Source organism: Heteronotia binoei, chromosome 17 (genome assembly GCF_032191835.1).
Source record: "Heteronotia binoei isolate CCM8104 ecotype False Entrance Well chromosome 17, APGP_CSIRO_Hbin_v1, whole genome shotgun sequence".
Classification (NCBI taxonomy): Eukaryota; Metazoa; Chordata; class Lepidosauria; order Squamata; family Gekkonidae; genus Heteronotia; species Heteronotia binoei.
In genome coordinates this window covers 53072100-53133047 of record NC_083239.1, presented here as the reverse complement: position 1 = coordinate 53133047, position 60948 = coordinate 53072100, and the positions used below count along the sequence as shown (strand labels likewise).

General features: G+C 50.2%; 2 protein-coding genes across 2 annotated transcripts; both read right to left on the bottom strand.

Annotated features, from left to right (window-relative positions):
- Positions 1-610: 610 nt before the first annotated feature.
- Positions 611-24133, bottom strand: SYNE4 (spectrin repeat containing nuclear envelope family member 4). The gene is made up of 12 exons (XM_060257784.1): positions 24067-24133; positions 22049-22200; positions 18930-19106; positions 17119-17256; positions 14437-14631; positions 12019-12286; positions 10357-10454; positions 6872-6959; positions 4963-5126; positions 4414-4566; positions 3366-3427; positions 611-878 (listed from the first exon to the last, which is right to left on the bottom strand). Exons 1-12 carry the CDS (start codon positions 24131-24133, stop codon positions 650-652), a joined length of 1791 nt encoding a protein of 596 aa, XP_060113767.1. The 3' UTR covers positions 611-649.
- A 23341-nt stretch (positions 24134-47474) lies between these two features.
- Positions 47475-59757, bottom strand: ALKBH6 (alkB homolog 6). Its single transcript, XM_060258520.1, has 7 exons — positions 59680-59757; positions 57553-57697; positions 52850-52918; positions 52032-52092; positions 50210-50361; positions 49954-50070; positions 47475-48470 (listed from the first exon to the last, which is right to left on the bottom strand). The coding sequence occupies exons 2-7, from the start codon at positions 57604-57606 to the stop codon at positions 48198-48200; spliced, it is 726 nt and encodes a 241-aa protein (XP_060114503.1). The 5' UTR covers positions 57607-57697; positions 59680-59757; the 3' UTR covers positions 47475-48197.
- Between the last annotated feature and the right edge of the window lie 1191 nt (positions 59758-60948).

Here is a 60948-nt window from a genome sequence, read left to right as displayed (position 1 = left end):
CAAAATCACGTAAGAAGTGGAGAAAGGGTGGCATGGGCTTCTCCAAGGGCTGCTGGGGGTGTGGCAAAGCCCCTGGCGGCTGGCTGGCTGCCCATTCTCCTAATCCAGGGATTGTTATGCAGCTGCACCTCCTATTCAATGGACAATGCGGGTGGGGAGGAGGAGGGGGAACCCTCAGAAAGGTTCAGGAGCTGCACTCCCGTGAGCTCCTGCTGAATTCAAAGCCTGGTTGAAGGAGCCCAGGAGGAGATCTGTGGTCGCTTTTCTTTCTTCTTCCAAGCTGATGTAATCTAACCGGAGAAGCGACTTCTGGAATCTGTGTCTAAAGCCCTTGCAATTTCCTTCCCCAGAAGAGATGCCAGTTTGGTGTAGCGGTGAAGTGCACGGACTCTTATCTGGGAGAACCGGGTTTGATTCCCCACTCCTCCACTTGCAGCTGCTGGAATGGCCTTGGGACAGCCATAGCTCTGGCGGAGTCGTCCTTGAAAGGGCAGCTGCTGGGAGAGCTCTCTCAGCACCACCTACCTCACAGGGTGCCTGTCATGGGGGAGGAAGATAAAGGAGATTGTGAGCCTCTCTGAGTGAAGGGCGGAATATAAATCCAATGTCGTCATCTTTTAGAAGACGACTCGCTATTCCATGGCTCTCGCTAAGTAGGTGGTGGCCCGTTGATGTGTTTTAGCACCAGGTGGAATGATCGGGTGTAGCCATTGGTCCGCAGGCAGGAGGGGTCCGCTAGGGACAGGACACAAGCACTGGCGAGTAGGAGGAGAAGCAACAGGCCGACGGTGGAGAGCATCAGTCGGTTTAACAGGGTGGGGATTCTGGGAAACTGCTGGGAGTGGGCGGAGATTCCCAAGGGCTGTGGCAGGTCGTATCTGGAAGGAGAAAAGAGACAAGCTTCAGTTACGGGAGGGTAGATTTTGGCTGAGCTGGGAGAGGAACTTCCTACCAGGAAGAGCGGTTTGAACTTTAAATACAAGTTGATGGGGTGTGAACTGGCAGAGACTGACCAAAAGAGAGATCTTGGGGTCGTGGTAGAGAACTCACTGAAAATGTCGAGTCAGTGTGTGACTGCAATTAAAAAGACCAATGCCATGCTGGGAATTATCAGGAAGGGAACTGAAAACAAATCAGCCAGTATCATAATGCCCCTGTATAAATCGATGGTGCGGCCTCATTTGGAGCACTGTGTTCAATTCTGGTCGTCGCACCTCCGAAAGGATATTATAGCATTGGGGAAAATCCAGAAAAGTGCAACTAAAATGATTCAAGGGTTGGAACACTTTCTCTGTGAAGAAAGATAAAAATGCTTGGGGCTCTTTAGCCTGGAGAAACGTCGACTGAGGGGTAACATGATAGAGGTTGACAAGATGATGCATGGGATGGAGAAGGTAGAGAAGGAAGCCCTTTTCTTCCTTTCTCACAATACGAGAACTCATGGGCACTCAGTGAAATTGCTGAACAGTTGGGTTAGAGCGAATAAAAGGAAGTCTTTCTTCCCCCAAAGGGTGATTAGCACATGGAATTCACTGCCACAGGAGGTCGTGATGGCTGCCAGCATTTCTTCCTTTCTCACAGTACGAGAACTCGTGGACATTCAATGAAATGGATGAGCAGTCGGGTTAGAACGGATAAAAGGAAGTCCTTTTTCATCCAAAGGGTGGTTAACACGTGGGATTCACTGCCACAGGAGGTTGTGACAGCTGCCAGCATAGGCAGCTTCAAGAGGGGATAGGATAAACATCTGGAGCAGAGATCCATCAGTGGCTATTAGCCACAGGATATTGATGGAATTCTCTGCCTGGGGCAGTGATGCTCTGTATTATTGGTGCTTGGGGGGGGGGCACAGTGGGAGGGCATCTAGCCCCACTCGTGGACCTCCTGATGGCACTTGGGGTTTTATTGGCCACTGTATGACACAGAGTGTTGGACTGGATGGGCCATTGGCCTGAACCAACATGGCTCCCCTTATGTTTTTATGTGACACAGTGTTGGACTGGATGGGCCATTGGCCTGATCCAACATGGCTTCTCTTATGTTCTTATGTGACACAGAGTGTTGGACTGGATGGGCCATTGGCCTGATCCAACATGGCTTCTCTTATGTTCTTATGTGACACAGAGTGTTGGACTGGATGGGCCATTGGCCTGATCCAACATGGCTTCTCTTAGGTTCTTATGTAACACAGAGTGTTGGACTGGATGGGCCATTGGCCTGATCCAACATGGCTTCTCTTATGTTCTTATGTGACACAGTGTTGGACTGGATGGGCCATTGGCCTGATCCAACATGGCTTCTCTTATGTTCTTATGTGACACAGAGTGTTGGACTGGATGGGCCACTGGCCTGATCCAACATGGCTTCTCTTATGTTCTTATGTGACACAGAGTGTTGGACTGGATGGGCCATTGGCCTGATCCAACATGGCTTCTCTTAGGTTCTTATGTGACACAGAGTGTTGGACTGGATGGGCCATTGGCCTGATCCAACATGGCTTCTCTTAGGTTCTTATGTGACACAGTGTTGGACTGGATGGGCCATTGGCCTGATCCAACATGGCTTCTCTTAGGTTCTTATGTGACACAGAGTGTTGGACTGGATGGGCCACTGGCCTGATCCAACAGGGCTTCTCTTATGTTCTTATGTGACACAGAGTGTTGGACTGGATGGGCCATTGGCCTGATCCAACATGGCTTCTCTTATGTTCTTATGTGACACAGTGTTGGACTGGATGGGCCATTGGCCTGATCCAACATGGCTTCTCTTATGTTCTTATGTGACACAGAGTGTTGGACTGGATGGGCCACTGGCCTGATCCAACATGGCTTCTCTTATGTTCTTATGTGACACAGTGTTGGGACTGGATGGGCCATTGGCCTGATCCAACATGGCTTCTCTTAGGTTCTTATGTGACACAGAGTGTTGGACTGGATGGGCCATTGGCCTGATCCAACATGGCTCCTCTTATGTTCTTATGAACAAGGAAACAATTCCTTGGGGGAAAGGGGGGGGAACGGCTCACCATTGCTGGAGACTGCAGACAGTTGTCTGTCAGGGATGGTTTTTAGCTTTGGAACAGACACCTCATCCCCAACCCTTTTTTCTAGCAATCGATGCAATATTACACTGGTTTACATCCATCATAAACACCTGCAGTTAAATCTGCAGAGAATTGCTGGAGGATCAAATCAACCACTAGAGGGAGCCAAACGCATGTGGAACAGTGGGGGGGGGGGCGATTCCGAAAAACCAGGATCTTACAAGCAAGGGAAATTAGAAAGCAGAAAAGCCCCAGCTACTAAAATGTGAAACAGAAATATTTTAAAAAAATACAAAGACTGCATTCTGGGGAGTTCCCTTACCCCTTTTCAATGGTGACTACGATTTCTCCCGAGCAGGAATCCGTCTGTTTCTTCTTGTAACTCTACAAACAGATGCACAGCAAAAAAGAAAAGAGGGAGTGAGAACTGAAATTCCCTTCACCAAACACTATTTTGCAGTAAAGCAAATCCAAGCAGAGACACGGGCTTCCCTAGGAGGGATCCAGCCCAAACATCCCACTGAGTTTGATTCATTTATACCCTGAGCCTGTCTCCTCAATAGGGACCCAAAGCAGTTTAAACATTCTCCTCTGTTTTATCCTCACAACAACCCTGTGAGGTAGGCTACTTAGAATCTGGAGAAGGCAGAGAAAGAAGTACTTTTCTCCCTTTCTCGTAGACACTCAATGAAATTGCGGAGCAGTCGGGTTAGAACAGGTAAAAGGAAGTCCTTCTTCACCCAAAGGGGGATTAACAGGTGGAACTCACTGCCACAGGAGGTGGCGGCGGCTGCAAGCATAGCCAGCTTCCAGAGGGGATTGGATCAACAACTGGAGCAGAGGTCCATCAGTGGCTATTAGCCATAAGATATAAGTGGAACTCTCTGTTTGGGGCAGTGATGCTCTGTATGCTTGTGCTTGGGGGGGGCACAGTGGGAGGGCTTCTTGGCCCCACTGATGGACTTCCTGATGGCACCTGGGTTTTTTGGCCACTGTGTGACACAGAGTGTTGGACTGGATGGGCCATTGGCCTGATCCAACAGGGCTTCTCTTATGTTCTTCTGTGACACAGAGTGTTGGACTGGATGGGCCACTGGCCTGATCCAACATGGCTTCTCTTATGTGACACAGAGTGTTGGACTGGATGGGCCACTGGCCTGATCCAACAGGGCTTCTCTTATGTTCTTCTGTGAGTCAGAGTGTTGGACTGAAGGGGCCATGGGCCTGATCCAACATGGCTTCTCTTATGTAATCTCTCAAACCCGGCGGAAGCTTGACTTGGTTTTAATTTTTCTCTGTAGCCCCCGAGGGATTTAAGCCAAAAGCCCTCATGCCTGGATTCTGGGATTATCCCGCCTCTGTCTACTCACCTGCCCAGCCTGGGAGACGGGGGTTGCCCAGGATTTCTTCTTTATCCGCTGCTGGCGTTTCTGTCGCTCCACTCGCTGACCCTTTCTCTGGGATTCCACAGGGAACGGCAAGCCGGGGGCAGGTGGAGGAATACCTCCGAACGATCTCGCAACCTGCAGCGTAAATGAATAGACACGGTGCAGAGGCCAAGTTTCTAACATAGCAAAGATGCGCTTTCCATCATGCGTTCAAGAAATGGTCCGTGGTGTCCTGTACAGCAGCGGTGGCCAAACCACGGCTCATGAGCTGCGTGTTGCTCTTTCAAATATATTGTGTGGTTCTCGAAGTCCACCCTGTTAGCCAGCTTGGAGGAGGCGTCTGTCTCTTTAAATAAGTTCGCCAAGCCAAGTTCTCCAAGCCAAGCCAGCCAGTGGCTTGGAGAAGACATTTCAAGTAAAGTTGCTTTCTTTCCACCTCTCCCTCCCTCTTCCCTTGCCCATCTATCTCCTTCCTTCCTTCCTTGGTCACCTCTGTTGTAGAGCCACTAGGAACACGTCCATTTCGCTTACCTGTTCTGTTTCCAGCTTCTCCCAGTGGGTCTGGCCCAGCCAGCTCTCAATACGTCTGGGGTCGAAGCTCATCGGTTCTGCCTGGCGGCCGGTTCCCTTCCCCCATGGAAAGGCTGAGGGATGCAGGTGCTGTCCCTTCTCCAGGTACTCCAAGGGGGACTCTCCTATAAGGCAGTCAGGAGACACACACTTGTGTTTCAAATCCAAGCTGGAAAATTACACCTTTAAGCTCCAGAAGTTGACAGCCCTACAACACTGGCTGACAAGAATCACCCACAGAGGAGGACGTTGTTTTCGGACAGATATTAACTTCTAAGCACATCGACAGGTGGACATCAGAAGAGCCCTGCTGGATCAGACCAGGGAGGGTCCATGTAGTCCCGCCTCTTGTCTCACACAATGGCCAACCAGTTTCTCTGGAGGGACAACAACAGGGCAGAGAGACCAAGGCCTTCCCCTGAGAATAACCTCAGAAGAGCCCTGCTGGATCAGACCAGTGAGGGTCCATCTAGTCCAGCCTCCTGTCTCACACAGTGGTCACCCAGTTCCTCTGGAGGGCCACCAACAGGGCAGAGAGGCCGAGGCCTTCATAAGAACATCAGAAGAGCCCTGTTGGATCAGACCAGTGAGGATCCATCAAGTCCAGTCTCCTGTCTCACACAGGGGCCAGCCAGTTCCTCTGGAGGGCCAACAACAGGGCAGAGAGGCCGAGGCCTTCCCCTGAAAAGAACATCAGAAGAGCCCTGCTGGATCAGACCAGTGAGGGTCCATCTAGTCCAGCATCTTGTCTCACATGGTGGCCAGCCAGTTCCGCTGGAGGTCCAACAACAGGGCAGAGAGGTTGAGGTCTTCCTTGATGTTGCCTCCTGGCTCTAAGAATCAGAGGTTTAGTGCCTCTGAATGTGGAAGTTCCCCTCAGTCACCATAGCTAGTAGACATTGTTAGACCTTATTCTTCATGGATCTATTTAATTTTCAAGTGGTTTATTCCTGTAGCTCTCACGACCTCCTCTCTGGCAGTGAATTCCACATTTTAATCCCTCTCTGTGTAAAGAAGCATTCCCTTTCGCCCGTCCTGAACCTCCTGCCCTCAAGTTCGTCTTTGGGGAGAGGGAGATGAATTTCTTTTTGTCCACTCTCTCCACCCTGTGGATAATTTCACAAACCTTGATCACATTCCCCCTTTGTCGTCTCTTTCCTAAACGGAGAAGTCCCCGCCTCCTCAGCCTTTCCTCATAGGAAGGTGTGCCAAACCCCTTGTAGGCTTGCCAACCTCCAGGCGGAAGCCGGTGGTCAGAATTTCAACCACTCTCCAGACAACAGATCAGTTCCCCCGAAGAAAAATGGCTGTTTTGGAGTGTGAGGCCTGTGGCATTACATTACTGATGAATAGGGCCGCTAAGCTCCCGGGCCGGTGAAGGGAACCTCTCCCAACACTGCTGCCATAATGACGTCACCCACAAGTGACATCATCGTGCCGGCAATGTCACACGCAGGTCACTCTAGGCGTTTCCGGGAATACTCTATGGTTTTTTCCGGACGCTCTAGTAATAGGCACCATAGAGTTTTCCCTCCCAAAATGCTAGTGTCTGGGGAAACCATAGAGTTTCCCCGAAAACTCCTAGAGTGGCTGGCACACAACGTCGCCGGCGCGATGACGTCGCTTGTGGGTGACATCATCGTGCCCCGTGCATGAAAGAAGTCCTCCGCCGGCAGCTGCAGGAGACTTGGCAATTCTACTGCTGAGCTCCCTCTGCTCCCCAAATCCTGCTATTTCCAGTCTTCGTTCCCAGAATCTCCAGGGATTTCCCAACCAAGAGCACCATTCCCTTATGCCCCAAATTTACCCGCCAGTTGTTTTGTTTTGAAACGGAACAGAACTCCCAGGAAGATAAAATGGGCTTACTTACTAGAATGGCCGAGTTGTACTTCCTTGGGCATCTGGTCTGCTGAAGAGCAATTATACTGCTCCAACTCTTCCTGGAGGCCATTTCGTCCCTGCGAAGTCACCAGAACAATTTTTCTTTTTAAATAAAAGTCCCAAGCAATGGAGGCTATTCCTATTGTTTGTCCAAAACATTTTGCAAACTCTAAAATCTGCACCTGTGCTGAAAGCTCCGACACCAGTTGGTGGGTCGTTTTGTTTCCTCCAAAGAAGAATGAAAAAAATATGGATCTTTCAATAAATTTATGGAGGATGGAAGCAGTGGATATGGAAGCACAAGAAAAACCTCCATGTTCAGAAGCAACTTACATTTCAATACTCCAGGGGTGGCCAACGGTAGCTCTCCAGATGTGTTTTGCCTACAACTCCCATCAGCCCCAGCCAGCATGGCTGATGGGAGTTGTAGGCAAAAGACATCTGGAGAGCTCCAGTTGGCCACCCCTGCAATACTAGAGAAGAGGCTAGAGCTGCCACGCCCCCAGTCTGGGCAGGGGTTCTCCCACCCAAGAGGTTCCCAACCACCCGGCCCACACTGGACCGATGGGGGGAACCTCCCCTGACATCGCCGGCGTGATGACATCACCCATGAGTAACGTTATCGCGCCAGCGATGTCGTGTGCCAGCCACTCTAGGAATTTCTGGGGAAACTCTGTGGTTTTTCCAGACACTCTAGGAATTTTGGGGGGACTCTATGGTACAATAGGTGCCATAGAGTTCCCCTCCCAAAATGCTAGAGTGTCTGGGAAACCCATAGAGTTTCCCCAGAAACCCCTAGAGCGGCCGGCATGTGACGTCTCCAGCATGATGACATCACTCTTGGGTGACGTCATCACGCCAGCGATGTCGTGTGCCAGCCACTCTAGGAATTTCTGGGGAAACTCTGTTGTTTTCCCAGACACTCTAGCAATTTGGGGGGAACTCTATGGTACAATAGGTGCCATAGAGTTTCCCCTCCCAAAATGCTAGAGCGTCTGGGAAAACCATAGAGTTTTCCCAGAAACGCCTAGAGCGGCCGGCACGTGACGTCTCCAGCGTGATGGCATCACTCTTGGGTGACGTCATTGTGCAAAGCATGCGCAAATAAGTTCCCCGCCAGAGGCTCGCAGGGGGGAAGAGATTTGGCAACTCTAGAGGGGAGAGAATAGAGGAATGTTTATGGCTCTTCAATTGGGCCTTCCCACCCATATTGGAAGAAAAAACAGAGTCAGTATTGCAATAATTTAATCCATTGATACCCTGAAATATATGTTAAAAGCAATAACATTTTGACAGCAAAACTATTCCGCCTCCATCTAATTCCACAGGCTTTAAACACACACATGCCGTTCCGCGCCGACGGAGGCGAAGTAGTACATTCAATTTTGTAAAATCCCATCTGGGCTTATTCCTCCGCTAGAGGAGCTAAGTCACACCTTCTGTTTTAGCACAACTGGCAACATTCATTGCCTTGCAGAGGGCTAAGATCTCGTGAGGAGCTCTGCTTCCATTGATGGGTGTAAGTGAGGCTGGCAACAATGGCCTTCCAGAAGGCAATGCTTCAACGCAGAAAGCGGCGGGGAGGGGGGATCCTTTAGCCATCAATAAGAGTTTTTTATTTGGGAAGACAAGATGAAAACAAACCAGATTCTAAAATGCTAGGCGTCTCCCATAGGGTGGGAGAGGTGGCAGCTAGTCTAAAGATTAGGCAAGGAACGAAGTAGAAAATAAGAACTGGTCAACTAAGATTTCTCCTTCAGGTAGGCTTAACATAAGAATGTAAAAAGAGCCCTGCTGGATCAGACGTGTGGTCCATGTAGTCCAGCATCCCATCTCAAACAGGGGCCAACCAGTTCCTCTGGAGGACATAGAGCAGGGGTGTCAAACATGCAGTTCAGGGGCCAAATCAGCCCCCCAGAGGGCTCCTATCAGGCTCCTGAGCAACTGGCTGTCATCTGCTTCCTTCTCCCTCTCTCTTACTTCCTTCTGTGTAACAGCTTGCTTTGCAAGGCTTGCTCAATCGCACAGGAGCTACAGAGCAAAACCTCTCTTTTCTCCATTGACTGAGACTCCTCCCTTGGGGAGGAATAGCTTACTTTGTCAAACTCTCTCAATTGCACAGCAAAGCTAGTGAGCCAAGCCTCTCTTCCTTCTATTGGCTGAGGCTCCTCCCAGTCTCCTGGGAATGGAAGGAAAGAGCCAGAGCTTCCTTTGCCCAGTTCCCTGGTTCCCATGGGAGAAATACAAAGAGAGCATCTTTAAGACCAATGAGTGATAATGTTTTAAGTTTATATAAATATGTGTGTGTGTGTGTGTGTGTGTGTTTGTCTGTGTTCTTTGTTAGATTTATATCTCTGCTACCTAATCATAAATAGGTACACACGTGGCCCGGCCTGACATGGCTCGGCCCAACCTGACACGGCTCGGCCTAACAAGGTCTCATTTATGTCAGATCCGACCCTCATAACAAATAAGTTCGACACCCTTGGCATAGAGGCTGAGGCCTTCATAAGAAATCAGAAGAGTCCTGCTGAATCAGACCAGGGAGGGTCCATCTAGTCCAGCCTCCTGGCTCAAGCTACAGCCAACCAGTTCCTCTGGAGGGCCAACAACAGGGCAGAGAGGCTGAGGCCTTCATAAGAACATCAGAAGAGCCCTGCTGGGTCAGACCAGAGAGGGTCCATCTAGTCCAGTCTCCTGTCTCACACAATGACCAACCAGTTCCTCTGGAGGACCAACAACAGGGCAGAGAAGCCGAGGCCTTCCCCTGAGAAGAACATCAGAAGAGCCCTGCTGGATCAGACCAGTGAGGGTCCATCCAGTCCAGCCTACTGCCTCACACAATGGCCGACCAGTTCCTCTGGAGGACCAACAACAGGGCAGAGAGGCTGAGGCCTTCCCTGAGAAGAACATCAGAAGAGCCCTGCTGGATCAGACCAGTGAGGGTCCATCTAATCCAGCATCCTGCCTCACACAATGGCCGACCAGTTCCTCTGGAGGGCCAACAACAGGGCAGGGAGGCTGAGGCCTTCCCCTGAGAAGAACATCAGAAGAGCCCTGCTGAATCAGACCAGTGAGGGTCCATCTAGTCCAGCCTACTGCCTCACACAATGGCCAACCAGTTTATCTGGAGGGCCAACAACAGGGCAGAGAGGCTGAGGCCTTCCCCTGAGAAGAACCTCAGAAGAGCCCTGCTGGATCAGACCAGTGAGGGTCCATCCAGTCCAGCCTACTGCCTCACACAATGGCCAATCAGTTCCTCTGGAGGGCCAACAACAGGGCAGAGAGGCCAAGGCCTTCATATGAACATCAGAAGAGCCCTGCTGGGTCAGACCAGTAAGGGTCCATCTAGTCCAGCCTCCTGTCTCACACAATGGCCAGCCAGTTCCTCTGGAGGGCCAACAACAGAGCAGAGAGGCCAAGGCCATGACCCTGAGACTCTCTTTCTTTCACCTCTTCCCCCCCAATACCTACAGACGGATCTTCCTGGCTCCCGCATCTCAAAGGGAAGTGTCGGCAGGTCCGGCGAGAGTTCCGGCCCTTCCGGCTGGGTTCGTCCCATTGACCCACACCTGCAAGGAGGAAGAGCAGATTCCAAGGCCAACCATCTGGCAAGCGGCAGCTTAGGAATTTCAGGTTTCATTCTCAAAAAGCAAGTTTCTAGCCCTTACGGAGGTAAGCAATGTGACATTTCAGAGGGAGGGACCGAAGGGAAGGTGGTGCTGAAGAGGACCACGTGAGATTCCGGGGCTATTAGGATCTAATTGGAAAATCGATTCATGAACATATGAAGCTAAGGTTGCGGAGTCCAATTCAAGAAATATGTATCTGGGGACTTGGGGGGTGGAGCCAGGAGACATTGAGGGTGGAGCCAGGAGCAAGCTCGTGACAAGCATAGCTCCAAAGGGAGTTCCGGTCATCACATTTCAAGGGAATGCACACCTTTTAAATGCTTTCCCTCCATTGGAAATAATGAAGGATAGGGGCATCTACTTTGGGGGCACATAGAGTTGGACCCCTTTTTCCAATTCTTTTGAAACTTGGAGGGTATTTTGAGGAAAGGCATTGGATGCTATGCTGAAAATTTGGTGCCTCTACCTTAAAAAGCAGCCCCCCTCCAGAGCCCCAGATACTTACAGATCAATTCTCCATTATACCCTAAGGGAATCGGTCTCCATAGGGAATAATGGAGTACCCATCAGGCATTCCCTCCCCCCGCTTTCCGATGACCCTGAAGTGGGAGGAGGGCCTCCAAACCAGGGGATCCCCCTGCCCCCACCTGGGGATTGGCAACCCTATATGAAGCTGACATACCTAATCAGGTCACTGGTCCATCAAAGTCAGTATTGTCTACTCTGACTGGCAGCAGCTCTCCAGGGTCTCCGGGGAAGGTCTTTCCCATCACCTCTTGCCTGGTCTTTTAAAACTGGGGACACTGGGATTGAACCTTGGACCTTCTGCATGCCAAACAGAGGCTCTACCACTGAGCCACAGCCCCACTTCATGGCTCTCCAGGGTCTCAGGCTGAGGTCTTTCCCATCACCTCCTGCCTGGTCCTTTTAACTGGAGATGCCGGGGATTGAAACTGGGACCTTCTGCATGCCAGGCAGATGCTCTACCACTGAGCTACAGCCCCACTTCACGGCTGTCCAGGATCTCAGACTGAGGTCTTTCCCATCCCCTCCTGCCTGGTCCTTCCAACTGGAGATGCCGGGGATTGAATCTGGGACCTTCTGCATGCCAAGCAGAAGCTCTACCACTGAGCCGCAGTCCTACTTCATGGCTCTCCAGGGTCTCAGGCTGAGGTCTTTCCTATCACCTCCTGCCTGGTCCTTTTAACTGGAGATGCCGGGGATTGAACCTGGGACCTTCTGCACGCCAAGCAGAGGCTCTACCACTGAGCCACAGCCCCACTTCATGGCTCTCCAGGGTCTCATGCTGAGGTCTTTCCCATCACCCCCTGCCTGGTCTTTTAAAACTGGGACACTGGGGTTGAACCTGGGACCTTCTGCATGCCAAGCAGGTACTCTACCGTTAAGCCAGAGCCCCCATTTTGCAATAATTTCCACTTTGGTCCAGACCCCATCGTGGTCTTGGGCTTACGGCCTTCGTAAAGCGTATTGCTCAACCACTCACCCGTGATAGCGCTGTAATACGAGGAATCCTCTTCATCGTGCGAGGTGGATCCCCCCACGTCCACAGATGGATCCCATTCCAGATCCATGGCGGTCCCTAAACTGCAAGCCAGGCATTGGTTCCGCTGGGGGGACTTCTTTGGAGTGGATTGGCGCATCTGACCGAGGGCCGGCAGGGAGGAGTCGGTTTCTCTATCCAGGGACCCTTCGGTGAAGCAGTCCGATTCCACGTCGCTGTCGCGGTCAGACAACCACTCGTTCTCAAAGACCTGAGGGAAAGAGATGGAGAGAAGGAGGCGTGCGCGTCTCGGCTTCACGGCCGAGCAAGGATTGGGTCTCCCTTTTGAGTCACAAGATAAGAAGACTGCAGATTTATACCCCGCCCTTCTCTCTGAATCAGAGGCATACAATCTCCTATATCTTCTCCCCCCACAACAGACACCCTGTGAGGTGGGTGGGGCTGAGAGAGCTCTGACAGAAGCTGCCCTTTCAAGGACAACTCCTGCGAGAGCTATGGCTGACCCAAGGCCATTCCAGCAGGTGCAAGTGGAGGAGTGGGGAATCAGACCCGGTTCTCCCAGATAAGAGTCTGTGCGCTTAACCACTACACCAAACCGGCTCTTATATATTTGTATTTACTTTATTTCTGCCTCGACTTTCTGATCAATGGGGACTTGAAACAGCTTACATCATTCGTCTCTCCTTTGTTTTATCTTCACAACAACCCTGTAAGGTAGTTTAGGCTGAGAGTATGTAACTGACCCAAGGTCACGCAGTGGGCTTCCATGGAACAAGTGGGGATTCGAACCTGGTTCTCCCAGATCCTTGTCCTTGAGAACCCAGTGTGATATAATGGTTAAGAGTGTTGGAATAGTATCTTGGAGACCCAGGTTCGAATCCCCACGCGTGCCATGGAAGCTTGCTGACTCTTGGCCAGTCACACACTCACAGCCTCACCTACCTCACAGTTGTGATTATTATAACAGAGGAGAGTAGAAGGATGTCAGCTGCTTTGGGTCCGAGAAAGATGGGGTACAAAGGAATTAAATAAATAAAAATAATAATTCAACACTCCAACCATGCACCATGCTGGCTGTCACATACCCGGTGAGGAAAATGTGTTGGTCTTTAAGGAGATATTGGAGCCGGACTTTGTTCCAGTCCTGGTTCAACAGGTTACACATTGCTTAACAGTGGGAAGGCTTCTGGAGTTCTGGCCCTGCTGGTGGACCTCCTGAAGGCCCCTGGGTTTTGACCACTATGTGACACAGAGTGTTGGACTGGAGGGGCCATTGGCCTGATCTAACATGGCTTCTCTTATGTTCTTATGTGGCACAGAGTTTTGGACTGGATGGGCCACTGGCCTGATCCAACATGGCTTCTCTTATGTTCTTCTGTGACACAGAGTGTTGGACTGGATGGACCATTGGCCTGATCCAACATGGCTTCTCGTATGTTCTTATGTATGAGGTAGGGATGCTCTAACTCCTTGGTGCTTGGGGGGACAACAGTGGGAGGGCTTCTGGAGTTCTGGTCCTGCTGGTGGACCTCCTGATAGCCCCTGGGTTTGGGCCACTGTGTGGCACGGAGTGTTGGACTGGAGGGGCCATTGGCCTGATCTAACATGGCTTCTCTTATGTTCTTATGTGGCACAGAGTTTTGGACTGGATGGGCCACTGGCCTGATCCAACATGGCTTCTCTTATGTTCTTCTGTGACACAGAGTGTTGGACTGGATGGACCATTGGCCTGATCCAACATGGCTTCTCGTATGTTCTTATGTATGAGGCAGGGATGCTCTAACTCCTTGGTGCTTGGGGGGACAACAGTGAGAGGGCTTCTGGAGTTCTGGTCCTGCTGGTGGACCTCCTGATAGCCCCTGGGTTTGGGCCACTGTGTGACACGGAGTATTGGACTGGAGGGGCCATTGGCCTGATCTAACATGGCTTCTCGTATGTTCTTATGTATGAGGCGGGATGCTCTGCCTTCTTGGTGCTTGGGGGGACAACAGTGGGAGGGCTTCTGGAGTTCTGGTCCTGCTAGTGGACCTCCTGAAAGCACCTGGGTTTGGGCCACTGTGTGACATGAGCTGGAAGGGCCATCGTCCTGATCTAACATGACTTCTTGTATGTTCTTGTGTATGAGGCAGGGATGCTCTGCCTTCTTGGTGCTTGGGGGGGACAACAGTGGGAGGGCTTCTGGAGTTCTGGCTCTACTGGTGGACCTCCTGAAGGCACCTGGGTTTTGGCCACTGTGTGGCACAGAATGCTAGACTGGATGGTGGGGTAATTGGCCTGATCCAACATGGCTTCTCTTCAGTTCGTATGTTCTCCAGGTAGCCTGTCCAACATCCACTCCTTCGGGTCAGGTGAACCCCCACCTGCCACTACCTCCTTGGAAAAGCAAGACCTTAGCCATACCAGCCTCATGCTGACCAGGCGCCTGCGGAAGCGGAAGACTCGTCGGAAAACCTCCTGGCAGAAGCAGGTGAGGTCCTGCAGCTCCTCCTCCAGGACTTCTGCGTCCTCCGGCTGGCTCTTCTGGATCAAACATTCCCCACGAACCAGCAGCTGGTCCACCCGCTCTGCGTTGCTTTGGACATCTTGCTGGAAGGCCTGGACACCGGGCGAAAGGGACAGACAGAGTCATGACAGGACACCCCACAGTAAGTTTCCAAAGTTGAGTAACGAAGTTTCCCTGAAGTCTAACCACTGGTGTGGAACTTAGCACCTTGGTTATCTAGGGTTGCCAGGTCCAATTCAAGAAATACCTGGGGACTTTGGGGGTGGAGCCAGGAGACAGGTTGCGGCAAGCATCATTGAACTCCAAAGGGAGTTCTGGCGATGACAGTTAAAGGGACCGCACACCTTTTAAATCCCTTCTTTGGGAATAAGGATGGGGGGGAGAAGAAGAAAAAGACTGCAGATTTATACCCCACCCTTCTCTCTGAATTAGAGACTCAGAGCGGCTTACAATCTCCTTTATCTTCTCCCCCCCACAACAGACACCCTGTGAGGTGGGAGCAGATTTATACCCCGCCCTTCTATCTGAATCAGAGTCTCAGAGTGGCTTACACTCTGAGACAGCTCAGAAGACAGCTCTGCAAGAGCAATGGCTGACTCAAGGCCATTTCAGCAGCTGCAAATGGAGGAGTGGGGAATCAAACCTGGTTCTCCCAGATAAGAGCCCGCACACAGAAGAAGACGACTGCAGATTTATACCCCGCCATTCTCTCTGAATCAGAGACTCAGAGCGAATTACAATCTCCTATATCTTCTCCCCCCACAACAAACACCCTGTGAGGTGGGTGGGGCTGAGAAGGCTCTCACAGCAGCTGCCCTTTCAAGGACAACTCCTGCGATGGCTCTGGCTAACCCAAGGCCATTCCAGCAGATGCAAGCGGAGGAGTGGGGAATCAAACCTGGTTCTCCCAGGTAAACTTTCACACACTTAAACACTACACCAAACTGGCTCTCTGGACCCCCTGGTCCAATCTTTTTTAAACTTGGGGGGGGGCATGATTTGAGGAGAGGCACTGGATGCTATGCTGCAGATTTGGTGCTTCTGCCTCAAAAAACAGTCCCCCCAAGCCTCAGATACCCACAGATCAATTCTCCATTATACCCTATGGGAATTGGTCTCCACAGGGTATAATAGAGTGCCCAGCAGACATTTCCCTCCCCTATTGTCTTTTTGATAATCCTGAAGTGGGGGGGGGGGCTCCAAACTGGAGATCTCCTGCCCCTGCCCTGGGGATTGTCAAGGTCTCAGGCCAAGGTCTTTCCCATCACCCACTGCCCGGTCTTTTCAACTGAGATGTCGGGGATTGAACCTGGGACCTTCTGTGTGCCAAGCAGATATTTCTAGTCCTTGTTAATAAATGCTTGTGAAGGAGGAAAATGTCTTGAAGCAGAGATGTTGTAGCTAATTTCTACAGGGGGGGGGGGGAGAAATCTCCAAAGGATCAAGTGGAGGCCAGGTGTTTCTAGCTACAGATTCAGATAGGGTTACACTCGGCATGCGGTGGAAACCGAGTAGCCGAGTAACCAAACAATTGAAATTTGCAGCCTGCCTAAATTAAGCCTTTCCAATTATGGGATTTAGGGTTCATCCGGACAGAAGTCTGGGTTAAGTCAGTGCTCGCTTACACACAATCTTATGCAAATCCGATTTAAAGACAAGGCTTTTAAAAGGGTAATGACTGCAGGAAGCATTGTGGATTTGGACATAATTACCCTGAAATAACCTTTTTCCCCAGGAGAGATTTCACCTGATGTTCTAAGCAAACAAACTGGCTGGCAGTTGTGGGTTCCTTCCGCTCTGCCCAGGACACATTCATAAGAACATAAGAGAAGCCATGTTGGATCAGGCCAATGGCCATCCAGCCCAACACTCTGTGTCACAGAAGAACATAAGAGAAGCCATGTTGGATCAGGCCAATGGCCCATCCAGTCCAACATTCTGTGTCACAGAAGGAGAAGCCCTGTTGGATCAGGCCAGTGGCCCATCCAGTCCAACATTCTGTGTCACAGAAGGAGAAGCCCTGTTGGATCAGGCCAGTGGCCCATCCAGCCCAATACTCTGTGTCACACAGTGGCCAACCCCCCCCCCCCCACACACACACACACCAAGTGTCATCAGGAGGTTCACAAGTGGGTCTAGAAGCCCTTCCACTTTGCTCCCACCCCCACAAGCACCAAGAATACAGAGCATCACTGCCCCAGACAGTTCCAATAATATACTGTGGCTAATAGACACTGATGGACTTCTGCTCCATATTTTTATCCAATCCCTCTTGAAGCTGCTATGCTGGCAGCCACCACCACCTCCTGTGGCAGTGAATTCCACATGTTAATCACCCTTTGGGTGAAGAAGGACTTCCTTTTATCCGTTTTAACCTGTCAGCAATTTCATCGAATGCCCACGAGTTCTTGTATTGTGAGAAAGGGAGTACTGCTGCTTTACCGTTCTGCGCCACGGGGTCGCTAATGAATCATGAGGGAAATGCAATTAAATTTTGGAGCTGGCAGATGCGTGCATGTACAGATCAGGGTTCCCCCCCCCCTTTTTAAGAACCCCCCCTCCCCAGTCCACAGTCGTACCTGAAGCTGTATAATTTTTTCCAGCGACGTCCCTCCCGAGAAGTGCTCCACATCTGTGAGCCGGAGATCAAGCTCCGTCAGCCACACCCGGATGGTTTCCCTCTCGGATTCAAACTCTTCCCGTTGACTCACAAAATACTGAAGAGGAAGAGGGAAGAAGAAGGAAAAAGAAAACACTCTTTCTTCTGGGACCAGTTGGGTTAGAACAGATAAAAGGAAGTTCTTCTTCACCCAAAGGGTGATTAACATGTGGAATTCACTGCCACAGGAGGTGGTGGGGCTGCCAGCATAGCGAGCTTCAAGAGGGGATTGGATCAACATGTGGAGCAGAGGTCCATAAGTGGCTCTTAGCCACAGCGTATTGTTGGAACTCCATGTCTGGGGCAGTGATGCTCTGTATTTTTGGTGCTTGGGAGGGGCAGCAGTGTGAGGACTTCTAGTGTCCTGGCCCCATTGGTGGATCTTCTGATGGTGCCTGGTTCTTTGGCCACTGTGTGACACAGAGTGTTGGACTGGATGGGCCATTGGCCTGATCCAACATGGCTTCTCTTATGTTCTTATTTGACACAGAGTATTGGACTGGATGGGCCACTGGCCTGATCCAACATGGCTTCTCTTATGTTCTTCTGTGACACAGAGAGTTGGACTGGAGGGGCCACTGGCCTGATCCAACAGGGCTTCTCTTATGTTCTTATGTGACACAGAGTGTTGGACTGGATGGGCCATTGGCCTGATCCAACACGGCTTCTCTTATGTTCTTAACAGTGGGAGGGCTTCTAGTGTCCTGGCCCCACTGATGGACCTCCTGATGGCTCCTGGTTCTTTGGCCACTGTGTGACACAGAGTGTTGGACTAGATGGGCCATTGGCCTGATCCAACCAAAGAAGGTGCCCCTATCCATTATTTCCAATGAAGGGAAGTCATTTAAAAGGTGTGCGGTCCCTTAAATGTGATGGCCAGAAATCCCTTTGGAGTTCAATTATGCTTGTCACACCCTTGTTCCTGGCTCCACACCCAATGTCTCCTGGCTCCACCCCTAGTTTCCAGGCTCCACCCCCAAAGCCCCAAAATAAGGTTCCCCTATCCATTATTTCCAATGGAGGGAAGTCATTTAAAAGGTGTGCGGTCCCTTTAACTGTGTTGGCCAGAACTCCCTTTGGCGTTCAATTATGCTTATCACACCCTTGCTCCTGGCTCACCCCCAATGTCTCCTGGCTCCACCCCTAGTTTCCAGGCTCCACCCCCAAAGCCCCAAAATAAGGTTCCCCTATCCATTATTTCCAATGGAGGGAAGTCATTTAAAAGGTGTGCGGTCCCTTTAACTGTGTTGGCCAGAACTCCCTTTGGCGTTCAATTATGCTTATCACACCCTTGCTCCTGGCTCCACCCCCAATGTCTCCTGGCTCCACCCCCAGTCTCCACGCTCCATCCCCAGAGTTCCCAGATATTTCGTGAATTGGACTTGGCAAACCAAGTCCCACCCTGAACATCAGCTTTTGCTCCTGTGTCTTTCTACAGCAGGGGACCCCAATAACACCTTTCCTGTCTCCCCAAATATTTTTAGAAAGTGGGGCCATAGGGGGCCTGCCCAGCAAGGGCTCTGATTGGCCACTGTCAAATTGATCGGCTGTGGAGATTTTTAGAACCGTTTTGGCAGAATCTTCACTGTGTGACTGAGAGTAAGCTGGGGCAGCCATGTTGTGGCTGACTGGGCCTCACGTGACAGCCATTTTGTGGCTGTGCCCACCATGCGGTGGCAGAATTCCAAAAGAGCCCACAACTCCTATTCGTTGGAGCTCGCCGGTTCCCACCTTCAGCCTCTTGTAAATGGCAGATGCTCTTCTCTGCAGGTCATCCCAGCGCTGGTTGACGTCCTGAACCACGGACCTGAGGTGCAAGCCGTTGCTGCCAGTCCTCGCCAACTGCCGGTACTGCCGGTTTAAGTCTTCCAGGGGCATCAGTTTCTCCAGGACTTGTTTCTGGAGCACCTAAAAGGAAAAGGGATTTCTCTCTTTAAATTACTTTTCCCAGCCAAACCAGCTTGTGGCTTTTACAGTTAAAGTTGCTTTCTTTCCATCTCACCCTCCCCCCTCTCCCCCATCTATTTCCATCCCTCCTTCCTTCCTTCCTTCCTTCCTTCCTTCCTTCCTTCCTTCCTTCCTCCCTCGCTTCCTTCTTCCCTCCCTTCCTCCCTCGCTTCCTTCCTTCTTCCCTCCTTCGCTTCCTTCCTCCCTCCTTCCCTCCCTCCCTCGCTTCCTTCCTTCCTCCTTCTTTCCTCCCTCCCCCCTCCCTCCCTCGCTTCCTTCCTTTCTTCCTCCCTCCTTCCCTTCCTCCCTCCCTCGCTTCCTCCCTCCTTCCCTCCCTCCCTCCTTCACTTCATTCCTTCCTTCCTCCCTCCCTCACTTCATTCCTTCCTTCCTCCCTCGCTTCCTTTCTTCCTCCCTCCCTTCCCCCTCCCTCCCTCCCTCCCTCCCTCCCTCCCTCCCTTCCTTCCTTCCTTCCCTCCCTCCCTCCCTTCCTCCCTTCCTTCCTTCCTCCCTTCCTTCCTCCCTCCCTTCCTCCCTTCCTTCCTTCCCTCCCTCCCTTCCTCCCTTCCTTCCTTCCTCCCTTCCTTCCTCCCTTCCTTCCTTCCTTCCTTCCTTCCTCCCTCCCTCCCTCTCTCCCTTCCTTCCTGACATGCAGCTCTCAAACATCTGATGTTTATTCTATGTGGCTCTTAATTTAACCAAGTTCAGCCACCCGTGGCATAGAGGCAGAGGCCTTCCTCGGATGTTGCCTCAGGGCTCTGGGATTCAGAGGTTGACTGCCTCGGAACATGGAGGTTCCTGTCCAGCCCGATTATTTTAGTATAAGATGGCTGAACAAACAACAGGTTAATACTCTGGTCCTTCCCCATTATTTACAACCTCGCAACCAAGTACGCCTCACCGTTTGGCAAAAGAATGTTTTCGGCGCTGGGAAAGGCCTTCTTGTGTCTCAAGGATGCACACCCTAACATTCACAGGCTCGTTATCAGTTTGCAACGTAGTGTGAGAATGCTTTTGTAGCGAGAATGACAGTCGCCGCTGTAACCTTCGAACCTTAGATTTGAATGAAGCGCCTTTTGTAACGGTTTATGATACCCTATATAGTAACCATGGAACCTCTGGTATCTCGGTATTTCCAAAGGCCATGTTCCTTGGAGCGCCTTTGAATTCCTAAATAAAGCAGTCTATTTGAAATGAAACAAAGGACTTCATTATTGGGAATCTCGGGGCTTGACAGCTCCCTTTCATTACCACGGCTGGTGACTGCTGACAGACCTCTCTTCCGTGAATCTGCCTGATCCCTTTTAGAGCCACCTACTCCTGTGGCCATCACCGCAACCCCTTGCCGTGAATCCCACATTTTAATCACTCGTAGCGTAAAGAAATACTGGTTATGCCATCTCTGGGCCCCGCCTGGAGGTAGGCAACCTGACTTCCAGACTTCCTTTTTTTTCTCACGCAAGGTGACCCAGGTGGATGTGGATTTAAAGAGCGATATCAAAATGCAAGATTTGGGGAGGAGGCAAAGAGACCCAAAGTGCATTCTCTCCCCAGTGTGCCCCCTTTGCAACTGTAGGGACCAGGATCTAAAAGAAGAAGATATTGGATTTATATCCAAGCGGTCACAATCTCCTCTACCTCCCCCTCCCCACAACAGACACCCTGTGAGGCAGGTGGGGCTAAGAGAGCTCTTACAGTAGCTGCCCGTTCAAGGACAGAGTCTCAGAGTGGCCTACAATCTCCTTTATCTTCCTCCCCCACAACAAACACCCTGTGAGGTGGGTGGGGCTGAGAGAGCTCTTACAGCAGCTGCCCTTTCAAGAACAACTTTTGAGAGAGCTATGGCTGACCCAAGGCAATTCATAAGAACATAAGAGAAGCCATGTTGGATCTGGCCAATGGCCCATCCAGTCCAACACTCTGTGTCACACAGTGGCCAAAAAACCCCAGGTGCCATCGGGAGGTCCACCAGTGGGGGCAGGACACTAGAAGCCCTCCCACTGTGCCTCCCCCAGCACCAAAAATACAGAGCATCACTGCCCCAGACAGAGAGTTCCATGTATACCTTGTAGCTAATAGCTACCTAATGGACCTCTGCTTTTAAGAACCTAAGAAAAGCCATGTTGGGAAAAACCAATGGCCCATCCAGTCCAACACGCTGTGTCACACAGTGGCCAAAAAACCCCAGGTGCCATCAGGAGGTCCACCAGTGGAGCCAGGACACTAGAAGCCCTCCCACTGTTGCCCCCCTCCCCCAAGCACCAAGAATACAGAGCATCTGGCCCAGACAGATAGTTCCATGTATACCTTGTAGGACCTCTGCTCTTAAGAATGTAAGAGAAGCCCTGTTGGATCAGGCCAATGGCCCATCCAGTCCAATACTCTGTCACACAGTGGCCCAAAATCCCCAGGTGCCATCAGGAGGTCCATAGTGGGGCCAGGACACTAGAAGCCCTCCCACTGTTGCCCCCCAAACGCCAAGAATACAGAGCATCACTTCCTCAGACATAAGAACACAAGAGAAGCCATGTTGGATCAGACCAGTGGCCCATCCAGTCCAACACTCTGTGTCACACAGTGGCCAAAAAACCCCAGGTGCCTTCAGGAGGTCCACCAGTGGGGCCAGGACACTAGAAGCTCTCCCACTGTGCCCCTCCAAGCACCAAAATTCCAGCAGCTGCAAATGGAGGAGTGGGGAAATCAAACCTGGTTCTGCCAGATAAAAGTCCATGTATTTAACCACTACACCAAACTGGCTCTCATTTGTTTGCTGAGTGTTAGATCCGGTGCATCGCCACACCTTTAAAACAAAGGGCCCAGCAGAATCTCAGGTGTCAGATCCGTCCCCTCCTGGGAGAGCACAGTGTGAAGGACACTCGGCAGCTGGGAGGAGATTTCCTGACCTCGAAACGTTGCAGCTCCTTCTTGGAGCCGGCGTAGGAGACCTGGGAGGAGTCGGCAGCAGAGACGGTTGCTTCAGCAGCCCACAGCCAGTCCTGGAAGCGGAAAGAGCGAGTCCTGGAAGGCTTTCTGTCGCCGCCATGCCTGTTCCGCCCTGCCGGGAGGACAGCAATCAGGTTGGCCGTGCAGGAAACTTAAGGGGCAGCCTCACATATGATCAGGTGCGGCCCTCTGGCTGTCAGTCGCAACTGGATTTTCCGGCGCAGAGAAGAGAAGCCCTTTGCAAATGGCTGCCGCAGCGCCATCTCTAGTGGAGCCCCAGCCTGGGGCACTGGTGAAGAGTATCCGGCTCATCCAGGGGTGTCGAACGCATTTGTTATGAGGGTTGGCTCTGACATAAATGATGCCTTGTTGGGCTAGGGTTGCCAAGTCCAATTCAAGAAATATCTGGGGACTTTGGGGGTGGAGCCAGGAGGCTTCGGGGTGGAGACAGGAGACGTTGGGGGTGGAGCCACAAGACGTTGGGGTGGAGCCACAAGACGTTGGGGTGGAGCCAGGAGACATGGGGTGGAGCCAGGAGACATGGGGGTGGAGCCAGGAGATGTTGGGGTGGAGCCAGGAGACTTTGGGGTGGAGCCGGGGAACTTTGGAGGTGTAGCTGGGAGACATCGGGGGTGGGGCCAGGAGATTTTGGGGTGGAGCCAAGAGACTTTGGGGGGTGGAGCCAGGAGATGTTGGGGGTGGAGCCGGGAGACGTTGGGGTGGAGTCAGGGAACTTTGGAAGTGGAGCTGGGAGACATTGAGGGTGGGACCAGGAGATTTTGGGGTGGAGCCAGGAGACTTTGGGAGTGGAGCCAGGAGCAAGGGTGTGACAAGCACCATTGAACTCCACAGGAAGTGCTGGCCATCACATTGAAAGGGACCGCAAACCTTTTCAATGCTTTCCTTCCATAGGAAATAATGAAGGATTGGGGTACCTTCTTTGAAGGCTCATAGAATTGGACCCCCTGGTCCAATCATTTTGAAACTTGGGGGGTATTTTGGGGAGAGGCACTGTATGCTATACTAAAAATTTGGTGCCTCTATCTCAAACATTAGCCCCCACAGAGCCCCAGACACCGCGGATTAATTCTCCATTATTTCCTATGGGAATAAGTCTCCATAGGGAATAAAGGAGTGCCCAGCAGACATTTCCCTCCCCTCCCCCCGCTTTCTGATGACCCTGAAGTGGGGGGAGGGCCACCAAACCGGGGGATCCCCTCCCCCCACCTGGGGATTGGCAACCTTACGCCCCCCCTCTGTCGGCACCCAGGGCAAGCAGCCCCCGCCCCCCCCCCCCAGATCTGGCCCTGGGGCAGGAGGAAAGGAAGGAAGGAAGGAAGGAAGGAAGGAAGGAAGAAGGGGAGGGGAGGGGAGGAAAGAAAGAAAGAAAGAAAGAAAGAAAGAAAGAAAGAAAGAAAGAAAGAAAGAAAGAAAGAAAGAAAGAAAGAAAGAAAGAAAGAAAGAAAGAAAGAGGAGAGGAGGGAAGAAAGGAAGGAACAAAGAAAGGAAGGAAGAAGGGAGGGAGGGAGGAAGGAAGGAAGGAAGGAAGGAAGGAGGAAGGAAAGAAAGAAAGGAGGGAAGGAAGGAAGGAAGGAAGGAGGGAGGAAAGGAGGGAAGGAAGGAAGAGAAAAGGAAGGAAGGAAAGGAGGAAAGATAGAAAGGAGGAAAGAAAGTCCAAATAAACAAACATGCAAATGCCGAAGCCTGTGAGCTCTTGCCCAAAATGAGGCCTAATAGCAAAGGGGGGGGGGGTGTTTATAGTTCTTTCCAGGATTGTATAAAGGACCAGGTTGGTCTTGAACTAGGAAAAATCCTCCAGGCAGGATCTGTGGCTTTTAAAAACCCTGGCGCTTGTAAGGAGCACCTGTTGCCGTTGGTTATAGGTGTGCTCATTTCCTTAAGCGGAAATACCACTATTTTTTTTTCTTTTTTAATCGGTGACTCCAAGCTGGCCGCCCCTCCCCGCCCCACTTCTCACCTGATCCGCTTCTCCAGCGATCCTGTGCATAAGCTGCAAACGGCTGCTTCGGGCATCGCTTCTCCATAGCGGCCCACGAGTCCACAGCGCATGCAATCCTCCTGGCGAGGGCTGAAGGGGAGATGGCAACTTAAGGCAGCCTCTTGCATCTTCGGAGTCCAGCGATGGCTTCAGCCTGCTATCCCCTGGGCTGAGGACGAGCCGGAGTTCTCCAGGAGTGTGCCAAGAGCCCAGGAAACCAGAAATGCCACATGACGGCCACGGGCACAGCGAGTTCAAGGCCTGCTGAAGTCACCGTGGGCCCTGCCAGGAAAGGAGCAGAGTTTGTTGGGGGAGGGAGGGCCCACTCGAAAGGCAGCCAAGAGCAGATCCTGAGAAAGGCAAACAGCAGAGGGGGACCACAAACATCGGAAGAGAGAGAAGGAGGGAGGTGGAGGGAATCAAGGCCCTGGATGCTAAGATCTGCTAGGGTTGCCGGGTCTGACTTAAGAAAGATCTGGGGACTTTGGGGGTGGAGCCAGGAGACTTTGGGGGCGGAGCCAGGAGCAAGGGTGTGACAAGCACAATTGAACTCCGAAGGGAGTTCTGGCCATCCCATTTAAATGGACCGCACATGCCTTTTAAATGCCTTCCCTCCACTGGAAATAACGGATAGGGGCACCTTCTTTAGGGGCTCATAGAATTGGACCCGCTGGTCCAATCCTTTTGGAACTTGGAGGGTATTTTGAGGAGAGGCGCCGGATGCTATGCTGAAAATTTGGTGCCTTTCTAGGCTAGGAGCTAGGAGACTTTGGGGGTGGAGCCAGGAGCAAGGGTGTGACAAGCACGATTGAACTCCAATGGGAGTTCTGGCCATTCCATTGAAAGAGACCGCGTGCCTTTTATATGCCTTCCCTTTGTTGGAAATAATGAAGGACCGCACACCTTTTAAAAGAAATGATGACGGGTAGGGGCACCTGTTTTAGGGGCTCATAGACCCCCCCCCCCGGTCTAATCTTTTTGATACTTGGGGGCAGGTAGAGGAGAGGCATCGTATGGGGGTTGGACTAGATGACCCTGGAGGAAGGGTTGCCAAGTCCAGTTAAAGAAATACATGGGGACTTTGGGGGTGAAGTCAGGAGACTTTGGGGATGGAGCCAGGAGACTTTGGGGGTGGGTCCGGGAGACTTTGGGGGTGGAGCCGGGAGACTTTGGGGGTGGAGCCAAGAGACTTTGGGGGTGGAGCCGGGAGCCAGGATGTGACAAGCATCATTGGACTCCAAAGGGAGTTCTGGCTGTCACATTTCAAGGGACCGCATGCCTTTTGAAATGCCTTTCTTCCATAGGGAATAATGAAAGATAGGGGTACCTTCTCTGGGGGCTCATAGAATTGGACCCCCTGATCCAATCTTTTTTGAATCTTGGGGTTATTTTGGGGAGAGGTCCTGGATACTATGCTGAAAATTGGTGCCTCTACCTCAAAACACAGCCCTCCCAGAGCCCCAGATACTCACAGATCAATTCTCCACTATTTCCTTTGGGAATCAGTCTCCAGAGGGAATAATAGAGTTCCCAAAAACATTTCCCTCCCCTCCCCCCCGCTTTCTGATGACCCTGAAGCGGGGGGAGGGCCTCCAAACCAGGGGATCCCCTGTCCCCACCTGGGGATTGGCAACCCTACCTGGAGGTCCCTTCCAACTCTATGATTCTACGCTATGCTGCAAATTTGCTTTGTAGCAAAGCAAGGTATACCCGCGCCTTTCAGAAAACAGGACTTCAGGACTGCAGGAACATATACCTTACGAATATAGGACTGTACATGGACTTTATTGGAACCAATCAAATTGTTCATGAATTCTGAATTTGCTTTGAGTGTTAAAGCTGCAGTCCTGCAGTCCTAAGCTCTGCTCAAGACCTGAGTTCGATCCCGGCGGAAGCTGGTTCAGGTAGCCGGCTCCCGGTTGACTCAGCCTTCCATCCTTCTGAGGTCGGTCAAAGGAGTCCCCAGCTTGCTGGGGGGAAAGTGTAGATGACTGGGGAAGGCAATGGCAAACCGCCCCATAAGAAGTCTGCCGTGAAAACGTTGTGAAAGCAACGTCACCCCAGAGTCAGAAACGACTGGTGCTTGCACAGGGGACCTTTCCTTTTCATATGAATTTTGCTTTGAAATATGTGTGAGTTCCAACAAAATGCATAAGTGAAAAACAAAAAAGTGTATAAGAAATTATTTATGTGTCTAAGTATTCACAGCGTTTCCTCCATCTTTTTACTAATCTCTACACTGTGGTTTCTGGCTTTGTTACATTTCCCACCTGGGGATTGGCAACCCAAGGCAATTTGGATAGCAAGACTTCTTTGCGCCACACACAACACTGGTTGCAAATAAACACCAGGGTGGAGAAAAGTGGGGAGTGGTGGGACAAAGAGCAGAGAGTGAAAACCCAGACAGCACAAAGAACCCTTTCTGGCCAGTCTGGGGACTCCCCTGCTGTCCCTTCCCTTTTCCTTTTACACAGAAGGCGGCCATGTTCACAACCCCCTTATCTTCTTCTGTGCAAATAAACACAGGAAAGTTTATCACCCAGGGATCTCATTAAAAAGGAGGGAGAGGCCGGCTCTATAATTTCCATGCCACCTGGCTGCCAAGGCCTCGCTCGTTAGGGTTGCCAAGTCCAGTTCAAGAAACATCTGGAGACTTTGGGGGTGGAGCCAGGAGACATTAGGGGTGGAGCCAAGATCAAGGCTGTGACAAGCATAATTGAACTCCAAAGGGAGTTCTGGCCCTCACATTTAAAGGGACGGCACACCTTTTCAATTCCTTCCTTCCTTAGGAAATAATGAAGGCTAGGGACACCTTCTTTTGGGGCTCATAGAATTGGGCCCCCTGGTCCAATCTTTTTGAAACTTGGGGGGTATTTTGGGGAGAGGCACTAGATGCAATATGGAAAATTTGGTGCCTGTACCTCAAAAAACAAAATAACCCAGAGCCCCAGATACCCGGAGATCAATTCTCCATGATTTTCTATGGGAATAAATCTTCATAGGGAATAATAGAGTTCCCAGCAGACATTTCCCTCCCCTCCCCCGCTTTCTGACAACCCTGAAGCAGGGGGAGGGTCTCCAAACTGGGGGATCCCCTGCCCCCACCTGGGGATTGGCAACCCTATCGCTCATTCAGAGGCACAAAGATCAGAGAACCAACGGCTAGGAAGGAATCCCGGGGGCCAGGTCACCCAGGCTCTTTCCGGCTGGCAGAGAGCAGGGCTAGTGGTTAGCTGCATAGCGCTGTCTGCTTACTCCTTTGCCAGGGTAGGTGGAGAGCAGACGGTGCTTACAGCAGTCCGTGCATCCCACTATTAGGTAGTATTACCCAATTAGGCTTCCAGTGTTGCTTGACCTAGATCAGGGGGTGTCAAACGTGCAGCTCAAGGGGTGGATCAGGCCCCCAGAGGGCTCCTATCAGGCTGACGAGCAACTTGCGGTCACCAGTTTCCTTCTCTCTCCCTTGCTTCCTTCTGCATCACAGTTTGCCTTGCCAGGCTTGTTCAGTTGCACAGAAGCTACAGAGCAAAGCCTCTATTTTCTCCACTGGCCGTAAGTGTGAAGCCACTTATGTACAAAAGCGGGCAGTGCCCAGCCGTTTCATGTTTTCCCCTGGGTTTTAGGCTCCAAGCACTGGCCATAAGATTGCTGTCATGAATGTCCATAAATCAAAAGTAGGCTTGCAACTTACAGACTCACACCGGAACGACACCCGAACAGCATACTCAAGATTGCTACAGCTGACATTGCCTCACGATTTTGATGCAATAGCACACAGCAAGAGGCGACAGTCATCAGAGACTGTCAAATAAACAAAATATTGCAAGAGTGCTGATCTTTTAAGCATTTTATTATTTTATGTTATTAGGGGTTTTTTAAAAAAAATATTTAATTGTGTTTGTCTGTGTCCTTTATAAAGTTTATATCTCTGCTACCTGGCAGTTTGGTGTAGTGGTTAAGCGCACAGACTCTTTTCTGGGAGAACCGGGTTTGATTCCCCACTCCTCCGCTTGCACCTGCTGGAATGGCCTTGGGTCAGCCAGAGCTCTCGCAGGAGTTGTCCTTGAAAGGGCAGCTTCTATCAGAGCTCTCTCAGCCCCATCTACCTCACAGGGTGTCTGTTGTGGGTGGGGGGAGGTAAAGGAGATTGTAAAGCACTCTGAGACTCGGAGTGGAGGGCAGCAGATATATATAAGAGAGCCAGTTTGGTGTAGTGGTTAAGTGTGCGGACTCTAATCTGGGAGAACCGGGTTTGATTCCCCACTCCTCCACTTGCAGTTGCTGGAATGGCCTTGGGTTAGCCATAGCTCTGGCAGAGGTTGTCCTTGAAAGGGCAGCTTCTGGGAGAGCTCTCTCAGCCCCACCCACCTCACAGGGTGTTTGTTGTGGGGAGAGAAGATATAGGAGATTGCAAGCTGTTCTGAGTCTCTGATTCAGAGAGAAGGCGGGGTGTAAATCTGCAATTCTTCTTCTTCATAATATTTTATGACCCACATGACCTGGCCCAACAAGATTTCATTCATGTCAGATCCATCCCTCATAACACATGAATTCACTCCTGGTCTAGAGCATCACCTAACAATCAGGGTATCTTATGACTGCCACCTTTTCCCTCCTTTATGTGTGTTTCATTTGGTGTTAGAGAGAAATCTGAAGTATTGGCTTTTGTAGCTTTAATTGGGGACAGGGGTGCCGGGTTCAGGTGGTGAAATTCCTGGAGATTTAGGGATAGTCTGGGGAAGGCGGGGCTTGGGGATGCAGGGATGCAGAATGACCAGTTCCTGTTTCCTGTCGTAACGCTGTGCTGAGTTGTAATTCTGTGAAATTCCCTATGGGTATAATGAGATTCCCGTAGGGTATAAAGGAGAATTGATCTGCGGGTATCTGGGGCTCTGAGGGGGTTGCTGTTCGAGGTAGAGGCACCAAAGTTTCAGCATAGCATCCAACGCCTCTCCTCAGAATACCCTCCAAGTTTCAAAAAGATTGGACCAGGGGGTCCAATTCCATGAGCCCCCCCAAAAGAAGGTGCCCCTATCCATCATTATTTCCAATGGAGGGAAGGCATTTAAAAGGTGTGCTGTTCCTTTAAATGTGATAGCCAGAACTCCGTTTGGAGTTCAATGACGCTTGTCACACCCTTGCTCCTGGCTCCACCCCAATGTCTCCTGGCTCCACCCCCAAAGTCCCCAGATAGTTCTCGAATTAGACTTTGCAACCCTAGTTGGATCAGGCCAACGGCCCACTCAGTCCAACACTCTGTGACACATGGTGGTGGCCACAACTCGGGTGCCATCAGGAATCCCACCAGCAGGGCCGGAACTCCAGCCCCTCCACCCCCCAGCACCAAGAAGACAGCGCATCCCCGCCCCTGACAGAGTGCTCCATCTATCTCCATCTAGGCCTATGCTGCTCTCCTAGAAGTTAGTTTCAGAGGGCGGCCATTTTGATTTGGGTTCAGCAGCAACCTTAGGAGACCAACAAGATTTCAGGGTAGGGTTGCCAATCCCCAGGTGGGGGCAGGGGATCCCCTGGTTTGGAGGCCCTCCCCCCGCTTCAGGGTCATCAGAAAGCGGGGGGAGGGGAGGGAAATGTCTGCAGGGAATTCTATTATTCCCTATGGAGATTTATTCCCATAGAAAATCATGGAGCATTGATCTGTGAGTAACTGGGGCTTGGGGGGGGGGCTGTTTTTTGGGGTAGAGGCACCAAATTTTCAGTACAGCATCTAGTGCCTCTCCCCAAAATACCCCCCAAGTTTCAAAACTATTGGACCAGGGGGTCCAATTCTATGAGCCCCCAAAGAAGGTGCTCCTATCCTTCATTATTTCCTATGGAAGGAAGGACTTGAAAAGGTGTGCCGTCCCTTTAAATGTGATGGCCAGAATGCCCTTTGGAGTTCAATTATGCTTGTCACAGCCTTGATCTTGGCTCCACCCCTAATGTCTCCTGGCTCCACCCCCAACGTCCCCAGATATTTCTTGAATTGGACTTGGCAACCCTATTTCGGGGGGGGGGGGAGGAAATGAACTTTCGAGAATCAAAGCTCCCTTGGTCAGATATGCAACTCAAACCCCCCCCCTCCACCCCCCAAAACCTTGCTGTTTTGTAAGTGGCTGCTGGCCTCGATTCTAGCAGTTCCTCTGGAACTGAAGGCCAAAAATCACAAGAAACATCGCAAGGCAAAGCGAGTCTGATGGCAACCGACCTTCCTCCAAGGCCAGGCAGTCCACTCAGAGCCAGAGCGGAGGGGGGCTCACCACAGCCTGGGAACCAGCTTTCCAGCCACGCTCAGCCTTGGAAAATATGACATGATCCAGAAAGGGTAGTCTTAAGACCAGGCCTTGAATTCAGCAGGCGCTCACAGGAGCACAGCTCCTGAACCTTTCTGAGGGTTCCCCCTCCTCCTCCCCACCTCGTCCATTGAATAGGTGGTGCAGCTGCATAACAAAAAATCCCTGGATGAGCTCCACCACCTATTCTACAACATGACCCGGGCTAAAGAACCCTAGCGGCCCCGTGGCGCAGAGTGGTAAAGCAGCAGTACTGCAGTACTGTGATTTGAACTCTTTGCTCACGACCTGAGTTCGATTCCGGTGGAAGCTGGTTCAGGTAGCCAGCCCAACATTGACTCAGCCTTTCATCCTTCTGAGGTCGGTCAAATGAGTCCCCAGCTTGCTGGGGGGAAAGTGTAAAAGACTGGGGAAGGCAAGGGCAAACCACCCCGTAGAAAGGTCTGCTGTGAAAACGTGAAAGCAACGTCACCCCAGAGTCAGAAACGACTGGTGCTTGCACGGGGGACCTTTCCTTTCCTAAGAACCCTGAGGGAACCTGATTCAGGGTGTCTCTAGGGTAGCCAATATCTGGTATTGAATACCCAGTGTTAAATAATTGAATATCCGGTATTTCCTTCAAATTTATGCTTAGACACTCTCCAGCTTTTACAATTGAAGATCAACAGTCTTCCATTAGGGGTTACCCTTTGTCAACACAGAATATGAATGTTGGAAGAATGTTGGAATAATGTTGATCGCTGAGGCTCCAACTGGAACTGTCTATACCAGGGGTGGCCAACGGTAGCTCTCCAGATGTTTTTTGCCTACAACTCACATCAGCCAAGCCATTGGCCATTCTGGCTGTGGCTGATGGGAGTGGTAGGCAAAAAGACATCTGGAGAGCTACCGTTGGCCACCCCTGGCTATACAACAATTGTAAAAACTGGAAGAAGATGGTATTGGATTTATATCCCACTCTATACTCTGAATCTCAGAGTCTCAGAGCGGTCACCGTCTCCTTTACCTCCCCCCACCCCCACAACAGACGCCCTGTGAGGTAGGTGGAGCTGAGAGAGCCCTCACAGGAGCTGCCCTTTCAAGGACAACTCCTACGAGACCTATGGCTGACCCAAGACCATTCCAGCAGGTGCAAGTGGAGGAGCGGGGAATCAAACCCGGTTCTCCTAGATAAGAGTCCGCGCACTTAACCACTACACCAAACTGGAGAGTGTCTAAGCATAAATTTGAAGGAAATGCTGGGTATTCAGTTATTGAATTCAAGGCTTTACCTAGTGTACTGCAGCCTGAAGAAGGCGAATGAAATGGAGAGTGACCTAGGGAATCCATTGCTGCTGTTGCTGTAACATCAACCCTCTGTTGTAACTTTGTCAAGCGTTGTTAAAATCTGTCATCCAGTGTATTTTGTTATTAACACCGATAATAAATGGTTTGTTTCAAAATACAGAGTAGCAAGCCAAGACTTGTATTCACAGTTGTTACTTCTATACAGTTTTTCCTTTTGTTGCAATATCGCTTTTCTGTATAGCCATCTTTTTTTTTTTATAACGACCCGGAGGCTGGCAACCAGGGGTGGGATTCTAGCAGGAGCTCCTTTGCATATTAGGCCACACCCCACGATGTAGCCAATCCTCCAAGAGCTTACAAGACTCTTTTTTTTTTTTTGTCACAATCTTGCTCCTTCCTCCATCCCCAAATTCTCCCGGCTGCACCCCCAGAGTCTCCAGATATTTCTTGAAATGGACTTGGCAGCCCTCATCCAGTAACTTGGGATGCCAGCCTCCAGGTGGGACCTGGGGATTCGTTGCAATTCCAGCTCATCTTTAGGCTACAGATATCATTTCCTGTGGAGAAAATGGTTGCTTTGGAGGGGGGGCTTTATGGCGTTGTGTCCCAGGCTCAAATCTCCAGGAGTTTCCCGACCTGGATATGGCAACCCTATCTCCCCCATCTCACATCAGTGGTAGCCCTAGCAGGAACAGGGTCTCGGCGGGGGTGGGGGTGGGAGAAAAGCAGAGCCAGACTTTTTTGGGCCAGGAACAGTTTTGCTCTCAAGTAACAAATCCCACCCCAGGCGCGAGGTTTCTGTGAGTAGGAGGATGAGGTTTCCAAGGGCTCTGCGCACTGCAGAAATAAAAGGAGGAAGAGATACGATTCTTTTGTTGGAAAGGATGGCCCAAGCAGATACTGTCCCAAGAGAAGCTGCTCGGCAGACTTATCAAAAGGCAGCAGTATCGCCTTCTCTGTAAAGAAAAGAGAAAGGAACTTTCTCACAGACGCTGGCTTTGTTTCGTTCTTCACATCCAGATCAATTCAGTGGCAACACTAAAGTCCTTCACTTCGGTGGAGAGAGAAACCCGTTTGTCTCTCTGCCAAGCACAGGGCCTTCCATCTTTGAGGCCACACGGAGAGTTGGCCCACTATCTGCACATGCGTGCTAAGGCGGAATTCAAAAGAGGCCCTCAAATCCAGGGCTTGGTCTGAAATAAGACTGGGTTCAGTTCTGGAACTGAAATGGACCTAGGGTTGCCAAGTCCAATGCAAGAAATATCTGGGGACTATGGGGGTGGAGCCAGGAGACTTTGGGGGTGGAGCCAGGAGCAAGGCTGTGACAAGCATAGTTAAACTCCAAAGGGAGTTCTGGCTATCATATTTAAAGGGACCACACACCTTTTAAATGTCTTCCCTCCATTAGAAATAACAACGGATAGGAGCACCTTCTTTTGGGGCTCATAGAATTGGACCCCCTAGTTCAATCCTTTTGAAATTTGGAGGATATTTTGGGGAGAGAGTCTGGATGCTGTGCTGCAAATTTGGTGACTCTGTCTCAAAAACAGCCCCCTCCCCGGAGCCCCAGATACCCACGGATCTATTCTCCATTATACCCTATGGGAATCGGTCTCCATAGGAAACAATGGAGTGCCCAGCAGCCATTTCCCTCTCCCAATCCCGCTTTCTGACAACCCTGAAGTGGGGGCAAGGCTTCCAAACCTGGGGATCCCCTGCCCCCACCTGGGGATTAGACAAAGCAAGAAAAACACTCTGCACCAAATGTTGCAATATAAGTGCAAAATGCTCTTTTACCCAACCACTTTATCACTGTAATTCTTAAATGTCCTTCAAAGCAAGTCAACAGTCCTTAGTAGAAACTCAAACTTTAAAGGTTGCCAGGTGTGAAAATCTGCTGTCTTCTTGTCTTTCTGTTAAGAGACGCAGATAGCCCGGCTGTTCCTCTTCGAAGAGCAATTCAACAGGTGTAGTAGCAGCGACACGACTCCTAGGTTCAAGTTCGTGTTTCCTTTACACTTCCTCTGGCCGCTATTTTTACACTACGGAACCCGTGCAATGAATTCCACGTGTTTATCACACTTTGGGTGAAGAAGGACTTCCTTTTATCTGTTCTAACCCAACCGCTCAGCAATTCCATTGAATGCCCACGTGTTCTCGTATTGTGAGAAAGGAAGAAAAGTACTTCTTTCTCTACCTTCCCTATCCCGTGCATCATCTTGTAAACCTCGATCACTTCACCCCTCAGTCGACGTTTCTCCAAGCTAAAGAGCCCCAAGTGTTTTAACCTTCTTCTCATAGGGAAAGTGTTCCAACCCTTGAATCGTTCTAGTTGCCCTTTTGCAGTCAAATCCCGCATGACCACCCCAAATCTCCAGGAATTTCCCAACAGAGTTGGCAACTCCACTGAAAGCAGGTTCTGAAATGGAGCGCCTGGTTCGGAATTCGTAAGTCTTTCTTGGTCCTCCTTTCCGTCCAAGAGCCCAGAGGAGATTTTTCACCTGTCTTTTGTGCAGCTCTTCAAAAATAGTCCGACTGGCTTCCTTTTCAAGCTCGGGTCAAAAGCCGCCCCGCTGTGCTCCTCTTTATCAGCCCCTTTTGCCTTTTCAAATATTGCAAATATTCTCGTGGCGGCTAAAACAAACAGCGTGTGATTCTCTCCTGGCAGCTGTGCTGTTATGGCTGCCCCAAAGCAAACAGCACACTCCCCTGGGCCGTTGCCAGCCTGCGCACACACAAACACACATGTACACTATACACCCTGCCAGCAGACGCTGGAAAAACTGTATTTGTACACAGTGGCGGATCAGGCTTCCCTCTTTGGCACGGTGCTGGGATATTTTGCCTACACACAGGAAAAGCTTTCGGGGCACGGGGCAGAGCCCGTTTCTAAGGGCAAATGTGACAAAGAGAGCAACTCTGAACATAGAATCATAGAGTTGGAAGGGACCTCCAGGGTCATCTAGTCCAACCCCCTGCACAATGCAAGAAACTCACAAACACTTCCCCCTAAATTCACAGGATCCTCATTGCTGTCAGATGGCCATCTAGCCTCTGTTGAAAAACCTCCAAGGAAGGAGAGCCCAAGGAGGAAGCCTGTTCCACTGAGGAACTGCTCTAATGGTCAGGAAGTTCATAGAATCACAGAGTTGGAAGGGACCTCCAGGGTCATCTAGTCCAACCACCTGCACAATGCAGGAAACCTACAAACACCTCCCCCTAAATTCACAACCCCACTTTCAATGCACTTGTTTGCAGGCCTCAGATTCAGCAGGAGCTCACAGGAGCGCAGCTCCTGAACCTTTCTGAGGGTTCCCCCTCTTCCTCCCCACCTATCTTGTCCATTGAATAGGAGGTGCAGCTGCATAACAATCTCTGGATTTGGAGAGCGGGCAGCCAGCCAGCCCCCAGGGGCTTTGCCACACCCCAGCAGCCCTCATTAGCCCCTGGAGAAGCCCATGCCACCCTTTCTCCGCTTCTGATGTGATTTTGGGCGGCGGGGGTTTTGCTGTCCTTTTGACTGAGGGGGTGGCCCAAGAGAGCCCCACGCGAGCGAGGCCTGCTTGGGCTGGCTGGATCTCTAGCCAGCCCAAGAAGGCCTCACTTGCCTGGGGCTCTTTTTTCTTGCATCGGGTTGCTTTTGGCTGGGGGGGGGGAGCTGGCATATGCTAATGAGCTATGCTAATGAGCTCCCCCACCTATTTTTATTTACAAAACGACCCCTGCTTGTTTGCAAGTGGGCCTCGCCATTTCACAGCGGCCCCGTGGCGCAGAGTGGTAAAGCAGCAGTACTGCAGTACTGTGGTCTGAACTCTCTGCTCATGACCTGAGTTCGATTCCGGCGGAAGCTGGATTCAGGTAGCCGGCTCCAGGTTGGCTCAGCCTTCCATCCTTCCGAGGTCGGTCAAATGAGTCCCCAGCTTGCTGGGGGGAAAGTGTAAAAGACTGGGGAAGGAAGGCAATGGCAAACCACCCCGTAAGAAGTCTGTCGTGAAAATGTTGTGAAAGCAACATCACCCGAGTCGGAAATGACTGGTGCTTGCACAGGGGACCTTTCCTTTCCTTGCCATTTCACACAGTAAAATCCAGTTGCAAAGTGCGTAATTCATTGTGTGTGAAAGCGCTTGAAGCCTCAACCCTTGTGCCTCTGTTTTCGACAATGAAGCAACAGCTTCTGGAGGTGCCAAATAAATCTGTCTGATTATTCTGCTGAAAGACAAATTATTTGTAGCCTCCATGCTGGCACCTAGGTTGGCACGACAGGGCACGTCTGGGGGCCAGGAAAGGGAGTTCCTTGCTCTCATTTTAACCCAGGGCAGAAAGCACAGAGGGCAAACCGCCCTGTAAAAAGTCTGCCGCGAAAACGTTGTGAAAGCAACATCACCCCAGAGTCGAAAACGACTGGTGCTTGCACAGTAAAAGGTAAAGGTAGCCCCCTGTGCAAGCACCAGTCGTTTCCGACTCTGGGGTGATGTTGCTTTCACAACGTTTTCACGGCAGACTTTTTATGGGGTGGTTTGCCCTTGCCTTCCACAGTCGTCTACGCTTTCCCCTCAGCAAGCTGGGGACTCCTTTGACCGACCTCAGAAGGATGGAAGGCTGAGTCAACCTTGAGCTGGTTACCTGAACCCAGCTTCCGCTGGGATCGAACTCAGGTCGTGAGCAGAGGGCTCCGACTGCAGTACTGCAGCTTTACTACTCTGCGCCACGGGGCTATTAACCATCATAAAAAGGTAAAGATAGTCCCCTGTGCAAGCACCAGTCATTTCCGACTCTGGGGTGACGTTGCTTTCACAATGATTTCATGGCAGACTTTTTATGGGGTGTTTTGCCATTGCCTTCCCCAACTTGCATATGGGATTACCTTTACCGTTTACTAGCAGAGATATAAACTTTACAAAGGACACAGACAAGCACAATTGAAGATTTTTTTTAAAGCTTAAAATAAAATATGCTTAAAACATTAGCAATGGTTGATCTTAAAGGTGCTTTCTTTGTATCTCTCCTGTGCGATCCAGGGAACTGGGCAAAGGAAGCTCTGGCTCTTTCCTTCCTTCCCCAGGAGACGGGGAGGGTGAGGAGCCTCAGCCAATAGAAGGAGGAAGAGAGGCTTGGTTCAGTAGCTCTGCTGTGTGATTGAGAGAGCCTGGCAAACCAAGCTATCCCTCCCCCCCCTCTTCCTTCCCAAAGAAAAGTCTCAGCCGATGGAGAAAATAGAGACTTTGCTCTGTAGCTGCTGTGCGATTGCGCAAGCCTGGCAAAGCAAGCTCTTCCTCTCCACTTTCCTCCGCAAGGGAGGAGCCTCAGCCATTGGAGAAGATACAGGCTTTGCTCTGTCGCTCCTGTGCGATTGAGCAAGCCTGGCAAGGCAAGCTGTGATGCAGAAGGAAGCGAGCGAGAGAGAGAAGGCAGCAGATGACAGCCAGTTGCTCGGGGGGGGGGGCTGATAGGAGCCCTCCTGGGGCCTGATTTGGCCTCAGGGTCGCATGTTTGACACCCCTCCTATAGATCCAGGTGGGCAACCGTGTTGGTCTGAGGCAGTAGAACAAAGTAGGAATCCAGTAGCACTTTTAAGACCAACCAAGTTTTATTCAGAATGTAAGCTTTCGTATGCATGCAGACTTCATCAGACCAGGGGATGGGATAGAGTGAGCTGAAATACATAGAGCTGGTGGGTTAAGAGTGTAAACCGATACAAAGGATCAAATGGCAAAATAGTGTAATAAATCGGAAGACCGTTTGGTCTGGATAGCATTTGCGTGGGAAACCAATATAAGATAATAAAGGAAAGGTGCCCTGTGCAAGCACCAGTCGTTTCCGACTCTGGGGTGACGTTGCTTTCACGTTTTCATGGCAGACTTTTGACGGGGTGGTTTGCCATTGCCTTCCCCAGTCATCTCCACTTTCCCCCCAGCAAGCTGGGTACTCATTTGTCTGACCTCGGAAGGATGGAAGGCTGAGTCAACCTGGCACCGGCTACCTGAACCCAGCTTCCGCTGGGATCGAACTCAGGTCGTGAGCAGAGCTTAGGACTGCAGTACTGCAGCTTTACCACTCTGCACCACGGTAAGAAAAGCTGCCTGTTAATTGCTCTTGCTACAAGTCTAAGTAAAACAAAAGGACATGCGTTTCCTAGTAAAGTTTTTCCTAGTGATGTATTTCCTTGACATATCCTACTGTGATATCCTACTGTAGGGTTGCCAAGTCCAATTCAAGCAATATCTGGAAACTTTGGGGGTGGAGCCAGGAGCAAGGTTGCGCCAAGCATCATTGAACTCCAAAGGGAGTTCTGGCCATCACATTTAAAGGGACCGCACACCTTTTAAATGCCTTCCCTCCTTTCGAAATAATGAAAGATAGGGGTACCTTCTTTGGGGGCTCATAAGATTGGACCCACTCATCCAATTATTTCGAAACTTGGAGGGTTTTTTAGGGACAGGCACTGGATACTATGCTGCAAATTTGGTGCCTCTACCTCGAAAGACAGCCCCCACCCAGAGCCCCAGATACCCACAGCTCAATTCTCCATTATACCCTATGGGAATTGGTCTCCAGAGGGAACAATGGAGTGCCCAGCAGACATTTCCCTCCCGTACCCCTGCTTTCCGATGACCCTGAAGCGGGGGGAGGGTCTCCAAACCGGGGGATCCCCTGCCCCCACCTGGGAATTGCCAACCCTATATCCTAGTGACCCCTGCAATACAGTTCACCCTCCAAAGCATCCATGTTCTCCAGGGAAATTGATCTTCACTGTCTGGACATTAACTCCAATAGGAGGAGCTCTCCAGATGCCACCTGGAGGCTGGCAACCTTACTTGGTCCCCATACCAATCCTTGCAGGGATCTAACCGCAGCCGGTGCTGCCTTTTGCCACCTGTTCCAAGGTACAGGTCTCCTCCAGGTATCTGCATGTACAAAAGTCCTCTGAATCCCTGGCTTCTACCCAGATGAAGACGGGGATTTGCAAATGTCAAAGTACAGCCTTCGTGGCTTCTTGTTTGCTTCCTTTGGGGGGAGGGGGCGGATTCTGCAACCGGCTCGTGGGAGATTTACTGCCAAAAATAAAAAAAAGTCTAGCCAGTTTGGTGTAGTGGCTAAGTGTGCGGACTCTTATCTGGGAGAACCGGGTTTGATTCCCCACTCCTCCACTTGCACCTGCTAGCATGGCTTTGGGTCAGCCATAGCTCTGGCAGAGGTTGTCCTTGAAAGGGCAGCTGCTGTGAGAGCCCTCTCCAGCCCCACCCACCTCACAGGGTGTCTGTTGTGGGGGAGGAAGGGAAAGGAGATTGTGAGCCGCTCTGAGACTCTTTGGAGTGGAGGGCGGGATATAAATCCAATATCTTCTTCATCTTCTTCTAGTCTTTTGTAAACCACAGGAGTCCTTTTAAAAATAAGAGGTGCCATATCAGCTCTTGTGCCTGGCTGGATCAGGCTAAGATCTGTTCCTAAGCGGGATATGGCTCCATCTCCTATTGAGGTTTTTTTTTTTTTTCTGAGCTTCAGAATTTCTGGAAATTTGACATCACTAGCCCAGCATCACCCAATTAGTATTATAGGCTGCTTTGAAAACTTTTAAAGCTGAGAGAAGGAACAGAGATCTTTTTGCCTGCACCATTCCATCTGAACTGCCTTTTACCCTTAAGTAATGGCATCTTAAAAGTCACAATTTGGCCTCCTTACCCTGCCATGTGCCCTTTTGCTTTAGCCAAAGAAGTGCCATGCCTTTGGGGACACCATGCTCTTTCCCAAATAGGTCAGCTATCAAACCCGCCCTCGTCTGGGCAAACAGATACATAAGACAGTTCCTGAACCTCAAAAAGTCGTTGCCTTGGCCTTTGTTTAGAGTACCTTGCCAGTAACTTTCCAAACTGCCCTGGCACCAGTTCTTTACCCACACGACAACAGAGTAGGCCAAAGAAACCCCACCCGTCCAGTTTCTACACGATATCGTCAGCAGAAGTGGAAAGTGGTCAAAGGTCTGACTTCGTCGACCAGGTCTTTTTTCAAGTCCTGTGCACTTTTCATCCACACAAGAATCATAGAAGAGTTGGAACGGACCTCCAAGGGTCATCTAGTTCAACCCCCTGCACAATGCAGGAAATTCACAAATCCCTCCCCCTCAATTCACAGGATCCTCATTGCTGTCAGATGGCCATCTAGCCTCTGTTGAAAAACCTCCAAGGAAGGAAGAAGATATTGGATTTATATCCCACTCTGAATCTCAGAGCGGTCACAATCTCCTTTACCTCCCCCCCCAACTGACACCCTGTGAGGTGGGTGGGTCTGAGAGAGTTCTTACAGCAGCTGCCCTTTCAAGGACAACTCCTACAAGAGCTATGGCTGACCCAAGGCCATTTCAGCAGCGGCAAGTGGAGGAGTGGGGAATCAAACCAGATAAGAGTCCACACGCTTAACCACCGACACCAAACTGGCCCACCACCTCCTGAGGAAGCCTGTTCCACTGAGGAACCGCTCTGACTGTCAGGAAGTTCTTCTTATGTTGAGCCGGAAACTCTTTTGATTTAATTTCAACCTGTTTGTTCTGGTCCAATCATCTGGGGTCCAACCTTCTGTTATTATGCAACAAGTAATAACAAAGCAAGACTCTGAGCATACCCAGAGTGCATCTCACAACTGACACCTTGAGTTCGAGTGAAGGGCAGGTTATGAGTAATGTAAATAAATAAATATAGAATTTGGAGAGAAATCTGGAAGCAGCTTTTTGAGATATTGAAGGAAACACATGACACAGTTCATTAAAATCTGCCAGATTACTAGAAGGCAACTTTTAGTTTTTATTTTACTTCAACTCCCCCAAGACATACCCCTGAGTTGCAACATTACCAATTAAAAGCTGTTGTCACCAGGTAGGCGTTTAAAAGTCTGAGGCCCTGCACCATGCCAGTAATAACCAACATTTTGCCAAATTTTAGATTGTTTTCATTCTCATCTTGCCAAAAACCTGGAGTCCTTATGTCTGAGAACAGGATCCAACCCATTTTGGAGAGGTTTCAGGTATGTTTGGGTGGCTTGCAAGTAGACAAGTTTGAAGGATTACACCAGGGTGGCCAAACTTGCTTTACACAAGAGCCACAGAGAATAAATGTCAGATGTTTGAGAGCCACAAGACATGAGCATCAGAGGTTTGAGAGAAGGGAGGGAGGGAGGGAGGGAGGAGGGGAGGGAGGAAAGGAGGAAGGAAGAGAGGGAGGGAGGAAAGAAGGAAGGAGGGGAAGAAGGGAGGGAGGGAGGAAGGAAGGAAGGAAGGAAGGGAGGGAGGGAGGGAGGAAGGAGAGGAGGAAGGAGGAAGGAAGAGAGGGAGGGAGGGAGGAAGGAAGGAGAGAAGGAAGGAGAGAAGGAAGGAAAGGAGGAAGGGAGGGAGGGAGGAAGGGAAGGAGGATGGAAGGAAGAAGGGAAGGAAGGAAGGAAGGAGGGGAGGGAAGGAAGATAGATGGGGAGAGGTGGAAAGAAAGCAACTTTGAATGCATTCCTCAAGCCACTGGCTGGCTTGAATTGGAGAAGTGATTTAGAGAGACAAATGCCTTCTCCGTGCTGGCCAATGGGGTGGTGGGGTCTTCAAGAGCCACAAAATATGCGTGAAAGAGCCGTGTGTGGCTCCCAAGCCACAGTTTGGCCACCTCTGGACTACACTATGCCAGTAAAAAAAACATTTTGCCAAATTTTAGGGCCCTTAATTACAGCCAGAAGCCTTTATGTCAGAGGACAGGATCCAACCCTCACTGAAAGCAAGTCTCTCAGGTACGTTCGGGTGCCTCGCAACCTACCTGAAGATGCCAGATCTCCCAGAAGAAATCCGCAAGGCTTCACCTCAACATCTTCGTTCGGCAACCTCTGGGATGCCCCGCTGGGTCCATCTCTCTGAAGCGTGGAAGCTCTGCATCACAGACTGAAGTATTCCACACCTGTCAATCATTAAGCCAGTGCTCAGACGCCACTGCTGTTACCGCATCAGACACGGTGGATCTCAAAGCAGGAGAAGCAAAACTCCGCTCTCTTGTCCGGATTTTGCACCTCATGGAGAGAAGACTGGCCTTAAGCCGCCTGTTCCGAAGGGATTCCTTTCAAAAGCCGCTGCCCGCTCACCTGGGCGCTTTCGCCTGCTCACCTGGGCGCTTTCCCCTCCTCCCCAATCAGAGCAGGTGAGCGGCTGCAGTAGCTGCACAAAAGAGAAGCCAGGAAAGGGGAGGGCTAACAGGTAACCTGATTCCCCAAAGGGAAGGAGGGGAATAAGCCCAACCCAACCGCTTGCTTGCTACCTGCACAAACCAGGTGGCTTCTCTTTTGCAACGTAATGGGGGAAAGAGGAACAACAACAAAAAAAAAAGCACAAGACTTCACAACACCCACTTCGTGCAAACAAGAATTGCAGGATCGTGGAAGGAAGGGGATGGGGTGCGTCCCTCTGCATTAACCCTTGCAGCACCGAGGGTACTTTGATGAGATTCTAGGGGGAAAAGAGCCCCTTGGCGCAATGTGTTAAAGCTGCAGTGCTACAGTCCTAAGCTCTGCTCACGACCTGAGTTCGATCCCCGGCGGAAGCTGGGTTTTCAGGTCGCCGGCTCGAGGTTGACTCAGCCTTCCACCCTTCCGAGGTCGGTGAAAGGTGTCCCCAGCTTGCTGGAGGGGAAAGCCTAGATGACTGGAGAAGGCAATGACAAACCACCCCGTCAAAAGTCTGCTGTGAAAACGTCGTGAAAGCAACGTCACTCCAGAGTCGGAAACGACTGTTGCTTGCACAGGGCACCTTTCCTTTCCTCATTCAAGGACGGTCGTGCAATTCGAGAAGAAATCGCCAGCGACGGGTGGCATCCTTGTTTGGCACTTTGAACTTTTACAGGAACTTGCTTGGCACGGTCAACCATCACCAGTGGTCTGACCTAGCCTCAGATCGCAAAGCATGGAGGCACACCATCCACCAGGCTGTCTCTTCCTTTGAGAACACACGCATAGCTGGTCTTGAGGACAAAAGGAGATTGAGGAAGAATCGCACTGCTACAGGACCAACCCTAAATCAGACTTTTCCCTGCAGCCGCTGTGGCCGGACCTGCCTGTCCCACATTGGTCTTGTCAGCCACCAGCGAGCCTGCAGCAAACGTGGACTATTGCACCCTTCTTAAATCTTCGTTCGCGAAGCCAAGCCGAGAGAGAGAGAGAGAGCTTGGCACGGAGGAACAGTAAAGGCAAAAGGCCACGAGCCAAGTCTCCTGGTGCCACGTGGCATCGCTCGCTTGGCAGCCGTTTCTAGCCCTTTCTGGTAAAGCCTTGCACCAGAGGTTTTTTTTTAAAAACGGTGTGCATTTTTCAGACCTCCAGGGGATGTATCTGAGCTGTGGCCGGGCCCCAGGAGGTATTCCCGGGGCCAAGGAAGTCCAGCCAACCCAATGATTTATTCTTCAAACAAAAACAAGCTGGTACAAGGGTAAGAGCGCTACACGAAAAGCGTGCCGTGGAAGTTACGCAAAGAGCACCAAGCACACAGCAAAGGTTTAGTTACATTATTCGCCGCCTGCCCTTCCCGCTTGAACTCAAGGTGCCAGTTGTGAGATGCACTCTGGGTATGCTCAGAGTCTCGCTTTGTTATTACTCGATGCGTAATAACAGAAGGTTGGACCCCAGAAGATTGGACCAGAACAAACGGGTTGAAATTCAATCAAAAGAGTTTCCGGCTCAGCAATAGGAAGAACTTCCTGACGGTCACAGCAGTTTCTTGGGGGAACAGGCTTCCTCGGGAGGTGGTGGGCTCTCCTTCCTTGCTTCTAGGGTCCGATTTCAACTCACAACGCAACGAACGGGGTGTTATGATCCGGACTGCTAGTTTCCGCTAACCAGCTCTCCCCACCAAAAAACAGCCACCAAAAACTGTGCAAACCTATTATTATTCAGTGGCGTTTGGGCCCAGAGTGACAGCTAAGATGTTTCATTATAAACGGGACACTTTTGTTTTGATAATCTGGAGGGAGTTCCCTGCAGGAGAAAAGCTCAAGCCAAGCCATGGAGCGCCTTAGAAACCCGCCAGATTTTCAGGGTAAGAGCTTGCAAAAGCTAAAGTCTTCGTCAGCATCTGATGAGCACGGTTTTGACTCTTGAAAGCTTATACGCTGAAAATACGGCTGCTCTCTCAAGACGTCGCTGGACTCGAATCAGGCTGGCAACTTGGAGGGAAATGAAGGCGAGACGTTAAAGCGCTCTTCAAATATCTGAAGGGCTGTCCCATAAAAAGGGTCAAGGTCTTTTTCTCTCCTGCTCCAGAGGACAAGACTAGACCAAATGGAGAGAGATCAAGATGGGTCACTGTGTTAGTCTTTCTGTAGCTGTACACAAAATCAAGAGTCCGCTCGGAGGTGTAGAATTCATTCGTTATGAGGGCAGGATCTGACACGAATGAGACCTTGTCGGGCTGGGCCAGGTGTGTCACAAAAACTTTATAAAGGGCACAGACAAACACAATAAAAGTTTTTTTTTTTAAAAGCTTAAAATAAAACATTAGCGCTTGTTGATCTTAAAGGTGCTTTCTTTGTATATCTCCTGTGCGATCCAGGGAATTGGGCAAAGGAAGCTCTGGCTCTTTCCTTCCTTCCCCAGGAGACTGGGAGGGGGACGAGCCTCAGGCAATAGAAGGAGGAAGAGAGGCTTGGCTCAGTAGCTCTGCTGTGTGATTGAGAGAGCCTGGCAAAGCAAGCTATCCCTCCCCCCCCCCCTTCCTTCCCAAAGAGAAGTCTCAGTCAATGGAGAAAATAGAGACTTTGCTCTGTAGCTCCTGTGCGATTGAGCAAGCCTGGCAAAGCAAGCTCGCCCTCTCCACCTTCCTTCCCGAGGAGCTCAGCCAATAGAAGGAAAAGAGGCTTTGCTCAGTAGCTCTGCTATGTGATTGTGCAAGCCTGGCAAAGCAAGCTGTGGTGCAGAAGGACGCAAGAGAGAAGGAGAAGGAAGCAGATGACAGCCAGTTGCTTGGAGGCCTTATAAGAGCCCTCCAAGGGCCTGATTTAGCCCCTGGGCCACATGTTTGACACCCCATGGTCTAGCAGAATCTTAAAAACTAACATTTTTGTTCGTCTTTAAGGTGCTACCGGACTCTTGCTCTTTTCTAGAACTAATGGGTCCAAGCGGGCAGCCGTGTTGGTCTGAAGCAACCGAACAAAGCAGTAGACGAGTTTCACCTTTAAGACCGACTAAGTTTTATTCCGAATGTAAGCTTTCGTATGCTCTAAGCAGACTAAGTCTGCTTAGAGCATACGAAAGCTTACATTCGGAATAAAACTTAGTCGGTCTTAAAGGTGAAACTCGTCTACTGCTTTGTTCTAGAACTAATGGGTTCAAGATTTCCACAGGACACAGGGAGAAACTTCCTAACAGGGGAATGGTCAGACAACAGAACATGTTATTTAGGAAGGTTTGAAGATCCTCAGCAGCCAGAGGTAATCTTACTCTGGGTTTCTTCCACTGAGTAAAGGGTTAGAGCACACGCCCTATGAGCCCCCTTTCAACTCTCAGATTCAAATTTATTTAAGTCGTTTATACACTGCCTTTCTCCCCAGTGGGGACTCGGAATGGTTTACCTCATTTTAAACCTTGCGACAACCTTCTGCGGCAGGCCGGGCTGAGAGTGTGTGATCGGTCCAAGGTCACCAAGCAAGTTTCCATGGCAGAAGTTGGAATTCAAATTTAGGTCTCCCACTTTCTAGTCCAACTCTCTAACCGCCCCATCATGCCGGCTCCCCAAATTCAGAGAAATACTACTTGTATTTCATCACCTCTGGTTGTCACATTCGGTGCGCCGGTCAAGTTTAAATGGTGCATGGTTGTGGGGAACCTGAACTCGATCCTTTTAAAAAAATGTCTACTTTGGCATTGGGTCTAAAGAGGTATGGCCCATCTAGCTGCCGCAGAATTCTCATATATGAAGATGCCTTCTACTGAATCAGACCTTGGTCCATCAAAGTCAGTCTTGTCTACTCTGACTGGCAGCGGCTCTTCTGGGTCTCAAGCTGAGGTTTTTCACGCCTACTTGCCTGGACCCTTTTTTGGAGATGCCAGGGATTGAACCTGGGACCTTCTGCTTCCCAAGCAGATGCTCTACCACTGAGCCACCCTCCCTCCCCCAAAAGTTATACTATGTGGCTCTTACGTTAAGCAAGTTTGGCCACCCCTGATTTACTCAGACTGGCAGCAGCTCTCCAGGGTCTCAAGCTGAGGTTTTTCACGCCTACTTGCCTGGACCCTTTTTAGTTGGAGATGCCAGGGATTGAACCTGGGACCTTCTGCTTCCCAAGCAGATGCTCTACCACTGAGCCACAGCCCCATTCATGGCTCTCCAGGGTCTCAAGCTGAGGTTTTTCATGCCTACTTGCCTGGACCCTTTTTTGGAGATGCCGGGGGTTGAACCTGGGACCTCCTGCTTCCCAAGCAGATGCTCTACCACTGAGCCACCGTCCCTCCCCAAATTCTCAGAATCAAATTGCTTCTACAGCAGACTTCTCAAGAGCCCTCCGCCCTGTAAGCTACTTAATTCCTGTCAAAATCTGTGGTTCACGTCTTCCGACTCTCAACAGTCCATACCCACCGGGTGGGTGAAAAACCCTCATTCACACAGGTTCCCTTGTTAGGAAACGTCGTTGGCATACCGTGTGTCTAAGAAATTTAAGAGTTCTGCAAGAACCAGATGCTAAATCCTCTGTGAAGAAGACGACTGCAGATTTATAGCCCGCCCTTCTCTCTGAATCAGAGACTCAGAGCGGCTTACAATCTCCTATATCTTCTCCCCCCAAAACAGACACCCTGTGAGGTGGGTGAAGAAGATATTGGATTTATATCCCACCCTCCACTCTGAAGAGTCTCAGAGCGGCTCACAATCTCCTTTATCTTCCTACCCCACAACAGACACCCTGTGAGGTGGGCGGGGCTGGAGAGGGCTCTCACAGCAGCTGCCCTTTCAAGGACAACCTCTGCCAGAGCTATGGCTGACCCAAGGCCATTCCAGCAGGTGCAAGTGGAGGAGTGGGGAATTAAACCCGGTTCTCCCAGATAAGAGTCCGCACACTTAACCACTACACCAAACTTGCTGAGAGGGCTCTCACAGCAGCTGCCCTTTCAAGGACAGAGTCTCAGAGCGCCCTACAATCTCCTTTCCCTTCTTCCCTCACAACAGACACCCTGTGAGGTGGGTGGGGCTGAGAGGACTCTCACAGCAGCTGCCCTTTCAAGGACAGAGTCTCAGAGCGGCCTACAATCTCCTTTCCCTTCTTCCCTCACAACAGACACCCTGTGAGGTGGGTGGGGCTGAGAGGGCTCTCACAGCAGCTGCCCTTTCAAGGACAGAGTCTCAGAGCGGCCTACAATCTCCTTTCCCTTCCTCCCCAACAACAGAGTCTAAAGAGCAGCCTACAATCTCCTTTTCCTTCCTCCCCCATAACAGACACCCTGTGAGGTGGGTGGGGCTGAAAGGGCTCTCCCAGCAGCTGCCCTTTCAAGGACAGAGTCTCAGAGCGGCCTACAATCTCCTTTCCCTTCTTCCCCCACAACAGATACCCTGTGAGGTGGGTGGGGCTGTGAGGACTCTCACAGCAGCTCCCCTTTCAAGGACAACCTCTGCCAGAGCTATGGCTGACCCAAGGCCATTCCAGCAGCTGCAAGTGGAGGAGTGGGGAATCAAACCCGGTTCTCCCAGATAAGAGTCTGTGCACTTATCCATTACACCAAACTGGCTCTGTGATGTCAAAATGCACCTACCGGGTCAACATTCGGGCTTTAAAATTAGCCTTCTCTAACAGAATGGAAGACGGAGGAAGAAAACACTGCAAAGAGATGATGTTTGCAAATTGGAAGCCACACGGAGAAAGGCCAAGTGTGAAAACCAGTCACTGGGACATAGTCCTGAGAATAACGTCCAGTTTCTCCATCAGAAGGCATTCCTGTGATAAAGAAATAAACACCCTGGTTTCCTGAGGTCGCCCCCCACCTCTGACTCCTCCCCCTGATGGAAAGACACCCTCAAGTTCCTCAGTCGTTGCTTTCCTTGGGAGAGAACCGTAGAAGGCAGATTTCCCAATTCTCCTTGCTGGGAAGACAAGCGCCGATGTTTGTTTTCCTGCTCCAACCACTAGGCCGCACTGGTGACTGGAAGATGCAATGGAGTAGGCCACCTCCTTGCCTCTGAGGCCTTCTATTCCTGTCTCCTGAGTTTGCTAGTTCTTTATAATTAATTCATACAGATATGCAGTTGCTTACAGCTGCTCTCCCATGAACTGGCGTTTCACAATCGCTCCCTTCTGCTTCTTTCTCACAGGTGAAGAGACAAACTTTTGCTTGGGCTGTGTGATTTCAGCCAACAGGCGAGGGGGCTCAAGTCATGGAAATCCCTTCCACTCATATCCCCCAGTCCCCTGAACACAGAAAATTAGCATTTCAGGGAAGGAAAGTTTGCCTTGAGAAGCTTGTTTTCTACATGTAGGGAATTCTTTCCCACAGAGGAGGGACTTCCTGTCCCGTGAGCCTCTCCCAAGGCCTCTCAAAGAGTCACTTTCTCCTGCCCAGAACAATGGACGTTTTGAGCACTTTGGGGACGTGTCGGATGGTGAGCGAAACCCGTGTCCCTCGACACAACATGTCCCCGAGCTCAGAGCCGCACGCATCCAAGTTGGCCACTTTCTCCATGACGGTGTCTTCTGTGACAAAGCGGATTCCGTGCAGGTAATGTAGGTACATGTCTTCCCGCAAGACCAAGAGGCTGCGGGGCTTCAGGAGCAAGGAGAGGAAGTGGCGCTCTTCCTCGGTCTGGGAAGCGAGTCCCTGGAAAAGGAAACAAACTCTTAGGAGATTGCATTTCAAAAATTAATAAGGCAGACACGTTGCTGCCTGATGAGAAGAAGAAGGAGGAGGAGAAGGAGAAGGAGAAGAAGGAGGAGGAGGAGGAAAAGGAGGAGAAGGAGAAGGAGAAGAAGAAGGAGGAGGAGGAGGAGGAGAAGGAGGAGGAGAAGGAAAAGAAGGAGAAGGAGAAGAAAAAGGAGAAGAAGAAGGAGGAGGAAGAGGAGAAGCAGAAGAAGAAGGTGTTAATTAGCTGAAGCTGTACCAACTGCTGAACTATGGTCTCAGGCTGTACTATTGTTGGAGTTATAGGTCTTCTTATTTTAATCTGCATGTATTATGTTTAGGAGATATCTTAAATTCGCTGGGTTTAATTCGATATGTTTTATTTATTGTTATTGCAATGTTTTAATGTTGTAAGCCACCCTGAGCCCGCTTTGCGGGATAGGGCGGGGTATAAATCGCAAATTAAAGTAAATTTAAATCAAAATTAAGAAGAAGACAACAACTATAGATTTATACCCTGCCCTTCTCTCTGAATCAGAGCCTCAGAGCGGCTTACAATCTCCTGTACCTTCCTCCCCCACAATAGGCACCCTGTGAGAAGGAGGATATTGAATTTATATCCCGCCCTCCACTCCGAATTTCAGAGTCTCAGAGTGGCTCACAATCTCCTCTATCTTCCTCCCCCACAGCAGACACCCTGTGAGGTAGGTGGGGCTGAGAGAGCTCTCCCAGAAGCTGCCCTTTCAAGGACAACTCTGCGAGAGCTATGACTGACCCAAGGCCATCCCAGCAGGTGCAAGTGCAGGAATCAAACCCGGTTCTCCCAGATAAAAGTCCGCACACTTAACCACTACATCAAACTGGCTCTTGAACTAAAGCCACCAGGAACCACGCCTTTCAGAGGTATGACTCATACGGTTCACGCCGCCCATCTCCGTTCTGCACACCTGCCCCTCAGTCAGTGTGTTTTCCACAGAGCTGTGGTTTCTGGTGCCCACTGGCACCAAGCGACTGATTCCCACAACGCAGTAACAGAGTTGGTGTTCACCCCAGGGGCATGCAGCGAAAGTTTTTTCTCATACATCACACATGCTGAATCAGAAAGGAAGACTCAACAGCCAGGGCGTGGGTGAGAGCACTCCACCCCCAAAAAAACAAAACCGAGGAAGGGGGAGGAGGCGTAAAAGAGGTTAACAGGCGGAGGTCTGGTTAATTGACACAGCAGAAGTCGGACAAGATGTTTTCAGAAAACAGAGCGGGCAAAAATGCAGGTGAATGGGACCTTCCGGCACTCTACCCCTGGGAAAAAAACCGGATTTCTGCTTCGGCGGTCACTGCCCAGGCCACCCGCGGAGCTCTGCCAGCTTCAGGGCCCAGGGTTTCGGCCAGAGCGAGTTAAAGCTTGTCTGGCAGGGAGCAGAGAGAAGCTGGAAGAAGGAGACGCTTCCTCTGTACTGCTCACCTGTCCACCTTCCGTCTGCTGCCCTCTGCTGACAGGATGGTAGAAATCCAGAAGGGTGTGAGACCCTAGATTGATGGTGGTGACCGTCGGGAAGTATAGCGGGCCATCCTCGTGAGGCTGCCGATGAAAAAGAGGCAGAAAAACAGAGCCACCCATCTTGTCCAAAGTACGATCAGAGTGGATGGAAGGAACAGAACTTCAAAACCCTGCCATTCACCTACCCCCATTTCAACGCACAAACCCTAGGATGTATTACCATGATCCCCTCACCGGGGCGGTACTCGTTCACCAGGACGTGATTGGCCAGCTTCCCTCCAAAGACGCCGAGAGAGGACACTTTGTCGGTATAAGCCTGAAGCCATGGGGGCAGCTTCTCCGACACCATCCCCTTCGGGTGCGGCAGCCCCCCTGTAGAAAGCACAGAGAGAAGCCACGGAATTTGTCTGTCCTCCTCCGACTCCTCTTCGTGTACAATCCACCTTTCTCACGGAGATTCAAGGCGGATTACAAAGTTGGACGAAAGCAATCAAATCAAATAGCAGTGTCCTCTAACAGACAGAAGAGCCCCGTGGCGCAGGGTGCTAAAGCTGCAGTATTGCAGTCCTAAGCTCTGCTCATGACCTGAGTTCGATCCCCGGTGGAAGCTGGGTTTTCAGACCGCCGGCTCGAGGTTGACTCAGCCTTCCATCCTTCCGAGGTCGGTAAAATGAGAACCCAGCTTGCAGGGGGGGGGGGAGTGTAAAAGACTGGGGAAGGCAATGGCAAACCACCCCGTAAAAAGTCTGCCGTGAAAACGTGAAAGCAACGTCACTTCTGAGTCGGAAACGATTGGCGCTTGCACAGGGGACCTTTCCCTTTTCCTAACACACAGAGCTGAAGAACTGGAAAACATCACCATTACTGACAAGCAAGCCACAGATGGTCTTGTACAGGGGTGGCCAAACTGTGGCTCGGTTTAAATGTCTGACAAAGGGAGGTTTGACTTTCTAAAGCTCATACACCCCCCCCACCCCCTCAAATCTTCATGATATCTAAAGCACTACTAAACTCAAGCCTAGCTGTTTTGAGGTAAAATTTGTAGCAAAATGGCTGCTCGCCTCCACTCAGGCCTGAAAATTTTACAAATCTTAATACAGAATAAACCACAAATGGAGGTTGTGTCTATCTGTCTCTCCTTTGTCCTCTCCAACTGGCTAAATAGGAAGGTTTACAATAAATTTGTTGTGACAAAGAATTCAACGCCATTTTCACAGAAAGGCCACACTCTTCCTCCAGGAAGCCCCAAGCTTCTGACAAAACTACCATCTTGCTCAACTATCAAGCCAAAATTATATCACCTGCTTTCAGCGTGACACCCGAACCGGTTTTTAAAAATGGAGTATCTAACTCAGGGGTCCCCAATCTTTTTGAGCCTGTGGGTAGTTTGGGGATTTCAAGTTGGGTGATGAACATATGAAGCTGCCTTATACTGAATCAGACCCTGGGTCCATCAAAGTCAGTATTGTCTTCTCAGACTGGCAGCGGCTCTCTAGGGTCTCAAGCTGAGGTTTTTCACACCTCTTTGCCTGGACCGTTTTCAGTTGGAGGTGCCGGGGATTGAACCTGGGACCTTCTGCTTACCAAGCAGATGCTCTACCACTGAGCCACAGTCCCTCCCGACTGTGAGTGTCATCCTAAAATGATGGTGAGTGTCATCCTAAAATGGCGGCCTCAGGAGTTGGAGCCCAACACAAAATGGCTGTTATGGCTTTCATTTGGACGAGAGCAGCCAATAACAATGGCCCCACCTACTTACAATAGCCCTGCCCACTTTCTGAAAGGCTTGTTGGGTGGTAGAGGAAGGGGTGGTGGGCACCATGTTGGGGAAGGCTGTCCTAACTTCCGTGTGGCGAAAACGATCCGTAAACAGAAGCTAAATGGAATCAAACCACAAATTTGTGGGATGAAGAGCGGACTGTACCAGCGCCTCACAATGTCGAGCTTTCCACAAATACTAATTAAGTGCCACTCCCACAAACCTACCTACATCATGCACACAACATCAGATTCACACCCACACATATATGTCAAAAGTTTACCCCAGTTCTGCAACCTCCTCCCAGAAAGCTGAGTCCACTTTGGCTTAGGGGCACCATAAACCTGGAGGTGAAAAAACACTGGAGCTGTGGGTGCTGTGAGGACCTTGTGCGCACTCCACCCTCAATCAAATCCCCACACAGATGTGCTCAGAGTCTCAGTTTCCCCCTTTCTAAAATGGGAACTCTGGCATCTTTGCCCACAGTGGGAGTACAAGACTCAAACCCTTACAAGAAATTAAGATTCATAATCTTGGGATAGAAATCGGTTTGTCTGAACTGAGCTACGGGTATATTGCCCTGATCTAGATAGCCCAAGCTAACCCAGTCTTGTTAGATCTTGAAAGCCAAGCAAGGCTTGTATTTGGTTAGTATTCGGCTATTATTTGGATGGGAGACCTCTAAGGAACACCACAGTCATGACATTAAGGCAAACGACTTATGAATTTCTTTTCCCTTGAAAACCCCATAAACCAGCTGTGACGCTTTCTACCACCATGGGTATGTTATGCAAACACTAGCAGAAAACCATTTTTAAAAAAAAAAATTAAAAATTTAAGCGGGACAAAATACAACAGGGACGCGTCTGTCAGCAGCCTTAGAGCTTCCATGTCAAGAGGCAGTCTACCTCCAAGGACCAAAGAACAGGGGAAAGGGTATGAGTAACAGATCATGGCCATGGGCATTTTGACCCTTCCTTCTTAAAAGCATCTGGCTGATCACGGATAGAGACAGGACATGGGGGCTGGGGGGCCATAAATTAATCCCACAAAATATTCTTAAAACCCATCACAAAAAGGGTATAGAATAAAGGCACACACCTGTTGCAAAAGATGCGCTTCCTCAGCCTCAGTAATGAAATCTGGGATATAATAAGCGACGGGTGGACACTGTGAAGAACAAACAGAATCTTGGCATAACAAACACCTTCAAAACACATTAAGGGGGTTTAAACTCCCCACCTCTTCATCTTAGCAGATGCTGCTATGCGCTACGAATTGCTAAAATTTTGCACAGTAATCAGTCACAGTTAAATCTGTGTGCAAGCAAGGAGAAAAATCCACCCAACCCAATGAACTGACTGTTTACTACTATTCTGCCTTAATTTTCTGCACAGCCCAAGGAAAATATTTCTTTGCTTTGGTCTCAACAGAAATCTTCCTCATTGTGTGTGTGTGTGTGTGTATGTGTGTGAAGTGCTTCAAGTCACTGCCGACTTAGGGTGGCCTTATAATTGAATGCCCTCCAAAATCTCCCGTAATTAACAGCCTCGCTCAAGTCTTGTGAGCAGAAGAAGAAGAAGAAAGAAGACTGCAGATTTATACCCCGTCTTTCTCTCTGAATCAGTGACTCAGAGCGGCATACAATCTCCTCTGTCTTCTCCCCCCACAACAGACACCCTGTGAGGTGGGTGAGGCTGAGAGAGCTCTGACAGAAGCTGCCCTTTCAAGGACAACTCTGCCAGAGCTATGGCTGACCCAAGGTCATTCCAGCAGGTGCAAGTGGAGGAGTAGGGAATCAAACTCGGCTCTCCCAGATAAGAGTCTGCATACTTAACCACTATACCAAACTGGCTGTATTATATCTCCATCTATCTAATCTATCTATCTATCTATCTATCTATCTATCTATCTATCTATCTATCTATCTATCTATCTATCTGTCTGTCTGTCTGTCTGTCTGTCTGTCTGTCTGTCTGTCTGTCTGTCTGTCTGTCTGTCTGTCTGTCTGTCTCCTGCCCCCACTCCGAATCTCAGAGAGGCTCCCAATCTCCTTTCCCTTCTCCCCCCACAACAGACACCCTGTGAGGTGGTAGGGCTGAGAGGACTCTCCCAGCAGCTGCCCTTTCAAGGACAACTCTGTGAGAGCTACGGCTGACCCCAGGCCATTCCAGCAGCTGCAAGTGGAGGAGTGGGGAATCAAACCCGGTTCTCCCAGATAAGAGTCTGCCCTTTCAAGGACAACCTCTGCCAGAGCTATGGCTGACCCAAGGCCATTCCAGCAGGTGCAAATGGAGGAGTGGGGAATCAAACCTGGTTCTCCCAGATAAGAGAGTTCTGGCTGACCCAAGGCCATTCCAGCAGCTGCAAGTGGAGGAGTGGGGAATCAAACCCGGTTCTCCCAGATAAGAGAGCTCTGGCTGACCCAAGGCCATTCCAGCAGCTGCAAGTGGAGGAGTGGGGAATCAAACCTGGTTCTCCCAGATAAGTCTGCACGCTTAATCACTGTACCAAACTGGCTCTCACCAAACTGGAGGTGATGTGAAAGACCTCAGCCTGAGACCCTGGAGAGCCACTGTCCTTCTGAGTAGACAATACTGACTTTGATGGCCCAGTGGTATGATTCTGTATAAGGCCATCTTAATGTGCTCTTATCTGTCCATGGGATGGTAGTTATAGGATCTGGGAGACCCAGATTCAAACCCCTCATGGGTCATGAAAGCTTGCTGTGTGACTTCAACCAGCCAGTCTCTCGCCTAACTCACTTAGCAGGGTTGTTGTTCAGCAGATAAAATGGAGAAAGGAGAACAATATTGTAAGCTGCTGTGGTCCGAACAGCAGGGTATGAATAGCTTAATAAACAAACAAAGCCAGCTTTCCAGCCAACTACAGCAGGGAAAAAAGGAACGGCCCAAAGTGAGATGGACTGCCATTGCTCTCAACCTCAGCAAGGCTGTGAACAGATAGAGCATTCTGGAGGTCGTGAATTCTTAGTGCTCTCATAAGACAAAAGCGATGCAAACAGCAGCAATGCCCTTAACTCTGCCTCAACTGAGAGCCAGTTTGGTGTAGTGGTGAAGTGCGCAGACTCTTATCTGGGAGAACTGGGTTTGATTCCCCACTCCTCCACTTGCACCTGCTGGAATGGCCTTGGGTCAGCCATAGCTCTCATAGGAGTTGTCCTTGAAAGGGCAGCTTCTGGGAGAGCTCTCTCAGCCCCAACGACCTCACAGGGTATCTGTTGTGTGTGGGGGGGGGGGGGGAAGGAAGTAAAGGAGATTGTGACCACTTTCAGACTCTGAGATTCAGAGTATAAGGTGGGATATAAATCCAATATCATCATCATCTTCATTTTTTCTTCATCTTCTTCTCCTTCTCCTTTTTCTTCTCCTCCTTCTTCTCTGTCTTCTTCTTCTCCTTCTTCATCTCCTTCTCCATCTCCTTTTTCTTCTCCTTCTTCTTCTCCTTCTTCATCTTCTTCTTCTCCTTCTTCATCTCCCTCTTCTCCTTCTCCATCTCCTTTTCCTTCTCCTTCATCTCCCTCTTCTCCTTCTCCATCTCCTTTTTCTTCTCCTTCTTCTTCTCCTTCTTCTCCTCCTTCATCTCCTTTTTCTTCTCCTTCTTCATCTCCTTCTCCTTCTTCTCCTCCTTCATCTCCTTTTTCTTCTCCTTCTTCATCTCCTTCTCCTTCTTCTTCTCCTTCATCTCCTTTTTCTTCTCCTCCTTCTCCTTCTTCTTCTCCTTCTTCATCTCCTCCTTCTTCTTTGCAGGCTTTCTCTCCCTTGGTTGCCATCTGCAGTTCAAACCCAAGGGCAGGGCAGACCTTTGTTTTTAACTAGCGAGCTGGGAATATTGTACAATCGTGGGAAGTCTGTGGCTAACAATGCGTACCGCCTTGAACTGGATGGCCCGGGGCCAGTCTGATCTTGCCAGATCTCAGATGCCAAGCTGGGCTGGTCCTGCTTAGGTGGGAGACCACCAAGGAAGCCCAAGGTCCTGACGCAGAGGCAGGCAATGGCCAACGACCTCTGATTGTCCCCTGCCTTGATAACCCCTAGGGCTCGGCTGTGACCTGACAGCGCTTCCCACCACCAAGAATATGTGCTAATGCAGATGGCACTTTGAAAACATGCGCATATACAACGGAGATCTCAAAGACATATTGCCTACCAAAGTGCTCCTTGGATAAAATTTTTGAAACAGGGACCAATAGGGGCATTGCCACTCTTTGGGGTGGGGGGGGAAGGAAAGGGAAAAAAACTGTATAAAAGCAACAACTGTTGACAGAGGTCTTGGCCTGCTACTCTACATTTTGAAACAAACAGTTTATTATCGATATTATTGACAAAAAAAACCACTACACACTAGATGCCAGATCTTAACAACACTGGCAAAATTGTAATAGAGGGTCGATGTTACAGCAACAGCAATGGATGGCCTAGGTAACTATCCAGTTCATTCTCCTTCTGCAGGCTGCAGTACACCAGGGAAAGCCTTGTATTCAATCATGGAATACCCAGTATTTCCTAAGCTTAGCACAGAGACATTTTGAATCTGCCAAAGAGTAACCCCGAATGGAAGACCGCTCATCTCTGAGGCTCCAACTGCAACTGTCTATGCAACAACTGCAAAAGCTGGAGAGGGTCGAAATATAAATTTGAAGGAAATACCGGGCATTCCATTACTGAATTCAAGGCTTTACCTAGTGTACTGCAGCCTGCAGAAGGCGAATGAAATGGATAGTTACCTAGGGCATCCATTGCTGCTGCTGCTGTTGCCAGTTTGAGCCAGTTTGGTGTAGTGGTGGTGAAGTGCGCGGACTCTTATCTGGGAGAACCGGGTTTGATTCCCCACTCCTCCACTTGCACCTGCTAGCATGGCCTTGGGTCAACCATAGCCCTGGCAGAGGTTTTCCTTGAAAGGGCAGCTGCTGTGAGAGCCTTCTCCAGCCCCACCCACCTCACAGGGTGTCTGTTGTGCGGGAGGAAGGGAAAGGAGATTGTGAGCCGCTCTGAGACTCTTTGGAGTGGAGGACGGGATATAAATCCAATAAATCCAGTATCTTCTTGCTGTAACATCAACTCTCTATTGCTGAGCAGTCAGGTTAAAACGGATAAAAGGAAGTCCTTCTTCACCCAAAGGGTGATTAACATGTGGAATTCACTGCCACAGGAGGTGGTGGCAGCTGCAAGCATAGCCAGCTTTAAGATGGGATTGGATAAAAATATGGAGCAGAGGTCCATCAGTGGCTATTAGCCAGTGTGTATATATATGTGTGTGTGTGTGTGTGTGTGTGTGTGTATATATTGGCCACTGTGTGACACAGAGTGTTGGACTGGATGGGCCACTGGCTTCTCTTATGTTCTTATTGCAATTTTGCCAATGTTGTTAAAATCTGGCATCTAATGTGTAGTCTTTTTTGTCAATATTGATAATGAATTTGTTGGCTTCAAAATATTGAGTCACAAGCCAAGACCTGCATCAACAGTTGTTACTTTACAACAGTTCCCCCCCCCTTTTGTTACAATACCACTTTTCTGTATAGCCATCTCTTTCTGTGTAACTTACCTAACGGCATTCTGGAATGAAAGTTTTGTTTTTACTCTTTTGGAAAAGGCACGAAAATCTGGGATCGAAGGGACCATTGGCATCAACCCCATCCTGAAATTTTGGGGGGCGGCTGTACGCAACGTAAAGAAAGAAACTGCCCCTTCATCATTGAGGTGGGGTATGGAAAAGCTTTCTAAATCGCCACCAGTCCTAAAGAAGCAATGAACTCCGCCCCCACCCCCCCAAGACAGTACCTGGCCTACATGAAACGGCTCCAGCGCCGGAGTCTCGACGCCCGTCTCTGACATCTTTTAGCCAAGCGGAGGCGAGCCTTCCAGACTGCACCTCAAACAACCAAAACAGCAAGAACCTCACGAGGACAGGAGTTGCTGTGACTACCTGGGAAAGGACAAAAGCACAACAGAGAGAGCTGGGAAGAGAATTCGGAATGACCTGCAGGAAGCCAGCACAACCGTAGGCAAGACAAGATCTTCTGCAGACACAGGATCCCATTTATAGCCAGTTTGGTGTCGTGGTCAGGTGTGTGGACTCTTATCTGGGAGAACTGGGTTTGATTCCCCCCTCCTCCCCCTTGCAGTTGCTGGAATGGCCTTGGGTCAGCCACAGCTCTCTTATCTGGGAGAACCAGGTTTGATTCCCCACTCCTCCACTTGCAGCTGCTGGAATGGCCTTGGGTCAGCCACAGCTCTCTTATCTGGGAGAACCAGGTTTGATTCCCCACTCCTTCACTTGCAGCTGTTGGAATGGCCTTGGGTCAGCCAGAGCTCTCTTATCTGGGAGAACCGGGTTGGATTCCCCACTCTTCCACTTGCAACTGCAGAATGGCCTTTGGTCAGCCAGAGCTCTCGCAGGAGTTGTCCTTGAAAAGGCAGCTGCTGGGAGAGCCCTCTCCAGCCCCAGCCACCTCACAGGGTGTCTGTTGTGGGGGGGGGGGGGAGGGAGATAAAGGAGATTGTGAGCTGCTCTGAGATTCAGAATGGAGGATGGGATATAAATCCTATAGCATCATCGTCATCCTCACTCTCCTTTTTTCAGCTGACCACAAAGCCTTCTAAGTTCTTTTGAACAGGATCAATTGTTAAGAAGGCAGACAGCACAATTATTTTGTAATCTGGTAGATCTGCTCTTAGTATGTTTGTTTGGAGAAACTGTCTACATTGAGACATAAACTATTATGTTTTATCTTTAGTTTGTCAATTTTTTTCTCTTTATGTTCTATGACATTTTAAATCTGTTTTTTTTTCCTCTTTCTTTCTGCTTGAATTAAGTGGAAGGATAAAGATATTTGTTTCATATGGTTATTTTAATGATGATATTGTTAAACTAACAAGTTAGCCTGTGCTTTCAATATGGTTAAGCGTAGCCAGCCAGTTCTGTGTTGAGACGGCTCTGATTCTTTTATGCTTGTATGTGCTGAAGAAGAATTGTTTAGGCTTGTATTTTAAGTAATAGCTTAGTAAAAAAAAATCTATAATGAAAGGTAAAGATGGTAAAATTTATGGGGAGAACCTCATACTTGCAGGTAGAAAGAATTGGGTATTTTATTTGGAAGTAGAATTGTAACTGACATATTTGCATTTTCTTTTGTTTCTGTGTTTCCCACTTTGTATCCCCCCTTCCCCTCTTTAATGTATCTCTGCTTGTGCCTCTTCTCTTTGTAGATAAAATCAATAAAAATTATAAAATTTAAGTTCTTTTGAACTTAAAAAAAAACCCACCCTGCAAATGATTTTGATTGTTCCTAATAAAAGAAGCATTTCCAGGCGGTTGTCACCCTTCCTCACCTTAACACCCCTATGCCTCCCATCTCATCCTGATCTCTGAGGCTGCCAACTCCAGGTTGGGAAATTCCTGGAGATTTGGGGGTGCAGCCTGGCGAGCGCAAGGTGTGAAGAAAACAGGGACCTCAGTGAGGTATATAATCCAACAGATCCCCTCCCCTCCAATGCAGCCACTTTCTCCACGGAAACTGAACTCCGTCGTCTGGAGATCAGCTGGGATCTCGGGAGATCTCCAGGCCTCGCCTGGAGGCTGGCAATCCCATTTGCGCCTCTTCTCTTTAGAAAAAAAGGCGCTTTCTGCTTTGTGCTTCCACCACCGCCACCTTTTTAATGGCTTTCCTAAGTGGCAGAGAACCAGATGGACAGTGACGGCATTACCGGTTGGATTCCTGCCTGCCGTGCAGCAACATCAGAGGAAAGGGGGAGGCGTGCCTTTAAAAAAAAACCCTAGGCAATCTGGCTCCCCTTGAAACCCAGCCCTTTCCAAAAAGGACCCAGGAGTCCTGGCCCCCCAGGACCTCCCCCCAACCCCCAAAGAGACCCCAGGCGTCCTGACCCCCCACCCTCCCCTTTGCTCACCCAATCACTGCAGCAGACAACAGCAGGGACGCTGGCTTCCGGGTGGTGTTGACTGGCAGCTCCTCCGCCCAATGAAAAAGGAAGGCCCGGGAGAAAGCCGGGTAGATCCCGCCCTTCGGGCAACAGGAGAACCAATCAGCTCCTGGCATGCCGGAGGGGGCGTGTCTTTGTGCTTACTGGCTGGGGAGGGGAATTCCTGGGTCCTTGCAGAGTGTTGCTTTTGTTAGCCCAACAGGGATTCTGGGAGGCTGGACTACATTGAGCAATGCAACTTGCAACTGGATTTTTTTTGGTAGTCTTGCAACAGTAAAAATCCAGTTGCAAGACGCGTTTCTCAGTGTGGTGTGAATGCACCCCTGGATTGTTTTGGAACGGGGAGGAGGGAAAGTGCCCCCCTCCCCAGCCCTAGCTGAGTTCCCTGCTTACTTATTTGTTTCTATGTATTTCCATTTCCAAATAACGGCATGAGATCCCTTGGAACCGTTCTTTTCAAACAAGGCGGAAGGTGCGGCTTCAAATCTATTGCAAGCTGTATTTTTTTTATTATATATGTGGTAATTATTTTTCTTCTTTTTAAAAGGCATAAGCGGGGGAAGGGGAGGGAAATGTCTGCTGGGAACTCTATTATTCCCTAGGGAGATTTATTCCCATAGAAAATCATGGAGAATTGATCTGCGGGTATCTGGGGCTCTGGGGGGGGGGGGGGGCTGTTTTTTTGGGTAGAGGCACCACGTTTTCAGTATAGCATCTTGTGCCTCTCCCCAAAATAACCCCCAAGTTTCAAAAAGATTGAACTAGGGGGTCCAATTCTATGAGCCCCAAAAGAAGGTGCCCGTATCCTTCATTTCCTATGGAAGGAAGGCATTGAAAAGGTGTGCCGTCCCTTTAAATGTGATGGCCAGAACTCCCTTTGGAGTTCAATTATGCTTGTCACAGTCTTGATCTTGGCTCCACCCCAATGTCTCCTGACTCCACCCCTAAAGTCTCCTGGCTCTACCCCCAAAGTCCCCAGATATTTCTTGAATTGGACTTGGCAACCCTCCTTTCTGACGACCCTAAAGCAGGGTGGGGAGGGTCTCCAAACCGGGAGATCCCCTGCCCCCACCTGGGGATTGGCAACCCTATCCAGGCGGCATCTAGAGGTCTCTCGCTATTATTACAGCTGCTTTTGATATGACCAAGACCAGTTCCCCTGGAGAAAATGGCTGCCTTGGCGGGGATGGGGGGCGGGGTGGATTTGAAGGGATTATATTCTGCTGTGGTCCCTCT

Coding starts and splice junctions, on each gene's coding strand:
- SYNE4 (XM_060257784.1), bottom strand. CDS start 24,133: ATGGAGAAGCGATGCCCGAAGCAGCCGTTTGCAGCTTATGCACAGGAT. Junction 22,201..24,066: donor TCGCTGGAGAAGCGGATCAG/GTGAGAAGTGGG, acceptor TCCTCCCGGCAG/GGCGGAACAGGCATGGCGGC. Junction 3,428..4,413: donor CCGTCTCCCAGGCTGGGCAG/GTGAGTAGACAG, acceptor ATCTGTTTGTAG/AGTTACAAGAAGAAACAGAC.
- ALKBH6 (XM_060258520.1), bottom strand. CDS start 57,606: ATGTCAGAGACGGGCGTCGAGACTCCGGCGCTGGAGCCGTTTCATGTA. Junction 52,093..52,849: donor AAGCGCATCTTTTGCAACAG/GTGTGTGCCTTT, acceptor TTTCACCTCCAG/GTTTATGGTGCCCCTAAGCC. Junction 48,471..49,953: donor AGCAGACGGAAGGTGGACAG/GTGAGCAGTACA, acceptor TTCCTTTTCCAG/GGACTCGCTTCCCAGACCGA.